We start from the raw sequence: 72,089 nt of genomic DNA, 5'->3' as shown, positions 1-72,089 counted from the left end.
CCAGGGACGGGCTCCTCCGACCCCCACGGTCAGTGGGGTAGGCTCTGAGGTTGTGGTTGGTTTCTGCGGGCCGGGCTGTCCCTCAGGCTGGGAAGGGGGCTGGATGTAGCCCTGGAGGGGGGCGGTGGGCACAGTCCCCAGTCTCCACCCATTGTGCCGGATTTAGTGAGGGAACATTCTAGATGCCTCAATTCTGCCTTTCCAGTGCCGTACTGGTGCTGCTCCCACCTGCCTGTAAGTGCTCTGGGGCACTCCGGCTCCTCTCCCACCCTGCCCCTTAGACAAGGGGATGGGACCCCAGCTCGAGTCTGCCCTGGCCGCTGGAACCCCCACCCTGCAGCCTGGATGTTCTGGAACTATGGGGGGGTGGTGCGTCCACCACCAGCTCTGGAGGGCTGATTATCACATTCTCAGGAAAGTTCACAAGACAGTTGTTAAACTCAGCCACTGTTAAAAATGAAACAAACTTACGAGGTGATACACTTGCCAAACTCATTACTTGCTAATCATTTTACTATTATCTCTGCTCTTGAGCTATTTTTGTCTGCTGCATCTAGATGGTGGGGTTACCATGTGATGGAGTGCCACTGCGTTTCTCTTCCCGACTCTGTTCCATGACATCACGTTGGCATCTTGAAATCGGCCGTAGTGAGTATTTATACCACAGCGATTGGCCAATGTTACAAATCTCCACCCCCACTCCACATGTAGGGTCCTGCAATCTTCCCCTCTGAGGGTCCCTCAAACACATCCCAGACTCCCCCATGTCCTGGACTCCAGCCTGCAGGCACCTCTCCATCGTGTTTCCTCCTTGGCCACTTGGCACCTCTTTGTTCCCTCCAACTCCTTCTGCCCGCAGCATCTAGAGGTACTAAGCTGACCGAGCTGCCCACAGCACCGAATCCTCCCATGGCTCCCACCGGCCCTCAGGATAAACCCAAGCTTCTTAGCCAGACTCTCGAGGTCCTGCAGAGTTGGCCACTGCCAGCTTCGTCCATCTCTGTTCACCCTGCAGATTCTGACAAATGAACACGCCGAGCAAAACCACTCCCCAGCCCCAGTCAGGGGCCCCTGCCCGAGGCCCTTCTCTGGTCTTTCTCGGTGTCCTGGAGTTCCTGTCCGGGCAGTCCTGAGCCCCCTTCCAGGGCCTCTGTGGACTTTCCCCCTGATGGCTGGCCACATGGCTGGCATGGGCAGCCCCAGACCGAGGGTGACTAAGGGGCACTCGTATGTGGAGACTGGGCACAGAGCTTGGACTTGCAGGCTGGGATGTCCATGCTCATGCATGAGTGATGTTTCCCATGAGCACTGGGACTGGCAGGCATGGGCAAGAAGGGAGGTCGCAGGCCGGGGCTGGCCAGAATGGGGGACCGGAGGTCAGAGGTAGCAGAGTGCCAGCTGCCACCCCCGTGTCCTGGCGGGGAGCTCAGGTCACACTTCGCCTTCCAGGTTGTTAGAAAGGTGTAGACAGAACACAATTGTATAGCGGTTGGTTCACTTGATTTATAACTCTTCACTCATTAGACCTGTGGAGTGTGGACCTTTGGCCCTTTGACCCTTGCCCCAGGCCCTGCAAATTCAGGAGCAGGCCTGACCCCGAGTTCCAGACTTGATACCTTCGTTCATGCAGTTTCGTCCACCCGGAGCGCCTGTCCCCGGGAAGCCTTCCTGATACCTGTGGCCATTCTAACCACGGGCCGTAGCATCCTGAGGAGGGGTCGGTCCCGAGGCTCCAGGGCCTCTGCTGTGGGGCCCACTCTCTATCCCCCAAAGGGCTGGTCCTCGGTCAGGAGAAGCTGGTGCTGGTGGAAGGCGGCTGTTTCCAACCTGGAAGGAGCTTATCTTGGGCGAATTCTCCTAATCCTCTTGGAGGATTATGGCAACTCAATGCACGGTGCGTGATAATGTCATTTAAGGATTTAATCGGCTTCAGGCTTTCCAAGAGAAAGCCTGGACGACTTTGTTCTTGACTCGCTGGGTGACCTTGATCTGTGGCTCCATTCCTCCACCTGAGAAGGAAAGGGTTGGTGGTGGTCTGTGGTCCCTGAAATGTTGTATGTCTAAGGGGGTGGACTGGGGTTGCGAGAGTGTGTGCTGGCTTGGAAAGCTTCCTCACCCCGTTTGCCCCATGAGGGAGCTAGGGCCGTCAGTCAAGAAGCAGAAGGCCAGTGGTTGGACAGCATCCAGTGGAACACAGAGGTTGGTTGAGGATGGCCATATGGCTCAAGCTTGGCTCCCCAGAGCCTTCTTCTGAACTTCTGCTGGGTCTAGCTGGAGAGTTTCTTCCGTAGCACCTCTTAACTTGGGAAGATAAGATCAAGCTACTGCAGCCACCTGTCTGCCATGTGCTGAGCACCCGGGTGCAGAATGAAGTTTGGGATGACAAGCAGAACAGATGGAGAGAGACACAGAGCCCTGGCAGTATTATTTGTGACCCTGGATCCAGCCTTACCTGACACCCACACTGTGAGCCAGTAAATTCCCTTTTTGGTATAAAACTGTTTGAGTGGTGTTTCTGCCACTTGGAACTGGAGGAATATGGTTGCACCTTTTGTCAGGAAGAGGTGACCACGGATTTCGTCAGATCCTCAATGGGGACCCTGATTGCCCCCAAAGATTAAGAAGCCCTGAGGGAGGTTTCTTCCAGCTCTAGACGCCCAGCTCTCTCAGCAGACCCTGGACAGGATCATCTCAGTGAGTCCATCATCAGACTACACAGAACGTCACCCCATGCTTGCCCTTCCCCCTCTCCTGTCTGCTGTGCGCCCCGGGTGACTGTCCCGAATGGACCACATCAGTGGGGTCCCTGCCTCTGGCTCCTGGTTGGGTTTGACCAATGGAAGGCCCCAACAAGAGACTGGAGAGTGAGGAGAGAGTGAGGTTCAGGGCATTTCTTCCCCGACTCCCTGCCTGTGAGGTCACCTTGGCTGGTCGTGTCCTTCGATCGTGGGTCACAGCTTCCCCAGGTGCCTCTCTGCTCAACTCTCCTTCCAGACTCCGGCATCTGGTCCTCCCCCGGCTCTTTGGGCTTGGGGGTGGTGACCGCCCCAGGTTTCCGCAGTGTTCCCGCGGTTCCCGACCCCCTGCTCCTGCTCATGGACACAGTCCCTTTGTCAGTAAACCCTCCTTGAATTGTCCTAACCTGAGTGCGGTGTCTGTTTTCTGTTGGGATCTGAGAGATACAAGAGCCACGAAAACGATGGAGGATCAAATACAAAATGGCGACTCCGGGATTGCTGTGTAGACCCTGGCGGAGCAGGAAGGGCCGACAGCGGCTGGGACGACGGGACCAGCAGACGCTCCGTGTGCGTCTCAGCTCTGCCGCTCAGCTTTCCCGTGGAGAATGTGAGAATTTCGCCCGCAAGACCCAAGACTCCTGGGACGGCCTCACCCGCCGGTGGTGTATGGCGTGTTTATCAACTTTAATTTCATGTCACTTATCACCAATCAAGTGATTGAAAAGATGTTTGCAGTGGTAACACCCAGCGGAGGCGAGGACGAGGGAAGGGCGCTTCCATACTCTGCTGGCGGGCATGGGACTCACGGTAGCCTTTTTGCAAAGAGGATGGCCTTTCCACTGTCTAGAGCTGTGTAACAAACCACCATGAAACAGGGCTGAAACGACAGCCATTAGTTTTGCTCATAGATCTGGAGGTGAACGGGCCTCAGCTGGGCGGCTCTCACTCTGTGTCTCGAATGTGGCCACACGTGGATGATGGCTTTTCCCCTCTTGTCTGCTGCCTGGGCTGAGAGGGCTCAAAGTGCCAGGGAACGGGACTGCTGTGGCTTCCTGGTCATGTCCCCCTCCTCCCACGAGGTCTCCCCGTGTGGAGGCCTCACAGGGGCTTGATTTTGTACATGGTGGTGTGTTGGGTTAATGTGTCCCCCCAAAAGATACATCTAAATGTAGATACCCTAATACCTGTGAATGTGACCTTATTTGGGAATAGGGCCTTTGCACGGGATGAGAAGAGGTCCAACTGGATGAAAGTGGACCCAATCCAATGACTGGTGTCCGGAGAAGAAGAGGACACAGAGACACACCATGTGACGGTGGAGGCAGAGACCGGAGTGATGCATCTACAAGCCAAGGAATGCCAAGGATTTGCGGCCACCACCAGAAGCTGGGAGAGGAGCCTGGAACAGACCCTCCCCTGGCGCCTTCAGAGGGAGCCAACCCTGCCGACACCTTGATCTCAGACTTCTTTGCTCCAGAGCTCTGAGACAACAAATTTCTGTTGTGTGTTAGTGTACCTGAGCTGCCATAACAAAGTACCACAGACTGGGAGGCTTAACAGAAATTTATCGTCTCGCGGTTCTGGAGGCTGGAGGTCCAAGATCCAGGTGTCGGCGGGGCTGGTTCCTCCTGAGGCCTCTCTCCTTGGCGTGTAGGCGGTCATCTTCTCCCCGTGTCCTCACATGGTCTTGCCTCTGTGCGTGTCTGTGTCCTCATCTCCTCTTCTTACAAGGATCCCAGTCCTACTGGATTAGGTCCCCCTGACAGCCTCACTTTAAGTTAATTACCTTTTTAAAGGCCCCATCTCCAAATACAGTCATATTCTGAGGTCCTGGGGTTTAGGGCTTCAACTTCTGAATTTTTGGGGACACAGTTCAGCCCGTATGATGTTGTTTTAAGTCATGGTTGTGGTTCTTTGTCACAGCAGCCACAGGAAGCTAACACGTGGCTACTCGGGGCTCACAGAGCAGTTTTCCCAAGAGACGTTGGGAGGCCCTACGTGGCCTTTTCTGGTACAGTCTCTGTTGTCAATCATTCTGCCTCCTTCTGTTCTTGGTGTGGGTGACAAAAGCCTGCCCAGGCTCAAGGGGAGCGGACACAGACTCCACCTCTTGATGGTCAGAATGGCAAAGAATTTGCAGTTGCCCTTTGACCCCCAATGAGGGGTGGATGGGTTGGGAGAGGAGGTTGGTGGTGAGGAAAAAAAAGAAGGGAAGTTATTAAAAAGAACAACTGCAGTGAAACGAAGTAACATACACAATAGAATGTTCAGTGAAAATTCAGAATGTGCATTGCTTGATGAAATCCACATAAACCAAGTTTTATGGGGCTTAATAAATATTCACAGAGAAAAAAAAAGACTCTGCCCTTTGTCAAAAGTTCACCTCTGGGTTCTTGAGCATTTGTCTGTGCAGCTCACGAGAGGGGAGGATTCGACGCCTCCGTAGGTGTTGCTGACAGAGTCAAATGTCACAGTGCCCCCACCCGCACACCCAAGATGTCACAGGGACGCAGCCTACCTGGAAACTCCTTGGTGGTTTGCAAAATCTTTGTCATTCTCCCAGGGAGGCTCAAACACTGGCAGCTTTCAGCTCCTGCATTGGTGTGTTAACACCCCGCAGACCTAATTGTCCCTTTTTAGCCTATGGCTGTGAGGGGTCTGATGGCTTTCAATATAATCCCATCTCAGTTTTCTTGGGCTTTTAAGGGATGTTTAATAATTGATGGTGTGGCTGCCTTCTGAGCCACTGGGAGCTGAGGGCTCTTTGAGTTTCTCCACTTTGACCCAAGGAAGGAAGGGAAGTGGCTGGGCCATCCAGAAACTTCTCCCAGTACCCCAGCCGCATGACCGTGGGCAGATCTCGCCTCCTTCCCGGGCATGGGTCATCACATCCATGAGATGGGATATTTCTGGGCCAGAGCAGTGGCAGCCATGCTTCTCCACACAGAACTGTCACCCAGGGGTGTGCTCACCAGCCGAAGCTGCGTGCGTGAGCAAGGTGGAATGCAGCTACAGTTAACGACCTGTCTCCTCCCAACAGACCTGGCCCCCGTGTGCCCGCGCACCTTCGACCGTCTCCCCGTCCCCAGAACGCCTCTGCCAGGCCTGCCCGGGGCCCTCTTCTCTGCTGGGGTCCCTGCTCTGCTCCTCAGGACACCACTCAGGGCTTGCTTCCCTCTCTCCGTGTCTTTACTGGCTCCTCCTCCTCCACCCGAGCATTGCAGGGGATATTCCCTTGGGGCCAGGCCTGAGATTCTCTTCTCCATGGCACCGACTCCCCATGACTTCCTCCGTGTCACAGCGTTGATGTCCCCTCGAAGCAGAGGACTCTAGACCCCAGCTCCAGCCAGGCTTTCCCCTGAGCTCCAGGGACGCAGAGCCCGCTGCGCCGTGGCCGAGACAGCGTGTGGGGAAGTGGCCCTGGAGGTGGGAGTCAGGGCTCCGGGCCTCACACACTCCTCACAGCGCGGTTCTGCGCTCTGGGCCCAGGTTCTGTGGCTGATGAAGCGGTTGGACCAGCTGACCACAGTCCTCTCTTTCTGCACCAACATCCCAGGTCAGGGTGGAGCAGGTCTGTGGATCCCGTGAGCCAACGCGGTTCTGAGGGGCCCTCAAGGAGGAGCTGCACAGGGACAAGCAGGGGCTGGCTGTGCGTGTGTTCATCCTCTCCTTCAATCTCAAATACTATTGTCCTAGTCCATTTGGGCTGCTACAACAGAATACCACAGGCTGGGTGACTTAAACAAGAGATTTATTTCCCACAGTTCTGGAGGCTGGAAGTCCGAGATCAAGGTGCCAGATTCCGTGTGTGGTGAAACCCAGCTTCCTGGTCCTTGTCTCCTCACCTGGTGGAAGGCGCTAGGGAGTTCTCCGGGGTCTCTTTTATAAAGGAAACCCATCATGAGGGCTCTACCCTGATGACCTAATTACCTCCCAGAGGCCCCACGCCCTAGTACCATCACCTTGGGGGTTAGGATTTAACATATGAATTTGGGGGGACACAGGGGTTCCTTCCACTGCACTTATGGAGTGCCAGCTCTATGCCAGTAGTGGTGTGGGTGCTGGTGGGTAAACAGTCACTGCAGAGAATATATGTCGCCTGTTGTTCTGCTGGAAGACCCCCTGCCCTGCGACCTCACATCCTTTGGCTGCTGGAGGCCCATGACAGGCTGACCAATCGCAGCTCTCCAATCCCAAGCCATGGTGATTGGCTCAGCCATGGCCATGTGACCCTGGCAGGGCCAATCAGAGCCTTCTCTGAGCTTGCCTATATGGACACAGGGGAGGGCGCTCCCGCCTGGGGAATATGAGTCCACGACAGTGGTGGCTGCAGCATTTGTGGCCACTGTGACCTCAGCTCCCAGGGTGAAGCCCACTGCACGGGGTGGCTGATGGGTGGACAGAGCTGCAGAGGCCTGGTGACCCCTCTGGAGGCCAGCTCTCATCTGGACGCCCCAGTTATGCAAGCCATACTTTCCCTTTCCTGCTTATGGTGGTTTGAATTGGGTTTCTGAAAGCTGCAGCTGAAAGAGTCCTGATTAATCCAGACAGATGAGGTCCTTGCTCTCATAGCATTGACGGTAAGGGGGAGACTGAGATAAACAAGTGAGACACCCTCCCATATATGTTACAACTCACGAAGGTGGTAAAGGAAACAAATGAGGGGCTGGCTGGAGAATAATGAGGGGTTGATTTAGACGAGTGGTCAGGGAAGGCTTCTGAAGAGGTGATGTTTAGGCTGAGATGAGATAGAGGCAGCCAGGAAGCTGGGGGCAGCACGTGGAAGGGGCCATCCTCACCTCCAGCTGCATGAGGCAGAGCATGGTGGGGTGGATGAGCTGGGGTCCACGATAAGGACTTGGGAAGTTGCAGGGGTCACAGACTCAAGTCATGTAACCAAACTGGGGCTAGGGCCAGGGAGAGGCTGGGCCTCAGTAACGGATGGAACCAGAGACAAAAATGCAGGGAGGGCTCTCTCTGTCTCTGGCTCACAGCTACCCACCACCATCTCCCTGGCCTGACCCTCCTCTCCCTGTTCCAATGTGGAAAGTCCCAGGGAAGAATTCTGATTGGGCTAGTGCAGGTCACATGGCTGCCCGGTAGCTAGGAGGGCGGGCAGTCAGCTGGTCAGCCTCATGGCTGGGGTGGGGAGGGGGGTCTTCTCAAGAAGGGGGTGCTGTTCCAGGATAGGGGAGGGTGCTGGCATTCAGAGTGATGGGGGTGGCACTACAGCATCTAGAATATTCTTCAGAGGGAGGAGAGAGCCAGAAGTTTAGGGAAAAAAAGAGTCTGAGAGTTAAGTGGGAAACAGAGCCCGCGAGTCTATTCTGGTCCCTTTGATCCTTATCTGTATAGTCAACGCCATGACAACGGGGAGACGAGCACTTTTAAGCTGCGAGTGATTTTTGTAAGCAATGAAGTTTATATTTTTATCACTGTGCATCCTCCCCAATGATTGTTTTCTCAAGGGCTGTGGTCTGGGCTGGAAGGGTCTCCTCTACGGCCCAAGGTGCCCTCAGGGGTGGGGGACACTCCACCCAGGCCCTGACTGGTGGGCTGCCTTGGATTGTTATGTGACTTCATGTCTGCCGCTGGGCGCTGCCTCTGTCTGGTTCCCGCCGCCTGCCCCCTCCTCTCCAGCTGCAGCCCGGTGTCCTTTGCCTCTTCAAGGACATTTACAAGCAAATTGGAGCTTTGTAGCAGAGTGTCATCCATTCCCTCAGCCTGGAATTCAGTTGAAACTGCATTCTTCATCTTGAGAGGCCACAGTGACACACAGTGACACACACACCATGACATTCACATGATGACACACACACATACATACACATAGCGACATTCACACTCAGTGACACTCATACACACACAGAGACAGACACACATATACACAAATCACACACAGACACGCATATAAAAACCCCAACTCACTGTCACACACGGAAATGCACATACACTCTGACACACACGCAGACACAGGCTGACATGTGTGCATACACGAGACACACGTGCAGACACACCACCACACATGAGCCACACCCAGATGCAGACACACACACACAAAGACCCCCACGTGTAAACACACACCGACACGAACACACACACTCTCAGTCTCACACAGACACACACTCGTCAGTGGTGGGCGGGTTCATACTGAACAACCGGTTTTCTGATTTGTAGCAGTTGCCAACGTCCATGGCGTACATCTCCCCCGCGGCTGGTTTCAAGCTGCCACTGTGACATCATTGAACATGGAGTTGGGAAGAGGTGCAAATCAGCCTCGAGCTGGATCCAGCACCCCACTGACACTGACAGACACACACAGACGCTTGTGAGAAAGTGCATGCATGTGCGTGCGCTTGCACACACACACACACACAGAGTCTCTTTCTTTCTTTGCTGACAAGTCTCTCCATGCTGGTGTCAAGGTAGTCCTGGATTCAAACCTTGGCTCTGCTGTGTGTCTTTGATCACATTTCTCAACCTCTCTGAGCCTCAGATTTCTTGTAAATTGGGAAAAAAATCCAGCGCTGGTGGAAGGATTAGTGGTGGTTTGGGAACGCCCCCTGTGGAGCCTGTGCACGGTGGGTGCTCAGTAGACATGGGGCTCGGCCTTGAGAGGAGAAGGAGCTCTCTGGTGAGGTCCGCATGCTCCTGGAGTCCGTGGCTCTGTGCCAAATCAGACGTCTGTCCAGCTGCCAGAGTCCCAGGGCCACATCGGTGTGTGCCTGCCAGCTCCTCTGTGGCTTGGGCTGTGGATCTCGGCTGCTCTTGAACAGGACTCGGGGTACACCCAGGGGTGCAATTGGGGGCCCTGCTAGCCTCTGCCGCCTCGTCTCCTCCCTCATCATTCCTCACGCTCCCCAGAGCACCCCAACACACAACGCGATTTGTGCCTCGGGTCTTTGCACAGACTGGGCCCTCCGCCTGCCTGCAGCCCCCTCTGGACCATCTACGCAGTCATCGGCTCCTCCTCGGGGCATTATCCCTGACACCTGCCGACTGGCCTCAAAGCAGGATCCGGGAGTATGTTCAAAAATGTCCCCAGGAGGGCTGGGAGTGTCTCTTCTTCTGTCTTCCCACAAAACTGCCAGCCCCAGGGGACAGAGGCTGGGCCTGGCTCCTGTCCCCAGAGCCTGACTCTGCGCTTAGCATGTGGCAGGAGGACCACGTTGTTGGGTTGGATCAAAGGGGATCCACGACTCAGTGGCCAGGGAAGCTGCAGGCAGGCTGCTGCGGAGCCCACACTGGGCGGGTGCAGGGCGGGTGTGGACCGCGACGGCCCAGCACGCAGCGCCCAGCTCGGAGCAGGCCGGCCACAAACAACAGCAAAGCCTTGTCCCCCTGTCACGATGCCCTGAGCCAAAATGTGAGGTCACAGAGGTGTCACAGGCTCAAAGGGTCCTGGTGTGTCAGCCAGAGGAGCCGTTGCTCGTGACCAGGCTCTGCTGGCTGCACCCCCAGAATTTCGAGGGTCTAGGCCCCAGCTGTAGCATGGCGGTCCGAGGATGCTCCAGATATCTTGGCAGCACGTGTCTCCAGCGCCCACCACGAGACACCAACACTGAGTTCTGGCAGTCTCCAGCTGCCTCAGCTGATGGAGGATTCCACACGAAGGCCTCGTTTCCCAGAAGCACACGGCCATTTTGCTCAAACTGACTTGAATTCCTGCCAAACTGGCCGTGGGCCAAGGCATTAAGGGCAGGAGTGACCAACCTGGCCTTGAGATGAATAGCTTCAGTGTATTTTGACCACGAAAAGAAAGTCAGTCAGCCAGATGCAAAATGGTACAGCCACTCTGGAAGACAGTTGGCGGTTTCTTACAAAACTAAACATATTCTTACCACATGATCCCATGATCTCGCTCCTTGGTATTTACCCGAAGGAGTTGAAAACTTATGTCCCCACAAAAACCTGCACATGGATATTTATAGCAGCTTTATTCATCATTGCCCAAACTTGGAAGCTACCAAGATGTCCTTGAGTAGGTGAATGGATAGATAAACTGTGGTCCATCCAGACAGTGGGATATTATTCAGTGCTAAAAAGAAATGAGCTACGAAGCCATGAAAAGACATGAAGGAAACTTAAATGCACATCACTAGGTAGCAGAAGCCAATCTGAAAAAGCAACCTACTGTATGATTCCAACTGTATGACATTCTGGAAAGGGCAAAACTATGAGACAGTGAAAGATCAGTGGTTGTCAGGGGTTGGGGAGGGAGAGATGAATAGGCAGAGCGCAGGGGACTTTTAGGGCAGTGAATCTACTCTGTATGATGCTACGATGGTGGATACACATCATTATACATGTGTCCAAACACACAGAATGTCCAACACCAGGAGTGAACCCTAATGTAAACTGGGGACTTCGGGTGATTATGATGTGTCGGTGTAAGTTCATCAATGGTAACGAACATCCCACTCTGGCGGGGGATGTTGACGATGGGGGAGGCTGTAGGTGTTGAGGGGAACGGGTATATGGGAAATCTCTGTATCTTCTTCTCAGTTTTGCTGTGAACCTAAAACTGCTCTAAAAAGTAAAGTCTTAAAAAAAATCGGCTAGTCGGTCTTTCTGCTGTTCCAACTACCGAGCAAATATTTATTGCCTGAATCCCTGGTTCAGGTAAAGCCTCTGTAGAGGTTCTAAGATGTGGCCCTCAAACACTCTGACACCCCTCCCACTGAGAAGCAGGTCCACGTCCCCTCTCCTTGAACGTGTGGGGGCCAGTGAGTGTGGAGGACAGGACGCTGATGACGTCTGAGGCTGGGTCCGCCTGCTGGATCTCTCGCTGGGACCCTTGCTCTGGGGAAGCTGGCTAGTCGCCGTGTGAGATGTCCGACTCCCCTGAGACGGCCATGCTGGACAGGCCAGGTGTGGGCAGCCCGGCGACAGCCCCTGCTCCCTGCTGACAGCGGCACCACCTGCCATCCTGGACGTCCAGCCTTGTTGAGCCCTCAGATGACGCAGCGCCCAGGGACATCTGACTGCAACCTCACGAGACCCCACCAGGCACCGCCCGCTGAGCCCTCCCTGCATTCCTGACCTGCAAAGTCATGTGCACAATGGAAAGGTTGTTTCACCCACTGCATTTCAGAGTCCCGTGTTACGCAGCAACTGTACCCAGAGCAGGAGGAAGCGTTAGGTCAGTATCGCCCCCTGCTGGGCCCTTTGCACAGGTGAAGTCACTGGGTCCTGGCAATGACCCTCTGAGCTAGGTAGGATCATTACCCCATTTTACAGGTGGGACAACTGAGATTCAGAGGTTGAAAACAGTGACCAAGCCCACACAGAGAGGGGATTTGAGCCCAGGGCCACCTGATTCTGCAGCTGGAGACCTCTTCCCTGTGCTGAGCTCTCTCTCAAAGTGATTATCTCAATGAATGAGCCCTTGATGGCAGACCCCACTCCTCCCGCAGGCTGCCAGCATGCTCATGTGGGCACTGTCGGGCATGCAGAGGCGAGGATGGCCTGTAGAGGGTCCTAAACCTTCACTGACTGCTGGGACCACAGGACCTTCTCTGGAGACCCAGGGCAGGAGGCCAGCACAGCCCCTTGCCCCGAGGCTAAGGCGGGGACCCAATTGGGTTCCTCCTGCCCTGTCCTGCCAAGGTCCTGGAGGACCGCAGTCTGAGGGACATCAACTACGGCTGCCACCTACCCTACCCATGACGGGCAGATCATTGTCCAGGACCCAGGGCTCAGAGATGCCAGCTGTGCCCAGGGTCCAGCAAGGCAGCGGTTCCCAGGAGGGCCTGGTGGGACAAGCCCCTTGCTGTTCCACCACCCGTCAGTCAGAACGGTGCGCCCACCTGCTGTGCTCCTTCATCTTCTGAGCAGCTCCCATGTCGCCTGAAGAGGCTGGTCCTCCCCGAGTGAATTGGGGGAGGAGACAGAGCCTCGGGCTGAGAACGTGGGCCTCGGGCAGGTGGGGGCGAGGGGGTTCCCTCGCCTCAGGGCCTCACTCTCCAGAGACGGCTGTTTGGAGGGCCTACGCCCGTGGTCCCCAATACTGTAGCCACCAGCCTGTGCTCATCCCTGAACCTCTAGGTCACTCTTGTTCAGGCGGCCCTGGCAGAGTCGCAGCCTCTCTGGGCTGGTGATCCCTAAGGGCAATAATGGGGGACACACTGGAGGGTGCAGCCGCCTGGGCCGTAGGCCTCAGCCTCTTGCCAGCACCTGGGGAGCCACTGAGAAGGCAGGGGTGCCCAGACAAGAGCCATTTTGGTAAATGGAAGAGTCTGGACGTAAGCAGGCCCAGGGCGTGTGGGTGCGTGCGTCTGACGGCGCGTGGTTGCTCCGAGTCAGCAGAGGGGCACATACCAGCCTGGGCCCAGACTCCAGCCTCCCGCCTCACCCCACATTCCACCAGCAGGACCTCCGGAGGCCCCCCCACAGGCCAAGAGGGCTCACACAGGCTCTGGAAAGCTGATTGTTGAATTTTTAGAAATGTTGAAGTCTGTTGTTAAACAAGTCACTATTAAGAATTAAATTACATAAACACATGATTAAATAAATGATACTAAAAATAAAATGATAAATTTGCTGGCTAGGCCCCGGTTAGAAAGACACTGCCCTTTGGTGGTCTCACCAGCTGGTTCTTGCGTCCTCCAGCCCACCAGGGCCGACTGTGCCTGGCTCCTCCTGCTCCCTCCTGGAGTGCCCCCTGCTCCCCCCAGGGCCTGGGAGGCATCTGGTGAGCTATAGGGGTCTCTCATCTCTTGGAGGAAGGTCAGAGGAGGAGGGGGCGTCTCAGGCCTGGGGAAGCCCAGTTGGGGATGCACGATGGGGCCCCCTGGGTTCCCCAGGTGATGGCCCTGTGGGGCTCAGGGGAGGGGCGGAGGTTCAGGGCCTCAGACGTGTGTGGCCAGGCCCCCCATCCTGGGCGGGCGGGTGGTCCCCACTGCCTCTCCTGTGCAGCTCCCATGATGGGGGAACCAGAAACGCTCTCACCCCTCCGGGCTCTGTCTCTGGAGTCGTGGAGGGGTGAGTCCTTCCCTAGACGCCGCACGTTGCGTGAACCATCGCATCCCAGGGGGCAGGCCCCAGGGGCGAGGGGAGGTTACAGGTAAGTGGCTCTCACAGACTCGCTGAGGGGTCCCTGATCTCCAGAAAGGTCCAGTAGCTCTGCCTCGGAGGACGAAAAGGCACATCTGCCGTGTGGACAGAAACAGCTCCCACTCTTGGAGCCTGCACGGGGTCAGGGCCCAGCCCCCGCCTTGCCGAGTGAGCCTGGGCCGTGGTCACCTCTGCAGGGGAGGGAGGAACAGGCCGATTAGTGGCGGTGACGAGGCAGGGGAGGGCCTGATGCAGGGTTAGTTAGGGCTTTTAGACACCTTGGCCCCACAGCCCTCGAGAACAAGCACGACGTTCATGACTGGGCGGGAGGCGTCGTCCAGCTGTGCCAGGGTAGGGAATGGCAGGTGGGAGTGGAGGGGGGTTCGAGGAAGTTGGGGGTCAGCCACCCAGGCGACGCCTTCCACTCACAGACTCCGGGAAGCAGAACTGTGTCCTGGTTGTGGGTGATCAGGGAACGACGGGAGAGCAGGGCGCCGTGACAGCGAGGGCACAGCTGGGAGCCCGAGGGTGCGTTCAGTTAGCTAGGGCAGACTACAGACTCCCCTCTGCTTGCTTCTCCTTGTCTCTCTCTCTTTCTCGCTCCTCATCTCCCTCTCCCTCTCCCCACCCCTTGCCCCTATAGCCAGGATGAATCCCCACGATGTCCTACTTACCTGTCCCACCTGTGAGTACCTGCGTCCTCCACCTGAGGGCGCTCCTGGCCCAGGCACACAGAGGGGCTGGCCGTGCTGGGAACTCACCTCCCTGGGAGCGGCCCTGGCCCATGATGGGTGGCAGTTGGTAGATAATCCCCCAGCTTCCTTGTCCTTGGGGTGGGATAGCTCAGACACCCCGGTGCTGAGTCCCAGCTGCCCACCGTGGCACTGGCGCCATAAGGGGCTTGTCTGGCTTCCTCAGCCTTCTCATCCCCCAGGAACATCCTTCTTTCCGGTTCTGCTTCCAGGGCCAACCCATGAGCTCCTGGGTCATTCCTGCTACGAAGGGGCTCAGAGCGATGCTGTTTCACCCCTGATGTGCCCTGACTAGGACCAACTATTTTGCAGTGATAGTAACAAGACACAACGAGGGCAGCTCTGCACCTGCGGGGTGAGCCCGAGGCACAGCCGGGCACCAGGTCAGGGGCCTGCCTGCACACCTTGCTCTGTAGGAGAGAAAACAGAAGCTGCGACAGGAGATCGCACCGCAGGGAGGAGCGGGGAGATCTGAGCCTGGACAGCCTTGGCCCTGTGAGGCAAGAGGGTGCCAGGAAGTTTGCCGGCTCTTCCCTGGGAAGGACAGCAGCTAAACTCCCGGGACATAGGCTGCTGTCGAGCCCGGCACACCCACACTGACGAGGCGCACTGCTGGCACCCCTCGGGGCTATGATTTGCCCCTGTGCACGATTAGGCATTTTTGTGTCTTACGCAGTCAGCAGTAGGAGCAAGGGAGAGCCCCTGGACAGGCCTGCCGGTCACCTGCTGGTCAGGACTCGTTCCTTTCGACAGACGTGAGCACCCACGGTGTGCCAGGACCCGTGCCGGGCACCAGGAACAGCGAGAGAGAGCAGACAGGATCTCCGTCCTCAGGGTGGTGGTGGGGAGTGGTGCTCTCTGGCTACCAGGGAGGACAAGTGATGGGCAGGGTGGAGGGCCAGCAGGCCTGGGACCCGAAGGCTCTGGGGGAGACTGTCCAGGGCTGCATCCAGGGTCTCCCACTCTCTTGCAGTTTTTTCTCCTCTCTGTGCCTCAGTTTCCTCATCTGCAAATGGGCACATAAGAGAACCCACCTCAAAGGGCCATAGCGAGGATAAATGATTCAATTCGTGTAAAGCCCTTGAAATGGTGCCTGGCACGTGGTCAGAGCTCAATCACTGTGAGCCCTCAGTTTTAGGGCTCAGGACAGAGGAACAGAGGAACCAAGCGTCCGGAGGGAGGCAGGCTAGCTCTCCTGGGGACCCCAGGGAAGAAAGGCCCTGGAGTGGACAAGGCTGCAGAGAGTGGGCTCGCCTGGTGGAGGGCTAGGCATTGTGAATTTGAACAGAGGCCCCTGTTGCATGGCTCTGCTTCTGAGTGGGGTTCACCAGGTTCTTGGTGGTGAGACAGGAAAGCCTGTTGGAAAGCAGTATTTTTTATGAAGGGAGTTTCTCCCCCTCACCCACGCAGACCATGAAGAGCTCAGATCGGCTCCACGGTTTTCTGAAGAATGTGCTATCCTTGTGTGTGTTTATTTCTGGGCTCTCCATTCTGTTCCATTGATCTATTTGTCTCTTCTTTCACCAATACCGCACTGTCCGGATTACTGTGGCTTTTTAGTAAGTCTTGAAGTTGGGTAGTGCCAGTTGTTCAACTTTGTTCTTCTCCTTCAATCCTGTGTTTGGCTATTCTGGGTCTCTCGCCTCTACATCCAAACTTTAGAATTAGTTTGTTGATATCCACAAAATAACTTGCTGGGATTTTGATTGGGATTGCACTGAATCTGTAGACTAAGTTGGGAAGAACTGACATCTTGACAATATTGAGTCTTCCTATCCAGGATCATGGTATCCCTCTCCATTTATTTGGATCTTCTTTGATTTCTTTCATCAGAGATTCATAGTTTTCCTCATATAGCTCTTGTACATATTTTATTAGCTTTATACCTATTTCATTTTTGGGGTACTAATATAAATGGTATTGAGTTTTTAATTTCAAATTCCAATTGTTCATTGCTGGTATATAGGAAAGCAATTGACTGTTGTAGATTTACTTTGTATCCTGCCACCTTGCTATAATCACTTATTACTTACAGGAGATATTTGGGTTGATGCTTTGGGATTTTCTGCATAGACAATCATATCAACTGTGAACAAAAACAAAGTAATCTACTTTAAAAATCTTTTTATTATGGAAAAAATTCAAATATATACAAATGTCAAAAGAACAACATAATGAACCCCCACATCCACATCGCCCAGCTTCAACAATTGTCAACTTGAGGCCAATCTTGTTTCATCTATACATACACCTGTCCATCTTTCCCGTCTTCCCTATTCTAGACTTTGAAAATCCCAGATATCATATCACGTCTTCCAAACATATTTCAGGATATACTTCTAAAAGAGAAATCCATACTTCAGGATATACTTCTATACACTTTTGGAAACCATTACCATAATACCATTATCACACTGAAAAAAATAACAATGTTTCCTTAACAGCATTGGATATCTAATCAATGCTCAAATTTTCCCAATTGTTTCATAAGTTTTCCAACTTTTTATTTTGAAAAATGTCAGTCTTACAAATGGTTGAAAGAATACGACAATGAACACCTATAGACCCTTCACCTAGATTCACTAATTATTAAGATGGTCGTCCTTCATTATTGATGAGCTGTGTTTTATTATTAGGTACACTTCATTTTTAACCATCCCCAACAAGTCATTATTACTGTTTTTACTTTTTGTAATAGTCAGTATGTCTTTATATTCACTAACAGGCTTATCAACGTCTTTGCTCATCATTGCTTTAAAAAACAAACACAGGATACATCTTTTCTTTTATTCTTGTTTCCTTTATATCCCTCTGGAAAGATTTGTAATTATTCATTCATTCAATAAGTATCTCTTGGGGCCGGCCCTGTGGCATAGTGGTTAAGTGCGCGTGCTCAGCTTCTGGCTGCCCGGCGTTCGGATCCCGGGCGCACACCGACGCACCGCTTGTCAGGCCATGCTGAGGCCGCGTCCCACATAAAGTGGAGGAAGATAGGCACAGATGTTAGTCCAGGGCCAGTCTTCCTCAGCAAAAAGAGGAGGACTGGCATGGATGTTAGCTCAGGGCTGATCTTCCCCACAAAGAAAAAAAAAAACCCACAAGTATTTCTTGGACCACTCCAGACATTGTAGCCCTTTCATATAAATCCCACTAATTTCACTAAGTTAATCACTCAGGGTTTCATATCTTTGCTACTATTGTGAGTGACATCCTGTGACTATTATGGTAGCTTTCCTTCACCACCGTATTTTCTAAGTAAGTATTGCTGGGGTGTAGAAGACTCTTGATTTGTGAGTACTACTCTCATAACCACACACCTAACTGAGCATTCTTACTGGTCCCAGCACATTCCCATAGTGTTCTTGGGTTTCCCAGGTAGACAGTCACATTATTTGCAGATAATGATAATTCTGCCTCCTCCTTTCCAATATTTTTTGTTTTTAATTGTGGTAAAATATACATAACATCAAATTTCCTATTTTAACCATTTTTAAGTGCACAGTTCACTGGCATTAAATATGTTCACATGTTGCGTGACCATCGCCACTATCTACTTCCAGAACCTTTTTATCATTCCAAACAGAACCTCTGTCCCCATTATGTAACGACTCCCCACTCCCCCTTCCCTGGCCCCTGGGTCCCTCCCCAGGCCCCTGGACGTAGCTTGTCCTGAGTCTTCTTCAGGGTTGGTGGCCAGGGCTGTCTTGTCCCTTTTCACTGGGCAGCTCTTCAGTGATTCGTGTTTGGAGCAGTCTCTGTTCCTGCTCTCCATCTCAAACAGATTCCAGGTCCATCCCCAAGCTGGGGTCTGCATCTGGGATACACACCCCAGACCCTCATGCTGGAAGCCCAATCTCACTGCCTGCCTTTGAATTTCTCAAGCTGAGAATTTCTCCTCCTTTCTTTTGAGCCCAGTTAGGTATTTGCATTTATAGCCAGGAGTGGGGTGGTCTGTGTCCACCAAGTTCATTCCTGTTGCCAAGACCCTCCCCGTTTCCCCAGCAGCCCACACCGCCTCCCAAGGCAGTCTTTCCATTTAGGGGGCAGAAACAACAGTGCCCACTTGCCCATCTGAGAGCTGAGGCTCTGCAGTGTCTATTTGGAAAAGTGGATCCCATCTACTCAATGACCAGTTTAGACATAAATTCAGGTAAACACTTAAGAGGGCTGAACATGAATTTTAAATGACGCTGGGTAATCACATCTTCTCTTAACCGGCCTGTTGCTTCACCAGGTTTTATTTTAAGCGTTTCAGAACATTTGTGTTGCTATTGAGAACCTTCCCTCAGAGCTCTTTCGCAGCCAAGCTCTCCCCCAGCTTATGCAAATACAAATCCCCCAGAAGGCAGCCCCCGTGCGACAGCCAGTGACAGAGACAGCACATTTCACAGTCAAAGGTCTGGGTTTCTCAACCATCGGGAACCATCAGGCCTGGAGGTTGGGCAGTCTGGGGCGGGCAGCCTCTCCACTGCCCACAGGACCCTACCTCAGGCCTCCTGTGGCACAGCTGGCACATCCCTTTGGACATGGGGGCACTGCGGAGTGCTCTATTTCTTGCAATTTAAAAATATGAAGGCACTGAAGATATTCAGTGTAGCATGGGGTTGGGGAAGACGTGAATCAAAACTCTCACACGCTGCAAGTAGAAGTGAAAATTGGGACAATCCTGGGGTGGTCTCCAAAGACAGCAGCCAGCACTCCCCGCCCTTCCTGCGGGTGGCTGCTGCTCCTGCAGTCGTGGGGTGGGGTTGATTTCCCTCCCTTAAGCCTGCCCTGACCTTCTGGCTTGTTTTGGCCAGAGAATGAAGTCAAAGTGACACTGTTCTTTTTCTTTTCTTAAGAAACATGGCAGCTTCCACTTTCACTCTTTGGAAGTCAGCTGCCACATAAGAGGTCTGACTGCCTGGACACCACCATGCTGCGAGGAAGCCCCAGCAGCCCTGTGGAGAGGGAGATGCCTGGGTGTCTCGTAGCTATTCCAGCCACGTGAGTAAAGGAGCCTTTCTGGATGTTCTAGATGGAGAGCAGCTGGGTCGAGCCAGATTACAGAGTTGTGAGAAATAGTAACTTGTTTTAAGCCAAGCTTGGGGTGATTTGTTATGTAGCAGGAGATCTCTGGAAGAACCATTTTGGAAAAGAGTTTGGCACTATCTTCTTAAGCTGAACACTTGCATACCTCATGCCCCAGCAACCCCACACCTAAGTATTAACCCCACAGGAATGCCCCAAAATATGCATACAAGGATGTCCACAGTGAGACTGCTTGTCATAGCCCCAAATGGAAAACAGCCCACATGTCCATCGACAGGAGAGGAAGACGAACGAGGCTGCTTTCACATGACGGAGAACCAGACAGCAGCGAGAACACACAGACTCCGGTTCCATGTCAGGATGGGTCTCAGACACCACACTGAGTGAAAGAACCAGACACAGAGGAGCATGTGGTTGGGTCTCCATTTCCAGAACCAACACAATTCCTCATGGACAAGGGGGCTGCGTGGACGCGGGAGGTGGACCAAGAGGCCTTTGTGACACCCAGCAGAGCTGAGAGGACGGTTTGCCAGGACAAGCCTGTCCATCGCTCCCCACTGGCCAAGCCTCCTGGTCACCGACCCCCCGCTGTGGAGACTGGGCACGAGGATGACAGTGCCCGTCCCGAAGAGTTAGAGGGGCCAGAGCTCCGCGCTCGGCGCCAAAGCGGCCTGACCACTGACAACGTCCAAAAGATCACCCTGCACCCCTCTTTTTTGTGGGGTGTGTTTAAGGCTCACTCTCTTGCCCGTAGGACAGGGGTTCTCAAAGTGTGGCCCCTCAGACCCGAAGCGTCAGTATCACTTGGGAACTTACTGGAAATGCAAATGCCTCCCCCCGCCCCCACTGTGTCTGGGGTGGGCTCTGATGGGCCCCAGGCGGCTCCGATTCGCGCTTACCTTTTGGAGCCAGTCTTAGTGAGTCACACAGAGAGAAGAGAAAACACAACCAGCTTCCACCCTGTGCTCAGTTTTGTCCGCGCAGCTGTCATGGGAAAGGAAAGTAACATTTATGGAAAGCCATGGGCTGAGGGCCGGGCCAGTGCTTTCTGTAGATTATTTCACCCGCTGGATGAGCTAGACGGGTGAAGAAGGAGGGGTGCCCCCATTTTACCTGTGGGGAAGCTGAGGCTGAGGGGCTGTACTAACTTTCCCAACCACCCGTGGGTGGTGTAGCGGTCTGAATAGTGTCCCCCCAAAAGTCCTGTCCATCTGGAACCTCTAGGTGTGACCTTATTTGGCAAAAAGGTCATTGCAGATGTCATTAATTAAGGATCTTGAGATCATCCTGGATTTACGGTGGGACCTAAACCCAGTGACAGGTGTCCTTATAAGAAGAGGAGACGACACAGAAACACACAGAGAGAGAAGGCCGTGTGACGATGGGGGCAGAGATCGGAGTGATGTGGCCCCAAGCCCAGGAACACCCGGGGCCACCAGGCCTGGAAGGATCCTTCCCTGGAGCCTTCGGAGGGAGCGTGATCCTGCTGACACCTGATTTTGGACTTCTGGCCTCCAGACTGTGAGAGACTAAGCGTCTGTTGTTTAAGCCGCCCTGTCTGTGGTGCTTCGTTACGGCTGCCCTACAACGCCGACCCACCCAGTAAGCAGTCGAGTTGGGATTTGAACCCAGGTTTGCATGTCGGAATGGACACAAGTCCTGCGAGACGCCTGCCTCCACAGTGCTTCCTGCAAATCCCCTCGCTCTCCAAAGAGCCCAGGCCCTCCCCGCACACAGCCTCTCCTTGGGAGCCGTCTGGGCACGTCTTCACAGACAGTAACAAGGGCCCCAGTGTGGACAGAAGGGCAGGGAGGCTCCAGTGGTGTTTGGTGTTTCATTGCAATTCAGACCCAGGTCTGGATTCACTGTGGCCACAGCCCGCGGTGCTTTCTGTGGCAAGCATGTGCTGAGGCCAGCGGCTCCCAGGAGGCCCGTCTAGGTGGTGCTTAAGTGAATGATAAATTAGCAAGGACGCATTTTTATGGATCCTGCTCGTGGCCTTACGGAATGGGAATTGTCTGACGCTGGAAGCACGGGGTGCCGTCGCCTGCTTGGAAGGGGGTGTCCTGTGCCTGGTCCTACACCAATAACGTCACCTGGCATTGCCACCTGTCCCCTGGGGGGATCAGGAACTCTTCTCGTCCTCTGGCTGGCACTGACCCTTTCTCGCTCTGAGCTCCGGGAATCCTTGCTGACTGGCGTGGGAACTGCCCTTTAACCTCTTGGACAGATTACTATGTGATGTCTAGAAATTAGCATTTTCACTCGTCATCTTCGCTGCCTCTCCTCGGTCATCCTCAGGGACTTGCACACACAACAGAGGAGCCAACACTTTCTTCTTTGCTCACATGCTCTCCTCATCAGTCAGCAGCAGGCCGTGCATTTGGAGGAGCTAACTGATAAGAGAGAGTATGGAAATCATGAAGATGCTCGAATCAGACGCGGCCCCTGATGATTTGACTATTTAAACAGTGGATTCCCTGGATTCACTGATTCACTCTAGCAGGGGCTAGAGGGGCCCCATGGGGATCCAGTGTGCCCCTATTCTCACAATAAGGAAGGTGTCAGCCCAAAAGGAAGATGCAGAAAATTGCCAGGTTCCCCGGGAAATGACTGTGTTCAAAATAAAACAAACAAGTCAGGTCAGAAGAGAGAGTAAGGGATAAGATCAGGCTTTGAGAAGCAATGAGAAAAGCAAGTTCAGAGTTTGCATGAGCAAATTGAGTTCAGAGTTTATAGGCAAATTGAGTTTATACAATTCTCTACGGCAGATCATAGAAATTTTCTGAAAAACCCAAGAGAAAAATGTATTTAGATGTCATGTTCTAGTTATATCCTCCGTGATTGTGTGACTGTGTCTGCAAAACTTGGCAAAAAGCCTTTAAATTCCTTCCATCCATTCACGGAATCTATCGAATATTTATGGGTCATAAATAAAATATCTTGTACTCAAGGAAATCGTAGGCTGCGAGTGGACCTACCTGAGTGGAGGGCAGCAGTGGGACATTCGGTGGGGGGTGGTCAGAGAGACAATCCTACGAGGCCCGAGGTAGGACTGGAGGAGAAATGCAGACTTAAACTGCCCAGGAGCCCTGACAGTTACCAAGAGGACCCACCGGACTTCAGGGACAATAACCAAGTGATGGAGGAAGTCACCTGCTTGGCTTCCACATCCAACTGCCCACGGCCACATGGTCACTGGGAGCCAAGACCAGAATCCTGGCGGCTGAGACAACAGTGGTGATCTTTCCAACATCACACACGCAAAGGCACACGCATGTGCACAGAGGAATCACACACTGTGATGGACTGAATGTGCCCCCAAATTCGTATGTTACATCCTACCCCCCAGTGTGATGGTGTTAGGAGGAGGGGCCTCTGGGAGGTGATCAGGTCGTGAGGGTGGAGCCCTCATGATGGGATGAGTACCCTTATAAAGGCGATACCAGAGAGCTCCCTCACCTCTTCTGCCGTGTGAGGACACAGCAAGAAGATGCCGTCTATGAACCAGGAAGCAGGTCCTCACCAGACACTAAATCTGTTGGTGGCTTGATCTTGGAGTTCCCAGCTTCCAGAACTATGAGATAATACATTTCTGTTGTTTATAAGCCACCTCGTGTATGCTATTTTTGTTATAGCAGCCTGAACGGACTGAGACACACACACATACACATGCACACACACCCTCACCGTCCCCCATATATTCTGGCCGTCTTGCTACAGTTTCGGTTTCAAACCCTCTGCTCTGTGGCCTCAAACCTTTCGAATGCCCCCGCATGCCCATCGCTCAGCAGCCACGATTTCTCGGCGGCCTCTGTGCCCAGCACGCAAATCCTCTGTCAGAGAGCAGACTCCAACTTTGGGACCAGACAGTAGGATCCCCATGAATGGTGCAGGAGAACACGACGTGCGTGCTGAGCTGCATACTAAGTTAAAGACATCAACTTATAAAATGACCTCTCTGTTAGAACAGCTGGAAGGAGACACACCAAAGTGTTAACCCTGCCTTAGCTGGGGTGGGGTGGGGGTTCATAGGTGACCTTTACCCTCTTCATCACATCCCCATTTTTTCAGAATTTTCCACCTGGAGCCTTTACATTTATAATCAGAAAACTGTTACTAAAGTTTACGTCTGAATGACAGGTCAGCTGAATGCCCTTCAGCCCAGACGGCTCCTCGCGCTCCTTGCGTGGAGCCCCCATGATGGGATTAGCGTCCTCATAAGGAGAGGACAGGAGACCAGAGTTCTCGCTCTCTGCCATGTGAGGACACAACGAGAAGGCGGTCTGCAAGCTACAGAGGGCTCTCACCAGAAACTTAACTGGCCAGCACCTTGAAGCTGGACTTCCCAGTCGCCAGAACCATGAGAAATAAGCGTCTGTTGTTTAAGCCGCCCAGTCTGTGGTGTTCAGTTATGGCGGGCAGAGCTGACTAAGACACCTCATACAATGAATTGTCCCTCCGAGGGTCATCTCGCCTGGCGTGACCCCTCCAGCAACAGAGGCCTCATCATCTCCCAACTTTGCCTGCTATTTACTTTTTATTTTTATTGAGATGAAATTCACATAACATACAATTAACCACTTTAAAATGGACAGTTGAGTACATTCACAATGTTGTGCAACCACTGTCTATCTAGTTCCGAAACATTTTCATCCCCCCCAAGGAAACCACGTACCCATTGGCAGTCACTCCCCATCCCCCTCCCCAGCCCCTGGCAACCACTAACCTGCTGCCTGTCTCTATGGGTTTACACGTTCTGGACATTTTATATGAATAGAATCATACAGCACGTGGTCTTTTTATGTCTGGCTTCTTTCACTCAGCATAAGCATAATGTTTTCAAGGTTCGTCGATGTTGTAGCATGAAACAGTGCTTCATTCTTTTTTATGGCTGCATAATATTCCATTGTATGGATAGACCACATTGTGTTTATCCACTCATCCACTGATGGGCATTTGGGTTGTCCTGCCTCTGGTCTATGACATCACTTAACTGTGGACTTCCAGGGGACGGCGGCACTGCTAACCACGCATGTGGGCTGCGAGACACTCCAACTTCACCAACATAGGAACGGGAAGAGATGGTCTGAGAATGAGTGAAACATGTCTTGCCTGGGCCAGAACTTTACAGTTTGCATCCAGTCACCTTGAACCCAACACCCTGCTACACACCTCCGGGGCCATGAGGGTCCCACTCCTTGGCTGGACAGGGCAAGCAGAGGCCGGTCCCGCCTCACTGGAGTTCACCTTTGCTTCCTGGCTGGGAACGTGTTTATAGTTTCCCCTCATCCACTCGTGACTGGCTTCCTCTCTCTGCAGAGAAGAATCACCTGGCCGCCCTCCCTCCAGGGGACACTTCACAGCATTTGCTGGCGGTGGGGGGGAGGGTGCAATGCGTAGGGCAGGGGAGGCGGCTGTCTGTCTCAAGTCTGAGGTCACACACTCCGAGTCACAGCAGCCAGCCAGGGTGACACTCGGATGTGTCCTCCTTGATCTGAAGGGCTGAGGCACGAGCACACCGTGGTTACATTTTGAAGCAGCAGCAGATCAGACCTCCCTCCTGGGAATGGCAGGATGGGAGACAGATCACTGCGATGTGAGGGGCACCGGGAGGGAGGCGAGCTTTCATGTCGCAACCCCACTGCGGAGACGAGAGGGCACAAGTGGGACGAGGTGGTGGTGTTCCGACGCCACCCTCTCCCAACTGCCCGGGGGAGAGACGCCCTCAGAGACACACGGGGATGCACCCGAGGGGAGCGGAACCAGAAGTGGCTTCCATGGCCTCTTAGAGAGCAACGCGTTTTCTGCATCTTATAATGAAACCGGTCGCTTTTGCACTTTCCTACCGGGAGTTCTTTCAAATGAGTGCGTCGGCCAAGCTCCTGGGGCTTGACCGCGCAGCCCCAAGGACAGCAGCCTGGCCAGGGCACCCCGCCCAGTGTGTCACCCCACCCGCCCCACATCCCAGTGGCTAAGAGAAGAAGGAAGACAGCGGAGGGCGCCCTTCCACCCCCAGCAGGGCCACCACTCCTGGTCCGACGGCCAGGTTCTCACAGTGTTAGCATCTGTGGACGCAGAGAACATGAGGGTCCAGGGGCTGGGGAGCGTCTCTGGCCCAGCCTCACCAGGGACGAGGAAGGGGACCCACAGAGCGTCAGAGGTGGGTGGCATCTCCTGCCTGACAATCGTCCAACCCGTAAGGAAAACCTGACCCCAAAGACCTCCAAGGAAGTCTGTAGTTGTAGCAGAATTGCAAACCAGAATGAGATTTTTCTATTTTCCGATACATTCGCATTTTTTATTTAGAAACAAGCACAGCAACTGGAACAAGAGAACTTCTCCTCCCGCCATCCCAGACAACTGGAGCGAGCATGAGAGAGAGTCGGAGGGTCGAGTCAACTCGAAGTACAAGGCAGACATATTTGAGTTCAAAACCAGCAAGTGATGACCTTTCCACCCCATGACCCTGCCCACCTCCTGATGGAGGGACGTGAAGGAAGGTGCCTGTGGACAGCACAGCAGCGGTGACAGAGCCCCGTCGTGTGGTCTGCCCCATGAATGCACCCACACCAGCTGTTCCTTCTACCGCCTCACAGACCCCCTGCCCTTTGAGGTCACGACCCCTCCCCCCTTTCCTTTCAGGAGCTTTGCTAGTGATAACGCCAACACGCCCTGGCATTTCCTCCTGTGTGAGGCCACGTGGTGAGCAAGGACAAGCCCAGGAAAAGCCGGTGACCAGCAGCAACTAGGAATTCATGTACACGGGAGGCGGGTGCTCTGTGTAACAGCCACCTGCGTCTCGAGTCCCCATGACCACGGGTCTGGAAGGGACGACAAGGGTAGGCAGGGAGGACCCTCCCTCTCTGAAAGGTTGGTTTGAAGAGGGCATTCCAAGAGCATCATTTCAAAAGACGGTCAGTGTTTGTAATATTCTCTACCTAATATGCATTTTGCCTTGTTATGTCGAGCCCCTTAATCCCTACAGGGTCAGCTCCCTTACAGACGTAGCACAGTGTGCACACACGAGCTCATTCCCCGCCCCACCCGGCATCACTGCCCTCGTGGACTTCAGCCTGAACCCTCCCACGCCCCGAGCTCCGGCGGAGACTAGGCACCAACCAGACGGGGGGAAAGGTCAGTGGTGAGGAGGATGGGGGCTTCCTCCAGGGAGGAAGAGACAGCAGAAACACTGCTGTTCTGTCACCTGCCTTCACATTCCCTTGAGGAAAAATGCCTGGCTGTTGTAAAGGAACTCAAGGACATCTGCATCTTAATCCACTAAAGAAGATAGAGAAGAAAAAAATCACAAATGCTCTCTTTAAAAAACAGGAACCAAAATCAGCACATGGAAAGATTTATGGTCTCATGTGTTTCCCTGAAGAACTAAATGTTGCACCAGCGTCTCCTCACACAGGCTGGCGGCTTCGAGACACACGGACACCACGAGTCAGCTAGAGATCTCAAGCAAGGACACGAGTCACACAGCCACGACCAGCCGCCCGGTCAGAAATGCACCTGCTGGCGTCAACGCATGCCTTATTCAGTAGGAGAACATAAAATAGACACTTCTCAGCCTTTGATACAAAAGGAACAAATTCTCTAAGCTAGGGGGAAATTTGTGACAAAGCAATTCAGTTTACAGAAGGATATGCTTCTAAAAGAAGCCGCCAGCACTGCATTTCAAGTAACACTTTACTGAAAACACGAAGGCAAGCAGAGCGAGTTCATCCCGTCTCCCCATCACAAGCAGGCCAACCATTCCCACCAAGAAAGTCAGGCTGCCTCTGGGATACAAGGGCACTGCCGGCTGCGTCCCGCCCGTCCCGGAAAATTCAGACTTTTACAGTGTCACACGAGGCCAAGGATTCTGTTGGAGAGAAGTGAATAATCTGTTTCACAAAGGACAAAAATCAATTCTGGATGAAAACCTTTATAAGATTTTAGGCTGCAGGATTCTGATATTTTGCTACCCCATTCTAGATAGAATTACAGTGCATTTAAATATGGTACAAATGAGATGGGTAGCCTGTGAGAGGCAATGAATCAACGAAAAAAATAGCACACAGGTTTTAATTTCTTAATGCAGTTATAAAATGCTGACAGCAATGGGCTTTCCAGTCTGATTAGGTACGGAGTGTAAGCAGTGAGCACGTTCACCGTGACACGTTCACACACACACTCTCTCTCTCCCATACACACTGGCAGCACATACAGCAGATTCACCTAAAAAAGGAAATGTAAGGAGTTAAATTACAATTCAGTAAAGGATGAAAACATAGCGATAAAGAATCAAAACAGTCCCTTTAAATTCTGGGCTTCAAAAAGATTTAATTTTTCCAAATTAAAGACTTTCCAGGTCAGATACCAGGGCAGGATAAGAAAGGGCTGGCCACCCCTCAAAATCCAGTGTGTTTTGTGCTTCACAAAATCCACAGAATGAAAAGGTACAACACGGGCCAAGGATTGTGACCTGGTGTCTACATCATGGACTCTTGTCCACACAAAATCCACAGAATGAAAAGGTACAACACGGGCCAAGGATTGTGACCTGGTGTCTACATCATGGACTCTTGTCTGCTTGGCCGTGAACTCTCTTCGTGTATTTTCAGTAAGAAATCAGTTACTGACAACGGAGAAGTCTATGTAAAGCCCTCTTCCCAAACAGAACACCAATGGCTCGAGTGCACTTTGTTTTTACATCTCCAACACTGCAGACCAAAACCAAAGGTTTCCCACCTGTCCACCTTGAGTTTCAAAACGATTAAGAACACTTGTAGGGCCGGCCCCGTGGCTTGGTGGTTAAGTGAGCGCGCTCCACTGCTGGCGACCCGGGTTCGGATCCCGGGCTCGCACCGACGCGCTGCTTCTCCAGCCATGCTGAGGCCGCGTCCCACATACAGCAACTGGAAGGATGTGCAGCTGTGACACACAACTATCTACTGGGGCTTTGGGGGGAAAAAATAAATAAATAAAATCTAAAAAAAAAAAAAAAAAAGAACACTTGTAAAATAACGGATTTGGGTCTTCAGCTGTGCTGGCTGCAGCGTCACATACACGTTTTAACGAAGGACTCCCGCATTCTCTGCATGCAGGAGCAGGATCTGTGGAGAGGCAGGGCAGGGGACAGCACGGCTCAGGGGCAGCTTCTCGCCCACACCGTCACAAAAACCATGAACGACAGCAGCAATCAGCCAGGAACACGCTCTCTGTCACTGAGTATCCAATTTTCCTTTGCTGTTGACTTAAGCACTTCTAGTCTTTTCTATATGTGGTCCACTGCTGGCCACGGGGAAGACAAGAGACAAGAAAAGTCTTTCTCTCTTCTCCTCCCCAATGAACCTGTGGGTAGGCAGAGCCTGGTAACTCACTCCTCGGCCAGGAGCCGCAGCCTAGAAGCTCTTGGGGTCCCTGACAGAGGGCTGGGCAAGGCCCAGCTGAGAAGGTAGGAGGAGTTCGAGTCCCGTCCTGGTGGGAAGCAGATTTGCTCTGGGAGGAGGGTGGAGTCCTCAGACCCGGTGGTGAACTGCCTGCGTCTGGGTGACCGCAGCCCGCTGGCCCCAGCAGGCAGTGCTCAATCTGCAAGACTTACGAGTCTCCACGCCCACCCCTCCCAAGACCAACTCACACTTGCGCTCGCTGTGCCTGGAATCCGGGGACAGGACAGGCAGGGATGAAGGAGGCCACACACAACCTCAAATAGTGCAGTCCGCTTCTCCTCATACTCATCTCCTCTTCCCCACCAGCTCTGCACTCAGGAACCAGAACGCAATAAACACGAGGGGTTCAATTCCAGAGGAGCAGTCTCTCTTTCAGTGTTTATTGGGTGCCCCGCAGGCCAGGCGCCTGCAGGACACACGTCGTGTTACACTTCACAATCCCCCTGTGAGGTAGGGATCCCCCCACTGTCCAGGCCAGGAGACCAAGGCTCCCCGGTGACCGCCCCAGGCCACACCACCAATAAGGTGGTAGAATCAGGGACTGAATTCAGTCCTTTTTAACTCCAGGTTCAATCCAACTTTGGTTCCATTGTTTTAGAAAACACAAAAGGTTTGGTCCCAATCCACACAAGTCCATTGAGTGAGTTTCCGGGGTTTGTTTCCTATGCCCCCTCTCCCATAAGCTTTTCTCAAGTTTGGGAAAATATGACACAAAAAATTAACATTGGTGTATAGTTTGGAGTTCAGCAAATTCATGCACAGTCCTGCTGGGGTCAGCTGGAGTCCCTTTCCGTCTAGCTTCCCAGCACGGCAATCAGATCCACTAGCGGCCACCTCAGCAGCTTCTGCTTCTCTCCCCTCCTTCCCCCGGCTCTCCCGCACGGGCCTCGACCTGCTGGGAACACTCAGCACAAAGGAAGAGGTGCCCTGGCAATGAAACAGCAAAGGAGAACTGGAGGGTGGCCAATCCTCAACAATGGTCAGTCAGCAAACACACACACCTCCTCCGAGTTTTTCTCAACCAGGAATCCTTAGTGTTCCCCCACTGGGGTGCACAGGGTAAATCCGGGGCACACAGGGCGAGGCCTTGCATGGCTGAGAAAAGAAGCACCGGGCAGAGCCTGTGTCATCCTACCTGCCAGCCCTGCCGGGACCCCTGGGGAGGGTGGGGGGGACAGTCACAGGACACGAGGCACCTTCTCTAACTGCCCACCTTACAGTCGAGCAAACTGATGCTGAAAGAGGGAAGAGAACCCCCACATCTTCTAGGACCACCAGAGAAAGAGGAACCACACGCCGGTGACCACGAGAAACCCGGCAAAGCTTCCATTCCCCAAGTCACCCCGAGTGTGGGAGTCAACAAGCAGACACCAAGATGGGGGCATGTTAACACAGAACAGGAAATGCACTTCTCTCTCTGGTTATCAGGAGACCCTCGCTTAGGGTCCCACAGCTGTCACGGACACCTGGACACTGTCTTCCCATTAACAGTCACCCCGGCCAAATGTGCCACAGAGAGACGGTGTCCAACCCCTCGTCCCAGAGAGCAACAGTGAGAGAACATTCCAGGTCCCATGCCCTGAGGTTCTGATACAGGCAGACTGCCCTGCTCGGGCCCTCCTAACCCCTCAGGTCAAGGAGTATCCCTGCCCAGGGTGCAGCAGACGCTCATCCTGTCAGATCTGTCACTGTGGATCATGTTTCGTCAGGGGTCCAGGACAGACGGGCCAGAGACTTCAGAGGAAAGGAGAGTATATTCCCACCTTCCTCCTCTGACTAATACAGCACTTCACACTGCTGCCATCACCAGCCTTTCTAGAGATTTCTGCTGTAGTCAGAACTCACTCTAAGCACCCCTTGCATTTCGGCTTCCACCTTAAAGCCACCCAACTGCTGGACAAGCAGCCCAGGTGCACGGACTGACCCTCAAGTCGACGGTCAGGCCAACTGCCACCACCCCTCTCCGTTACAAGCCACCCGACTGCTACGGCCAAGACACAAAACGACCTGGAACGGGCCCCTCTGACCCCTCCTCTGATCAAAACCCTGACAAAGTGAAAAGGGAGGGCAAATACAATATCTTTGCTTTTGTGCTTCTATCCCTGTCATCATTCCAAAGAATCTAGAATGATCTTTCCTGCCATTAAATCCACTTACGCTCCCTCAGAACTTTGCTATGTGTCTTGGTTTGGAATGCTGAGTTTGAGGTATTTGAGGTTGTTGAGATTCTGTAAAAATGAAACAGGAAGCCAGGCAAATACTGGAACTCATGACGACAATCTCTCATCACTTTGCTGAACGATTTTCTAAGATCAAAATAGAAAAGGCACATACAACCCTGTAGAGCAGGTGTTCACAGCCAACTTCCCTCTTGTGTTTCTTTCTACCTATCTGTACGACTCCTGACCCAGGTGAGAAGGGCCCCGACAAGACAGTGGAGCTCAAGGCAAGAGGACAATTCGGGTACCCAGCACATTTTAATTCTGTGCTTCATGGGCGTAGGAATAGCTACAGACTTTCCCCCTCAAAAAAAAAAGTCACACAGTTATTCAATGGGAAGATTAAAGTAAAGACCAGATAATTTAATCCTACAAACAAGACCCCTTTCCTTCGCTCTCGAATTCCTAGGCATTCTTTCGAGTTCATTTGCTGTCAGAAGGAAGGGTTTTTAATATCAGAAAGAACCTCTCTCTTCCAATACCCACATGGAAAACAAGATCAGAAACCAAATAAAAGTCCACCATGGAAGAAATCCCAGAATAATCCAATTTGGAAAGAATTTAATTAACAAAATAAAGCAGGGAAAATGGTCCAGGAAAGGCTCCAGGGAGAGGCCGGTGCTGGCCCAGCCCTGGCACGCCCTGGGGGCTCTTGGACCTCTCGGAGCAGAACCAGCCTCGACCACCAGAACCGCTCTGCGCGACACCACCTCCTCGGGTGCGCTCCTCATTACATACAGACTGTAAAAATCCCAACAACTGGACTTTGTTATCAAGTGGCTTCTAGCTCTCCTACGCTGGCTTGGCACAGTAATGCATGCAAAGCAAGGAGGTTTCAAGGGCTTCACCAAACAGTTAATTTTGGCAAAAAGAGAAAACAAACAAAAAGCTAAAATTCATAAGCAGGATTAAAAGCCACTGAAGTGAAAACAATGTATTTCTCAACAGTACGGAATGAGACTACAGCTACAATCTTTTTTTTTCTTTTTAAGTCTCTGCCATCCTCTCCCCCAACTCTGGTCAAAGTTCATAGCAGCATAACACAAAGTCCTCTGTCAAGCCAGTGTTCTCTGCTTCAGGGGTCAGAGTTCACAGGTCAAGTTCAGTCTGTCCGAAGAATCATGGGAGGATGCTCACTGTCTTCCTCCAGCCGCAGGGCACTGGCTTCATCTTCCAGACAAGCGCCGCCTGCTGCACCCAGCTCGTCTGTGTAGGCTGCAAAGAGACAGCGAGGTCACCCTCAGAGGCTGGGAGACAGAGAAAGCAGACCCTAGCGGCCACGTGGAGGCTGGATTTGGGGAACATGGTGGGGTTTATAAACTGCAGCCCGTACTAAGACTCTGAATTTTAATCTCTCTTTTGACTAACGAGCTTTTTGCATATTTAGGCAGCTCAAGATGAAGTCATTTATTGTCCAAAATTCATAAATGTCAAAAAGATGCCTGCACAGTAAAGAGGGGCTTCCCAGCAGCCTGGCCACACCGAGGACAGGCTGTAACGTCTCCTTAGTGACCAGGGAGAATGGAAGCACTTCCTGCACTGGTCACGTGGGACATCCACAAACAGAAACACTCAGTGTTGCCTCTTTCTAAGCGCCACTTCATCTCAGAGAGCAACCGTGAGAAGTACCACCTCACGTGGGAGCAAACCTGCAGGATCGCCCACTTGAGGTCAAGTTGATTTTGGGGGTTGGGGAAGGACGGCTCATGAGGAGTGGAAAGGTCACAGCATGGCCGCACTGGTCTGCACGACGAATGACCAGCTTCTGCAGCAGGAGGGCCCCTCCCACAGGCCCACCGTCCTGCCCCTGCTGCAGTGCTCCCTCTGCGCAGGGCCCTGGTCCCAAGGGCGTGTCCACGCATGCTTGCTGGTGACTACCCAGGTGAAGAGTAAAGACCGAGGACACGTGCTCCACAGGGTCAGAATTTAGGGTAGTAATACCTTATCTGAGAGGCAGCGAGGTGGGGGACAATTCATGTGCACCCACGGCAGCCTGAGCCATGACGACTATTTTTTCTTCAAAGATGAAGAAAACGAACTCAGCCTGGAGAATTGCCAACAGCTCGCCTCTGTCTGAGCGCTATGGCTCCCTGCCCACTGCAAAGTGGCAGGTGGGCAACTCTGACAGGGTGAGAAGCACAAAGCGTGGGGACCACCGCAGGAGGCCCATCCTCACCGAGTCTCGTCGGAGATGAAGGCACGTGAGTCCCGGCTGCGCTGTAGGTCTGTGTTACTAAGGGGCAGTCATGGGAGGCAGAGTCTAGGATTTCATTGGTTGTCTCCATACTGCCATCCAACCTGGGAAAAGCAGAGGAACACAGAAACAGTGAGGACAGGCAGGGGTGCAGGGCTAACACTGCCTCTCAGGCCTGGACACCGGACCTGCAGCAACAAAGGCAAGAGGCCCCCATTAGACGGACTTTAGCATGACTCCCTGGGCATCTGTCCACTCGGATTTTTACAGGGTAAGTCTGATGGAAAAAGTTATACCTAGTGAGGTAATCTTACTGCAGACTTAAGATTAATGATCATAAATAGACTTCACCATAAAAAAAAAATCACCTCCCACTCCCACCCCGATAATAAGAGTATTATAGGGGCTGGCTCGGTGGCATAGCAGTTAAGCGCACGTGCTCTGCCGCGGCAGCCCAGGGTTCACAGGTTCGGATCCCGGGCGCGCATTGATGCACTGCTTGACAAGCCATGCTGTGGTGGTGTCCCATATAAAGTGGAGGAAGATGGGCACAGATGTTAGCCCAGGGCTAATCTTCCTCAGCAAAAAGAGGAAGACTGGCAACAGATGTTAGCTCAAGGCCAGTCTTCCTCACCAAAAAAAAAAAAAAAAAGTATTACAGTATCGTTGTTAGAACTTTTAGATAATTAAAAAAGCAAAAACAGAAAAATCAAACCGCACCACTTCCCAATTAACAAACAGTAATTCCTTCTTTTCAAGAGAAAACCTGCCATCTCACAGTGAGAGAGCAGGCCTTCCAAGAACGCGTGCTACATGGTGGATGACACCATGTGTGTCATCCCTTTCTTCCAAAGTGTTAAGTTCCATCCCTAGCTGATCTCTAGGAATGTACCCCCTCTGCGGGGAAGGACAGTGTGGCACCGCCCACATCTACCCCTCTCTGGGCCCAGGTTCTGACTGGGACAGTGGCAGGGAGGCGTGGCAGAAGGAGCCTGCACCACAACCAATTCCGTCTGGGAATGGGAAGCCCCTAACCAACTCAGGTTCCATCCAGGAAGGGGTCCCTCTGTATCACTGGCCTTCGAGGAAACGAGCAAACACGCGCAGGTGGCCAACAGCAGCCTGGCTGCACCGAGGAGGAGGAGGTGACACGGGGGTGGGCCGACTTACTTGTGCTGTTTCATCAGGGTGCACTCGCCTCCTTCCTGGGGGTCCAGGTTGTACATGTACAGGTACCCGTCGGAAGCTCCCACCAATAATCGTGGAATCTTCTGAATTCTAGTGAGAAGAAAGAGCAGTGAAATTCTAGGATGGTGACTTTCACACCAAGTTCTTGTTAAACCAGCAGCCTCGCCTTTGGCACGGCTAGGGAAGAAACACCTCCCGCGTTCCAACACGAGCACAAATTTAGTTTCGTGTGCTTGACATATTATCCATGAGGAAGAGGATAAAGACCACGGCCACTGTGCTACTTGAGGCCGGGACGTCAAGGCCGAGAGTGTACTTGGTGTGAATGAACTGAAGCTCAGGAGAACAGGTGGGAACAAAAGCAGGTTCACACTGTCTCTGATTACTAGGGGTAGATATTTTCATAAACTTTTTCAACTATGTTAGTTACATAAAAAGGATGTAAAATAATGTTTATAAGATTCATAGAATCATAAAGATGTGCTATCACTGAATTTTCACGAGGTTCTTTTCCCGCATGGCTTCACTGTTCCTGCATGGACGATCCCAAAGAAGTTCACAGGACTCCTGAGCACTCTGAAGCTGTACTCCGGAGCCACACGGGGAGCCTTAAACTACGTGAAACTGCTACTTTTGTAGGCCTCGAAGGGTTAAATATTGGTAATCTCATATAGTTTTTGACTTGATGTTTTTCATTAAGACTCCAAAAATTCTTAACAAAAACAGAAAGAGGAAGAGATTTTGGGATCAGAGCATCACAGAGAAGGCATTCAAGGCTACTAACGGTGAAGGTGCACCTTGATTCCCTCCACTTCTACGTAACTCTGACTACATCGAAGGTCTAAGTGTGCAGGGTACTCTGGGGCCACGCCAGGCACTGTCTCTGGTGCTCTGTGACGTGGCTCCTGGCGGGAAGTACCCGGGGAAAAGGGCAAGGAGGCAACACCTGTCTCTACTCACGTGGCGAGTGAGCAGATGTTTTTGTGGCCACAGAAAGGCAGGCGGACGGTGGCAAAGGCTCTGCCCTGATTGAACATTTCTGTTACTTGGGAGGGCAAGTAGCTGGTGGAAGCCATGAGCACTTTCCCGAAGTACCCAGTCCAGGTGGTGGGCTCCTCCTGAGGTCTAGAGGAAGGGAACATAAGCAGACACATAAAGCTGGACTCTCACCATGAGAACGACCACGTCCCACTCACACAGAGGCACGTATCAGCCCTGAAACTTCAAAGAGAAATCTCCCATACTTCAGGAAAAAAAAGAGTGCAGGAAACAATAACCTCTTGAGACCCTGGGGTCATTACAAGCGTGTCCTCTGGGAAGGGCCAGAGGAGGAGGCCTCTCAGGTTTCACAACTTGGGAGAGCCACACTCGCGGCCCCATTAGATGTGGCAAACGATCAGGCTCCCGCCTTGTAGCAAATGTGAGAATGTATGGGGCCAAATTCATGATCCCTCCACCCCGATCTTTTTAACAGGAAGTCTGAAAACCTTATGAACACAAATCTCAAACTGTTATTTTCCTGTGGCCCATTTTTCTTGTTACTGTTCATCTTGTATATATTTTGTAAGTTATCTTAAATGCTCCTTGAGGACACAGAGCATGAACAAACAACACTGACCCTAGTGGGATGTTCTTTTTAAAATTCCAGAAAAGAAAAGAACCATCCCTGTCACCATACATATCCATCGCAGTAATACATAATTGAAATCAACTACTTCAAAAATGAAAACCACCTATGGGTAAGTGGAGACAAGTATTCATTCCAACGGGCAGTCTACTCATAAATGCTTTTGTGTATAAGGGAAGCGTTAGGAGGTGGACATTTGTACTGACCAAAAGATATCCATTTTTCCCCTTCATGCCTCACATTACGCCTTATTCTTTCAGCATACCTCCCACTTTAGAACATCACCTTATGGGGGAAAAACTTGTTTTACTGCTGAGCCTAGATTTGGTGACACTTATTCTAGAGCCAGCTCAAGGTCTTTATTGACAAAAATGTCTAAAGGCAGAACGGCGCCTGTGCTTACGTTTTCATCCAGTCAGTGGAGAAAGTGTTTTTTTTTTTTAAACAAACATATCTTTGCAACTCACTTTTCTTTCACAGTCTCGAGTTTGAAGATGTGCACAGTCTCAGTGTTGCTGGACGCGGACAGGAACATGCCATCCATGCTGAAGGCCAAGGAGCAGATGCTCACGCACCTGGGGACGAGTCGAAGGAGGTCAGAGTTATGCTGTCACCCGTAAACACTGAGGGCCACTAGCAACCTTCCTTTAGGATGGTCAAGTCACAGAGAAGGCAAGTTCCCATAATAGGCCTACTTGGGTCTACTGAGATCTTTCTTATTCCTCTTTAGTTGTCCTCTCAAAAATTTTTCTTAAGGAAGGAAAATGTTAGAAAGGTAATACCAAGTAAGAGTAATCCTTTAATATATCCTTAAACTGCCAATTTTCTTTCCAATTCCAACTAACAAAGGGAATCAGGACTTCACTAAACCATTTTTAGCTGAATTAGGCTGGATTTACAGCACTAAGGTTATTAAAAGAAAACTCAACAATTTAAATTACAGCAATTTTTAACACGAAGAAAGGTAAATCAGCAACCCTGATAACATTTAAGAATAGAGGAAAACTTTCAACATGCCGAGACTCTACAGTTGATCTTAAAAATCTCAAAGCCGTTGAATAAATCTGCATTTCCTCATAATCCTAGGAATACAAGGTAGGTTTAGCCCTGTCAAGAGTAGGGGTTTTATCTGATTCACTCCGTATTTACTGAGGGCTACAACGTACCCAGCAAGGTACTAAAGCCCTCGGGACCACCGAGGTGTGGTTCCGGCCTCAGTGGAGCATCCAGGGAGGTGCGTGTGCAGATGCTGAGTCTGCTGTCAGCAAAGGAGTGCTACAGAGTCACTGCAGAAGGCGCTGCAGAGCAGGGAGGGAAGGGTGACTTCTGCGTGAGGGTCAGGAAAGGCCTCTCCGAGGCACAGGCCCTAGAGCTGACTCAGAGGATCAGGAGGCCGCCAGGTCACAGACACGACGTTCCAAGCACAGGAGACGTACATGTAAGACCCCAGTGGAGAGACAAATCATGCCTCTGCAGAGCTGGGAGCAACAGGGAAAGGGAAACGAGACAGCTGGAAAGGAAGCACTGGGAGGCCTTGTAAAGCAAGGAGTTTAGAGGTTTGTAGTCGACCCTCCAGGCACGAGGAAGGCAGTGGAAGGTTCCAGATGGGTGTGGGCTCTAACTGTATTTACATCCTCCAAGAACAGCCTGGCTGAAGTCTGAAGAACAGACCGAAGGGGCCAACAGCAGAGACCAAGGGGGCACACAGTTAGGCAGGGACCTGAACTCGGGGGACTGACCCGACGGGCTAACATCTGCTGTCTAGCTGGGGGCATGACATGAGGGGGAGGAGCCAGCGTCGAGGCCCTCCGGCTAGGGCACTGGGTCCAGGGACAGTGGCCATATTTACCAAGATAGGGTGTGTGAGGGATGAGGAGCAGACGGGGCACATTCTGGCTAGCGGTTTCCCAGGAGAAATACGGGAAAACCGCAGGGAAGCAGCCCAGGCTATGTGCACAGCTGAGGAGTCGCCAGCACACAGACGGACAAGATGGTTTAGAAGGGTGTGTGGCTGTACACTGGGGGCGAGAAGAGGCCCCAGGGCAGAAACGAGATACAGGAGGAGGAAACGGAGCAGGAGCAGCAAGAGAAGAAAAACCTAGAAAGCTGTGGTGTGAGGAAAACCCAGGGAAAAGGGAAGAAACAAACAGAAGGAGGCTGTAACGAGGGGGCTGGGTGTTTGGCTTTGGAGACAGGCCACGAAAGTACATTTGCGCTGTCCATGGGAACAACCCCTTGGAGGAGAGGGAGCATGACAGACAGAGCAAGGTTCCCAGAGAAGGGGGACTAACGGCTACAGATTCCGGAACATTTCCTAAGTACCAGCACTTCCTGGCCCAATTCCCGAACCTCAGGGAGGTGGGTTCTATTAGACGACCGTTTGGGATGGGGAACCAGAGCCCCAGAGGTTAAGTAATGCCAAGCAAGGTCACATAGCTACAGGCAGGGCCCCCGGATCTGGCCCAAGAGCCTGAGTCCTGTGGCAGAGGGCCCAGGACTACCCAGGATGGACGCTCCTTCTCCCGAGCAGGAGAAAAGGAAGGGATGCTAAGTGCAGGCCCAGCAAGGATTGCAGACGGCTGGGCAAGTGGAGGGAGCTCCACACGGTGACATACGGTTTTTTTTTTTAAAAGAGCCAAAGCCATTTGCTGGGGTAAAGTGGGGTACAGAGGAACTAGTTATAGGTTTTCAGAGGAGACAATAAGACAGAAGCGAGCTGACCAGGTAGGAAGCTCTTAGTCTGTCACCTCAGAGCAGGCCGAGGAATCCACAGGACCCAGAGGGCCTGGCTGTGAGTTCTTCCACACTCTCGGGCCATCTGGCCATCGCTCTACAGTCAGGTGGGGTCACAGACAAATGACCTAGTTTGCTTTATGAAAAGGTCCCTTTACCTCCCATGACGAGACTCCAAAACCTCACCTGACCATCCAGCTGGGCTGAAAATGCTTGTCTTTTAACTAGGATTCCCAGCGTTTCTTTAAAGTTTCCACTTTTTGGTCACAGAGAACATGAAACTAAAATCCAAATAGAAGCTCCATAATCAACGTTTGGGGTTTATATACCTTACCTCTTAACTCCTCTCCGGAACTCAAAGAGTTTCTGTCCCTCTGGAATGGAAAATACCCTAATCACGGTCCCCTGGGACATGGAGAAAAGGAAAGAAAAAAGAATTGTAGCTGAGTAAAAACAGACTTCATCTTTTTCACATCAGACTCTAAATGAACCCTCTGGCACGTCTTCCGACGACACTGGTACGGGGCAGGGCAGAGGTTTCCCAGGCCTCTCTCGCCAGTGCCCCCGCCAGCCCTTTGCACAACCATTTTCACACATTTTTGCCACAAACACACCAGAATATTCCTCTGTTCTACTGCTTACTTAATATTAAATCTTTACTTTAAATCAACCCACTTTAACTACTTATTCTAAACACAGACAGCCTTGCAGTCAAACGTGGAATATAATAGTTCTATTTTTTCTAAGTCGTTTGAAGTCTCAACGATTAAAGATAAACCCTTTCAGCACGCACTATGAATTGGGAAGCACCACCTAACTCGATGTCTGACAGAGTTGAGGCCCTGCTGACAGCCTCTCCTGCTGCTTTAAGCTGAGTTACTGATCAAGGGAACTGATTAGCTGGAAATGTTACTTAATTGCCTAAAAAGGAACAAATCCAAACTAACAAAATGGTAAGACCTATATTAAGAAAACTTCTACAACCTAGACAAAAGAAAGACTGAATAAATGGTGAGCTACATCACTTCCCTGCTTGAAAGTGAACTATTTTGAAGATGTCAATTTTCCCTACCACTCCATAGGGGACCTGTGGCTGGGAAGGCAGGACCTGAACATCTGGGAGAATAAATACAAGAGAACGGCCAAGAAGGTGAGAATGAGCAGCACTTTCAACATCTCATCATTAGAAGACTACTAGGCAAGCTTTAGTAATAAAGTAGCACAAAAAGAAACAGACTGATAGAACAGAATACAAAAGCTTAAAACAGGCAGCATTTCAAATCTGTGGGGCAGGAAGACTTGAAATTCAACATTTAACCTCATACTGTACAAAATTTAGAAGGTTCAAACTGTTAAATATAAACACCATTAAGAACAACTGACATGTTTATAAATAGTAAAAAAAAAAACCCAAAACAACTATAAACAACCTAAATGTAGAACACCAGGAATTGTTTAAAGAAATGATGGTGGGCCGGCCCCATGGCTTAGTGGTTAAGTACGCGCGCTCCGCTGCTGGCGGCCCGGGTTCCGATCCCGGGCGCACACCAAGGCACTGCTTCTCTGGCCATGCTGAGGCCGCATCCCACATACAGCAACTAGAAGGATGTGCAGCTATGACATACAACTATCTACTGGGGCTTTGGGGGGGAAAATAAATAAATAAATAAAATCTTTAAAAAAAAAAAAAGAAATGATGGTAAATTCCTATAATGGGATGGAGACTACATAGCCATTAGAAATCAGGGGCCGGCCCAGTGGCATAGCGGTTAAGCTTGCACACTCTGTTTGGGCGGCCCAGGGTTCATCAGTTCAGATCCTGGGCGTGGACCTACTCACCGCTCATTAAGCCATGCTGAGGTGGCGCCCCACATAGAGCAACTAGAAGGATGTACAACTACGACATACAACTATCTACTGGGGCTGTGGGGAGAAAAAAGGAGGAAGATTGGCAATAGATGTTAGCTCAAGGCCAATCTTCCTCAAAAAAAAAAAAAATCAGGCAGCAGATAAAACGGGTCCCCTTTAGAAAATGTTATATTTAAAGACAGTGATTCTCTCTGACAGAAGGATACTGACTGAGTTTGTACTTCTTGAGAATTAGGGGATGAAATGGTGCATTCATATACAAAAACAACCATGGCAACTTTTCATCCTTGCAGCCTGAACTGTCAGATTCAGATGTACTTTTTTAACGGCACACCTACTGTGTAATACTCATTAATTAAGAGTTGTTGGTCACAGCCCGACTGCAGTTCCCTGAAAGTGGGATTAAGCCACACACCCTGGCGTGGCCCCAGCACCTAGTCTACAGTAGGGCTGAGGCCACTGGTGGTCTAATTCCACCAACTAAGAGGATTCTGTTCAAAAGCAAATCAAAAGTTTGCTCCTTATAAACCAGAAAAAAATCATTGTATTTTTACTAGCCTTGAAATTCCATCAAGTGCCTTAGGGCATAAGATTTAATAAAAAACTTAAAGATAAAACTTTGATTAATCAAGGGATAGAATTTCATGGCCATTTTGATACTCCCAAGAGAGAAAAAAAGGACAAGGTGATAACGTAATCGTCCAGCACAGTGTCTAAAGCAAAGTCAGGCCTGGAGTCCCAGCCTCCAAGCCGCCCAGCTGGGTGACCCTGGGTAAACTACTTAAGCTCTCCGAGCCCTCAACATAAAATGGAAAAATGTTCACCTTGCTAAGGGGATCCAATGAGGCAATGAATACAAAGGCTCTAGTCTACTTCATGACTTAAGTGAGCCATCAAGTGATCATTACTACAGAAACTGGGTCTGAGAGTCAAGGACAAAGACCCACGCAGGAAAGTTCAAGTACAACTGGGCGGCGAGCAACTGAAGAGCAGGTCCGGGCGCAGAGAACTGAGAGCTCCAAGGGAAAGAAGACCAGAGAGTGGGATTTTTAAAAAGAGTGGAACAAAGGAAACCGATGTGGCAGCCACGCCAGGAGAACGAGGACCCTTCAGCGTCAGGGAGGCCAAGAGAAGAGGTTAACGGAAGGGAAGCCAAATTCATTCTGTCCTGCAGGTGGAGAGCTTCAGAAGGCCACACGCTTTTAACCCAGAAATTCTTTTCACCAGACTCTCTTAAGTTAATAGAAATGCACAAAAAAGATTTATATGTAAGACAAATACACTATTATCTATATTCTAATATATTAATACATTATTAATATATTGTTCTAATATATTAATAATTCTCATATATTATTCTAATATATTAATAATTCTAATATATTACCAATATTAAAAATCACATTATACACAATATACAAAATATTATATTAATAATATATTATTAATTCTAACATTAATGTATTAGAATAATATATTAATAATTCTAATATATTAATATTAGAAACAATATACATGTCCCCTAAGGGTGATGTTTAAATAATAATCACAATACTGTACAGCCATTAAAAGTGTTTTTTAACTTGAGAGAAGTACAATATTATGCAGAGTGAAAAAAAGGATAATAAATTATACATAGAGTATGATCACAATTTGTTAAATAAATAGAAGAAGAATGAAAGGAAATACATTGAAACGTGTTCACGTCTTTGCTTTTTTATGCTTTTCATTATCTTCTAAGTTCTCTATGACCATGTACGTTAGTGTTACAGTTAGGAAGCACACTGGGTGAGCGTGTGGTTGCGAATGGCATTTTCGGCTCCCCTCTGTTTCTGCCTCTCCCACCACAAACGCGTTGGCTGGACTGTCGGGTGGAAGGCCGCTCCGTGGCAGCGACTCTCACAGCCTGACTAGCGGGCTGTTATCCGTGCTTCCCTGTGAGCTGGTTGATACAAAAACTTGTTTGATAACTTGACTGTGTGAATGGAACTGAAAGTTTGCTGGAACCTCTTAACTAGTTTTCCACTGGGCCACAGCAGACTTACCTTCTCAGAAGCAGTGGCGAGCTTGGTTCCACTTGCGTCAAAAGCCAGTGCTGCTAAAGGACTGTCATGAGCTGGGATCATGTTCGCAGCTCTCTGGAAGGGTCAACCAGTAAACCGTGAGTGCCACGCATCGAGACCAGGCCCCGTGCTACTACTGGTCATTAGGCTGAAAATGCCAATTAGCTGTGACTAAAACACCATTACGGTTAATACCAACACCAAATCCACTCCATTTACTGGGGTTGGGGGTGGGGGGCGTCCAAGGAAATGCTGCTCAAAACCTCAAAAAAAGCAAAGCAACTCATCCATAAAGTTTTTATAGTCTTGTCCATCCCTTCAAGCATGCACACTGCTAGGAGCTCAGCACTGTGGGAACACAGGACTACATCTGGAGGAGAACCACCCAGACACCTGCTTGGCCATTAAGAGGTAGCAGTGAAACTGTATTGCTGAGCTGAGGAAGCTGGGATGCCAAAGGCTCCATAGCACCTGTTTTCGGAAAAAGGTCCATTTTAAAGAGCCATCCAGGTACAAAAGGAACCTCACCAAATTAATGGTGTCGAAGACTTGCACCTCCCCGATGGTCGCACTGCCCGGGTACGCCAGGTAACAATTGTCGTTGTTTATGGACAGTGCACACAAGCCTGTGAGACACACACGAGAACGAACGCACGGTTAGGTCAAGAGGGTTTCCTTTTTAGTTGTCAGACGTAATTTAGCATGTTCTTCACCAAGAATATAGAAATCAGAGAGCTCTGGCACAACCTTGGTCGTTGCATTGTTGGGTTTTTTTAAGCTCCACACCCCAGACTGCCACCTCAGGGGGTAGCGCGATGGTAAGAGGAGATTAAAGGCCTTTGCTTGGAACTGATCAACAACCTCACAATTGGAAGCTGACCAGACCAACGATTTAGGTGGTCACAAGACCAGCATCTGAAGGAAGGTAGCTTGGTTTAAGGTCAATACTTTTAAGATCTGTATATATCTGTGGAACCTATAAAAAGAAAAAATCTCTCTCAACTCCAGCCATCTTTAAAAGGAAGAATCAGAAAAAAAGGACTGTCTTGTCACAATTAATTTACCTGCAGGGTTGGGGGGGGTCTCCCTGATGGTGTGCAGGACCTTCATGTCCCTGATGTTGTGTATATAGAGAGACTCTTCCAGGCACACTATTAGCCTCTGGAAAAGAGAGACCAAAAACAAAGAAAACCAAACATAAAGAAAGAGCCAACAAAATGCACGCTCCCAACCTTCAGTGAACAGACTCCTGGATAAGACACTCCGTGGTCTTTCTAGAACACCACGCAGACTGGACACTCACGGCACTGGTCGCTACCAGGCAGCTTGCCTGCAGCACCATGCTCCCCATCTACCAATTAAGTGGTGCCCAGAGCCGGTGCCTGCTCCCACGACCGTTCTGCTGGCTGTGCTGGGACTTCTAGCTGCGATTTATTCAAATACTTAATTCAACACTACAGAAGCCCGTCAGCTACAGCTGAGAAAACATGGTTTGTTTTGTTTCACTCTCATGAACACCAGGTTGCTTGCCTTGGACAGGTTTGGTGAAGGTGAGCTGCCTCAAAACACTGCTGTTGAATTAGGGTGGCAAGATGAAAGTAAAAGTCTAGAGATTTTTAAAAAAGTATAAAAATTCATTGTGTATGCAGATTACTTTGCAGGTGTCTAAGCTCTTGCTCCATTTTAAAGACGACGGATGTGCTCGTAGCTGATGCATCAAGGGGATGATTCATGCAAGAAAGACAACTTGGTACGCACACGGCTCTCCGTTAGCTGGTACATGAATGCACATCTGTATGTTTTACGTTTAAAAAAACGTTCAACGTGGTATGCCTTATAATTTCCCAGTTTAACCAACTGTTTCAGTTAATAGACCAATTCCCAGTTTCAACCACGTCAGTGGGCCTCCACTGTAACTACCTTACCCAGTCACGGCATCTCAGAATCCACTAGCTGCAGTTACGTAAGTTCCAGACCCGGCCGCTGAATGAGACTTCCCTGCATAGAACACTTCGTGGTAAACAAAAAATGCTGAGGGACCTTAAGGACTGTGCTGTATTTTGTGAATAAGCAAAGCCATGTGACAGTCCCATGAAATACACTCAAGTGCTAGTCACCAAGTCCACACTCCGGTCCAGACAATCTTGTGAGTTTTGGGGAAGATACAAGGAAGGAATATGTGCTTCTTTTTAAATTAAAAGCTAAATGAAAAGTTTAAAAAAGGAAAAAGAAGATGACTTTTAAAGATTTTTAAAAGTAATATTTATAAAAGCAAAAGCAGATAGATAAACTATGATTCAATTCTACCGATAAGTATATGGATATAGGGAGAAACGACAAGGCTCGAGTCTCGAAGGATGAGTGAAACTGAGTCTGGCAGCGAGCAAGGGCATTCGTCAGGAACGGAATGCTTTGAGCAAACTGCTGAGATGAGAAACAGAGAGTCACGTGGGGTGATGTGGGGTGAGGTGAGCAGGTGCAGGGGCCAGAGGGCTTGGGGCCCCAAAACAGCCAGCTAAGGACTGTTGGCTTTGTCCTAGAGGCACAGGAGGAAGCTCTGGAACAGCAGCGACAGTCAAAGCCAGACTGAAAGCACCGCGCGTGGGACAGAGCCCACCTGGCGGTCTCCCCTGCACAAAAGCATTACCCACCTGCCTGTTCAGCTTCACGGCCAGGATCGTGTTGGAGTAGCTGTAGTTGCAGATCTCAGTTCCTTTCTTAAAGTGGCACACTTTCAGCTTCCTAGGAGCTTTGAGGCTAACGATAGCCACTAAGCTGCTTGAGAACAGTCGTTCTACGATGCACACATCTTCAGTATCAGCTGATAGGAGAACAAAAAAAAATAGATATACGTATCCCTGTCAATAGGCACCATCTGCTCACACACATGAACAAGGGTCTAAATGTAGACGTATGTAAAGCAGGGCACTACTGGGCTACAAGGTGGGCGTTCGGTGATGGGGCTGGGCTGCGGGCATGGTCCCAGAGCACAGGCAAGTATGAAGATGAGCTCTGGGGGGCCAGCCCGGTGGCGCAAGCAGTTAAGCGCACGCGCTCTGCTTCGGCGGCCCGGGGTTCACAGGTTCTGATCCTGGGCGTGCACTGACGCGCTGCTTGTCAAGCCATGCTGTGGTGGTGTCCCATAGAAAGTAGAGGAAGATGGGCATGGATGTTAGCCCAGGGCCAGTCTTCCTCAGCAAAAAGAGGAGCATCGGCAGATGTCAGCTCAGGGCCGATCTTCCTCACAAAAAAAAAAAAAAAAGATGCGCTCTGGGGCAGACAGACTGGGGTCAAATCCACCATTTAAGAGCCACAGAAAAACCACTCACAGTGTCTCCTGCATTCTGTATGGAGGATCCACCCTCAGCTCAAATGCCACCTCTCAGAGAGGACTGACCCTCTGACCACTCTGTCAAAGGGAGGCCAGCCCTCCTCTCCTCTTTCTCATTATCTTCTTCACATCCTCCCTGGCCATCACCTGTAATCACCTTTATCTGCTCCCTGGGTACTCCTTATACACACTCTGGAATGGGGGCTCCACGAGGGCAGGGGCCTCACTTTCTGCTCACAACTGTCTCCCTGGCCCTTACAGTACCTGACACAGGACAGGCCCCCGAATATTCTTTGAATGAGTCAATCTTTCTAAGTCTTGCTTTCCTCATATGTAAAATGGGGATCACAGCTACTCTACAGTACTGTTAGGAGGAATTATAGATACCAGCCCATAGTCAGCACTCTATGCCCATTAGCCCCCTGTTCCCCACTTAAAGCGGGGACATTCTCTACTTAAAAGATTGTGGATTAAAAACACTGTGTGTACAGCATCTTGCACAGAAAGTAGCAGATACAGCAGACCCTCCACAGGTGTTACTTCACACCTATCTCCACACATACCCCAATATCTCCTTGTCCTCCCTTTGGTTTATTACTAAGTCTCTAGGGTACGTTCAGATCTAGGAGCAAAGAGAATTCTGGAATGTAGGAAAACCACAGAGGCAAGAATCTAGATAATTTTCACATGCAGTCTGTCTTTACCTACGCTACAGGAAGATAGCGGAGCCAGGTGTGTCCAGCACGCCCCCTGTCATTAATCCCACAACAATCTGAGGCCACACTCTCTCTATCTGGACCTACGCAGGGCACAGAGGACAGAGACAACCAGACGGTGCGGCACAGGGGACCGGGAAGTTCTGACTCTCTGGAGCCTCAGCAATGTCTCCACTGTACACAGAATGCCCCTATGTGAAATTCACACAAAGGACAAAGTGCCAAGTTTCCTGATTCCTTTCAATAAACTCTGTCGCTGGATTTAAATGGTGTAACTTAAAAGCACATTTTAGTTTAGAAACCAAACTACCACATAGAGGGAAAGACTAAGCTCTCAGGGCCCCCTTTATTAAGACATATACTAGTTGTAGGAAAATGCACGGTCTCAGTCATTCCAGTGTGGATCTGACAGCCTCACGTGCTCGGCACAGACTAGGTGCTAACACAGCGGGTGTCAGGTGAAGAGTCACATCCAAAGTGGCATAACACACACTCATAGAAAACAACTCAGATTCCACTGTTACTCAGACTGGACAAGCAGTAAAACCAAGGGCATGATTCGAAGCTCTTTACAGCAGTTTATTCACAGTCACTTTGACACAAACATACTCACTTCTGTTTCCTGCAGCAGCAAACTAACCTTTATTCAAAAAAAACAGATGCAAGTCCGAAGTTTCTCAGCCTGGCAGCATCTCAGAGGAGCCACAGTCCCTCCCAGGACCTGACCCTCGATTGAAGGGCACAGTCAGAGTGATCCCAGAGCACATGAGGGGGAGGATCTTGGCCTGCTTTTACCGACTGATGTGTCTCTAGCGCCTGGCACACTGCCTGGCCCATGGCAGTGCTCGAACACCAGGCCAAGCAAACTCAGAAGAAACTGATACATAGCCCAGAATGTCGATTATTGCAGTAAAAATACTTCCCTCAGGACCAGATACTTGCATTCTTTCATCAGCCCCATTTTCTCTCAGGAAATTGACGGGGCTATCAAATTATGACCAGAAGCCTGCGTGGTGAGCAGTGGATCTGGTGGATCAAGAAGAGCTGGGAGGACAGTCTCCAAGGCTGGTGCCCCAGTCTGCCAGATGCATTTCCACAAGGTGGCCAGCTGCTCCAGTCTGGGTGGACGAGGGCCCCTTCGCCATCACTGTCCAACATCTCACTCTTCAGGCTCCCCCTTTCCACTTAATAACTGTTCGGGGTGCACTTAATCAATTGCATTCTCCATTCACTGTAGCAGTTACCATGTTACCACTGGTAATCTGGACAATTGTTCAGCAGCGGTGTTCCCTGCTAGTTACCACGTTACCACTGGTAATCTGGACGATTGTTCAGCAGCCGTGTTCCCTGCCAGGCCCAGTGTCCAAGACCAAGTCCACAAGGAAAGTGTCTGCCCTTTCACGCTGCACCCCCAGGTCTGGCCCCGCCTGGCACAGGAGGAGCTGATTACACATTTGTCAGATGATTGAAAACAGACCTCATGATTAGATTTGGGGCATTTCCCAAGCTTTTCAAAATACCACTAAAAAAAACAAAAACCCAAGAATCTCTTGAAATGGGTCATATCCAACAAATGGGCTAATCTTATCATGACAGTCCATTTTGGTGGTGAAGTGATATGGCCCCCAGAGCTACATCTAAGCAGTAAAGCTGGTCTTGGTCAAGTACAACTGTATTCATTCTAAGACAGGCCCTGGACAAGCACCACAGTACCACACATCCAAGTAAGTGCTGGGACGTAATGGGGACGAGGAGAGGTGGGCCTCTCATGAAAATCAGAGGGTGACAATCAGATTCTCGTCTTGGCACTGCTGTTTACTAGTTATAAGACCTGGTACCAATTTCCTCAACTGGGAAATAAGAGTTGGACTTTCAGCTTTATTAGTTCTAGGACTGGGGCATACTAAAGGAATCTGGTATATGCAAAACTGATTTTGATTAAACAAGTAAATTTTATTTAAATTCACTGGCCCCGTAAGTTAAGTGAGTGGTAAAAAGAACTTATTTCTAAATACAGACAATCCTCATTATTCACAGATGCTTTATTTGTGAATTTGCCTAGTTGCTAACGTTTATTTGTAATCTCTAAAATTAACAGCCACAGTGCTTTTACAGTCACCCATGGATATAGAGAGAGTGGTGAAAAATCTGAGTTGCCTGATGCACGTTCCCAGCTGAGGCTAACAAGGTGACATTCTGCATTCTTGCTTCCACTCTCACACTGTAAACAACTGTCCTTTTCATGGTCTACTTTTTGCTTTTGGTTGGTGATATTACAGTTTAAAATGGCCCCCAACCACCTGGGGGGTATTACGTTAAGTGAAATAAGCCAGACAGAGAAAGACAAACACTGTATGACTTCACTCTTATGTGGAATATAAACTAACACACGGACACAGAGAACTGTTTAGTGGTGACCAGGGGGAAGGGGGCAGGGGGGTGGGCACAAGGGGTGAAGGGGCGCATATATATGGTGACTTACAAATAATAATGTACAACTGAAATCTCACAATGTTATAAACTATTATGACATCAATAAAAAAAAATTAAAAAAAAAATGGCCCCAACCAAAGTGCTGAGGTGCTGGCTCGTGTTCTAAGTGCAAGAAGGCTGTGATGTGCCTCAGAGAGAGATCACGTATGTCAGGTAAGCTTCGTCCAGCATGAATTATAGTGTTGCCACTGTGAGTTCACTGTTAATGAACCAATAATATGTATTAAATAAGATGCCTTTAAACAGAAACACACATAGAACATGGTCATGTATTCATCACTTGATGAAAACACTGTGACCAGAGGCTCACAGGAACCTAACCCTAGGAGCAGTGGTTAGTATTCGCTAATTCAGTGTTCACGGCAACTTTATAGAATATAACTATCACAAATAACGAGAATCCACTGTATGTTCTTCAAGGATAGATTCCTACTGCTTTGTTTGATACAACTTTATTTTTACTTTACTCATTCAACACATAATTAGATGCCCACTGTGAGTCACTGCTCCAGGCACTGGGGACACACTGAGTGGTGAACAAGACCAAGTGGCCGCCATCGAGCTGAGGCTGAAGAGAAATGGGCCCAGGGCTCTGGGTGGCACTGAAACAGTTCAAGGTCAGGCAAGGAGGAGGGCCAGCAAAGGAGACTGAGTAAGAGAGAAAAACCATGCCCATACGATGTGGAAGCCAACAGAAGAGAGTGTCTGAAGAAAAAGCAACTGGTCATCTGTGTCCAGTGCTGCTGGGGCTCAGATGAGACAAGAACATCCACTGAATCTAGTAATATGGACATTATCCGGAGACCTTGACCAATTCTTATTTTATTTTATTTTATTGAGGTCATACTGGTTTATAACATTGTGTAATTTCAGTTGTACATGATTATATATCAGTTTCTGTATAGACTGCATTTTGCTCACCTCCAATAGTCTAGTTTTTATCCATCACCATACATATGTGCCCCCTTACCCTTTTCGCCCTCCCCTCCCCAACCCCTCCCCTCTGGTAACCACTAATCTGTTCTCCTTATCCATGTGTTTGTCTATCTTCCACATATGAGTGAAATCATACGGTGTTTGGGAGACCTTGACCAATTCCAATGGAGAGGTGGAGGCAGAGGGAAATGTGAAAGAGAGGTGAGGAAGAGGAAACAGAACTTGGGCAACGAGGAGGAGAAGTTGTGTTATGAAGAAATGCGGAAACATGGGGAGCAGCTGGAGGGATATGCATGGTCATATGTAAGGTCAAATGTATGATCTGCATGGTCAAGGGAAATTTCTGTTTTGAAATAAATGAGCTACTAGATATATTGACAGAGAGACTGATAATGCAGTAGATGCGAGAAAACTGAAGGAACAAACTACTTAATAAATTGGAAGACGGGGCTGGCCCGGTGGCGTAGTGGTTAAGTTCGCCCGTTCTGCTTCGGTGGCCCGGGGTTCGCCGGTGCGGATCCTGGGCGCGGACCTACTCACCGCTCATCAGGAGGCGGCGTCCCATGCAGAAGAGCTACAACTCTACAACTATGACACACAACTATGTACTGGGGCTTTGGGGAGAAAAAAGAAAAAAAGAGGAAGATTGGCAACAGATGTTAGTGCAGGGCCAATCTTCCTCAAAAAAACAAACAAAAAATAAATCGGAAGACAATGAGATCCCGTAGGAGGACTGGTTTTTTAATAAGATGAAATCTCTTTTTTCCCATCTGAACAGGAGGGAAATGAGAAGATGGTACAGATGCAGGTGGGTCGGTCATTTGAAGGAGAAAAGATAAGGCAATTCCATGCTGAAAGTATCGGTTTCTCTCTGAAGCATGAAGAGTGGTTATTAGCTTTGAGGGGCATAGAGGCAGGAGGTTTAATGAGTGAAAACAGTACGAAACAATCACCTCAGAGATAAGCAAATACAGTCATTAGAAAAATGTAGGACCACTGGCAGGCACTGGTGAGTCTCCATTTGAGGTTGTGGTAATAAAATTCAACCAGTCAGGAGAAAAATCATATCAATTCAATAGATGCAGAAAAATCATGACAAAACTCAATGCCTATTCATAGTAAACACTTAGAAACCTAAAGATAGGAAGAAACTTCTTCAATTGATAAGGACATTTATGAAAAATCTAGAGCTAACACCATACTTAATGGTGAAAATATTGAATTCTTCCCTTTAAGACTGGAAACAAGGCAAGGATACCCACTCTCTTCACTTTATACTGGAGGTCTTACACATTGCAATCAGGCAAGAAAATGAAATAGAAGGCACAAGGACCAGAAAGGAAGATGTCAAACTGTTTCTATTGTGATTTTACGGAAACTACAAAGCAACTATCAGAACTAATGAGCAAATTTTGCAAAGTCACAGGATACAAGGTTAAAATACAAAAATCAATTGTATTTTTATAGACTAGTAACAAACTGGAAAATGAAATGAAAAAAATTCCATCTACAACACTGTTAAAAACCAAAACATTAGGAATATATGTAAGAAAAGATGTTAAGACCTTCATACCAAGCCCTACAGAATATTACTAACAGAAATTAAAGAAGATCTATATAAATACAGAAATACACCATGTTCATAGATTGGAATATTTAATACTTTTAAGATATCAGTTCTCCTCAAATTGATCTCTAGGTCCAGTGCAATCCCAAGCATAATCCCAGCAGACTTTCTTGTAGACAATGACAAACTGATTTTAAAATCAGAGAAAGAAAGGATCTAGACTATCAAGGCTATCTTGAAACAGAACAAAGTTGAAGGGCTTACATCATGTTACTTCAAAATTTAGTACATAAAGCTACAGTAAACCAGACTGTGTTACTGATATAAAGACTGACAAACAGATCAATGGAAGAGAATAAAGAGCAGAAATAGACCCACTTTTTATAGGATTGTTTTTAGGCACCAAAGCAATCCAATGAGAGAAGAAAAATCTTTTTGACAAATGGTGGAACAACAGGAATCCTTCAGAAAAAAAAATAGCCTTGACTCGTATCTCACTCCACACACCAAAATTAATTTGAGATGTATTATTGAACTAAACATTTTTAAATCAAAGCTTTCAAAGAAAACATTGGAAAATATCTTCACAACTTTATAGTAGGTAAAGGTTTCTCAGAAAAGACACAGAAAGCAAAAATCATAAATGAAAAAAATGGATAAATAAGATTTCATCAAAATTCAAAATGTTTGCTCAAAAGACAAGACAAGTCACAGACTAAGGAAAAAGTATTCACAAAACGTATCTGACAAAGGGCTGGTATCCAGGATATTTAAGGAACTCCAACAACTCAATAATAAAAAGACAAAAAATAGGTGGCCAGCCCTGTGGTGCAGCAGTTAAGTGCACGTGCTCCACTTCGGCAGCCTGGGGCTCACAGGTTCAGATTCCGGGCGCGCACCAACGCACCGCTTGTCAAGCCACGCTGTGGCGGCGTCCCATATAAAGTGGAGGAAGATGGGCACAGATGTTAGCCCAGGGTCAGTCTTCCTCACCAAAAAGAAAAGGAAAAGACAAACAACCAAATTTAAAAAGGGACAAAAGATCTGAAAAGACATGTCACAAAAGATATACAAATGGACACCAAGGACGTGAAAGTGCCCAACATCACTAGTCACCAGGGAAATTCAGGTTAAAACCACAATAAGAGTAAGATACCATTAAACACACATCAGAATGGCTAAAATTAAAAAGACTGACGACACCAGATGCCAGTGAGGCTGTAGAGCAACCAGACTCTCTCTCACACAGCACTGGTGGGAACACAAACTGCGACAGCCACTTAGGAGAATCTGGTAGTTTCTTACAAAACAAAACACACGTTCCACTCCTAGATATTTACCTAAGATAAATGAAAACATAAGTCCACCAAAAGATCTGTACAAGAATGTTCACAGCAGCTTTATTCGTAATAGTGAAAGCCTGGGAAAAGCCCAGAAGTCCATCAACAGGAGGACAAACTGTCATATATTCATGTACTGGGCAACTGAGACACGCAACAATAAAGACGAATCTCAAAAACATTACTCCGAGTGAAAGAAACCTTATCAAGAGCACATGCTGCATTTATACGATGTTCAAAAACAGGCAAAACAATCTTCAGTAGAAAAAAAACCCAGAACACTGCTTGCCTGTTACAGGGTGAGAGCACTGGGAAGGATTGCAGGAGAGTATGAACGAACTTTCTGGAGTGACGGTAAACCCTGAGAGGAGTTCAGGTTACACAGATGTATGTATTTGTCAAACACGGAATGTTTACTTAAGACTGTACCTTCCGTTGTATGTAAATATTACCTCAAGAGAAAAAAATGAAAATACTGACCTCTAGTTAGTAACACACATGCTGAAGTAGTTATGGGAATATGTACTGATTTCCACAATGTACTGTGAAAGGCAGACACACACAAAATAAGATGGATTGATGGATGGATGTGTGATAGGATAAGTAGAGAAAAATGTTAACGACAGACTCTACATGGTGGATACAGGGGTGTCAGCTGTAAAATACTTTCAACTTTTCTGTGTGTTTGAAAATTTCCCTTAATGAAATGGTGGAAAAAGAGGGGACGGCCCAGTGGCATAGCAGTTAAGTTTGCACGCTCTGCTTCGGTGGCCTGGGGTTCAGAGGTGCGGATCCTGGGCGCGCACCGACTCACCGCTTGTTAAGCCATGCTGTGGCAGCGTCCCATATAAAAGAGAGGAGGACGGGCACAGATGTTAACCCAGGGCCAATTAATCTTTCTCAGCAAAAAGAGGAGGACTGGCAATGATGTTAGCTCAGGGCCAATCTTCCTCATAAAAAAAAAAATGGTGGAAAAAGAAAAGGGATGTATTATTCATTTGCTTAAATGAAGTGTAGAGAAAGTAAAAAACTAATGGGTTAGGGTGTTTGCTTATCTTTCCTATCTAACTATAGGTTTGAAATTCTTTTTATTGTAATGAAAAAAAAAGCAGATGGGATTTCTTTTAGAATTTTAAAAACAGAACGGGGAGGGGTGGGGGTGGAGGAGCTGCATAGCTATTTTTACTGCAAATATTCCTAAAAGAGAATAGTATAATGAACCTCCACATACTCATCACCTACACTGAACAAATACTAACTTTTTGCCACTTGGCTTCAAGTATTTTTTTCTTTTCTGAAGTTTCAAAGAGAAGCTCATCATCTTGAAATTTCAGCCCTAAATACTTCAGTACGTCCCTCTAAATAAGTAAGGACGTAGGAAAAATATCTTTTCCACCCTATGAATAAAAGTGGGAGATACCTTGGGGCTGGCCCCATAGCCTAGTGGTTAAGTTCAGCATGCTCCGTTTCGGTCGCCCAGGTTTGTGGGTTCGGATCACAGGCGCGGACCTACACCACTCATCAGCCATGCTGTGGCAGTGACCCATATAGAAAAAATAGAGGAAGACTGGCACACATGTTAGCTCAGGGCTAATCTTCCTCAAGCAAAAAAAGAGTAAGACTGGCAATGGATGTTAGCTCAGGGTGAAGCCTCCTCAGCAAAAAAAAAAAAAAGTGGGAGATATCTTACATCAAAATCAATTCCAGGTAGATCAAGCATTTCCTATAAACACAACAAGGAAGAACTAGAGGAAAACCCCGAGAACCAAGAACATTCTATGTACCCGGAACAGGAGAAGCCTCTCTAGCACTCAGAGTCTTACAAAAGGAGACAGATACACCTGAACATACAAAAACCCAAGACTTCAGAACAACAAAAAGACCATAAACAAAGTCACAAAGCAAAAAGCAATCCAGAAGAAATATTTGCAACCCATGACAAATGGCTAATTTGTTTTCAATCAGTAAGAGACAACTGATCTAACAGAAAAGTAGGCAAAGGAAAGAAATAAGCAGTTAAATTAAAAAAAAAAAAAAAAAGCAAAGGACTATATGAAAAAAAGAGTTCCATTTCAGTTATGATTTAAGAAATGCAAAAAAGGCAAGTGAACATATTTTTTACCCCAGACTTGCAAACACTAAAATGGTTGCCAGGCCAGTGCTGGAGGAGGCGAGGACGCAGGCACTCACACCCTGTTAACAAGAGTACAGACTGGCACTACCTGCTCTAAGGGCACCTTGGCAGCGTCTATCAATTTCACAGTGTTTATCTGTCAATTCTCTCTCGCCAACTCTAGGAATTTATCCGACAGCTGCACTCACAAGTGGGCAAAACAAAGATGCTCACCCAGCAATTCCACTCCTGCGGGTATCTGTCTACTCAAGAGCAATGAGAACGTGCGTGCACACAATCACCTGTACACAAATGTTCACAGCAGCACTATTTACTACAGCTCCAAAGTGGAAACAACTCAAATGTCCACCAACAAAATACTGTATATCCATACAATGTAATGTTACTGAGCAATAAAAAGAAACGAAGTGCCAATACGTGCTCCAACATTCTAAGTGAGAGAAGCGAGTCCCATACGACTCCATTTATCTGAAGTGTCCAGGGGCGCAATCTACAGAGGCAGAAGGTAGATTAGTAGTGGCCCAGGGCTGAGGCGGGTGGAGGAAAATGGGGAGTGACTGCTAATGGACTCAGGCTTTCTTTTGGGACTGACAAAAATGTTTTAAAATTCGATTATGGTGGGTATATTTACAACTTAGTAAATATACTAAACCCCAATGAGTTGTACACTTTAAACACGTGATTTTTATGGCATATAAATTATCCCTTAAAAAAGCTGTTAAAAAAACACACACACACAGGCAGACTCTTGCAGAAATCTGCCTTTTGGCCAACATATTAAGATCTGACGTAAGAAGTACTGGGCAGCAGGGACTTTAAATATCGAGCTGTGCACCTGTGAGGAAACGGGCGACAGAGACAGAGGGCAGAAACCAGGTGTCAGGGTGGAGCCGCACTGGGATCTTCTCAGGGACCTTGAGGCCCTGGATGCCAGACCACACACATGTGGGCGTCAGGGGTCTCCCAAACTGCCGAAATCATGTACTAAATATTGGGTTTTCTGGGGGAAACATTTCTAACTTTTATCAGATTTCCAAAGGAGTCAGGAACCAGAAAAAGCCGAGGCCCTGTGCAGAAGGCAAATGAACCACCGTCACCCGGAGCTCACACATTTTTGTCACTACTTAAGAAGTGATAAAAACACAAAAGGATCCACTTCAGAGTTCCTGTAAGTCCTAGGAACCGATCTCCCTAGATCTTTTCAGGAATATACCTTTCATGAAGCGAGCTATCTTTGGATATTGCTAGTGATTTAGGTTTGTTATTTTTCTACTGCATTATTTCAAGAAGCTCTTTACACTATTATACTACACCTCACTCCCAAAAGAACTGTTAAACACGTAAGCATACACAGAACCCACAGACCCAGAGCAGTCACCACCCACTAAACTCAAGTACACACAGCTCAGCCCTCCCATGAAATAATGGCACACGACGAATGAAGCTGATAACTGAAGGCTGCTATAATCACATGAAAAGCAAGAGAAACAAGGCTGCTCATCTGTAATTATTCCAGGTGGCCTGTTGCCAAGACCCCAGTGCCAGGAAGACTCAGGCCGACCACAAGTAAAGAGTGAACACAAACTTCAGCGCCCTCAGTGTCTAAGGCTTGCTCTCACAGCCTATTCTAGGTGGCCTCTGCCATAGTTTCTGACAAACTTTCTTCCTAGAGATGGCCTACCCAAAATTTAACTTAAGAAACTAATTATTTGATTTAACAAAGAGCGTAGTTCTGCTTCTGCTGGCACTGTTTAGAGCTGGAGATGATGAACTTCTCCAGTGGGACAAAGGGAAAAACGAAGCCCTGAGATAACTGATACAGCATACTTCCAAACAAGGCACGTCTGCCAGAGGCTTGGAGCTCTCAAGAGCTGCAAGCCAGAGCCCGATCTTCCACAGCAGATTCAAGCAGAAGCTCCCGGAGTTTCTCCCCTGCACGAGCCATACTATAAATCTCAATGAAATGAATATTCCCACTAGAGCACAGTCTGGACATTTCTCAAACCATCCGCAGCAGACGATGGCCTGTACAGTCTTGATAAAAGGTGCGATACGTCTACGGAGGCATTTCTATCACTACAGTAGGCTCTGGGCCCTTTTGCTGAGGTAAGGAAGAATCTGCTCATGTTTAGTTTCAGAATTGAATGTTTCATGAAGTATGTTTTCCTAGCTCAGAAACTCATAAAATGCAAAGAGACACAATGTAGAATCCGAAAAAGCCCACTTTTCCTTCCAAACTTCTGTGATATTTTACAAATAATAAATCTACATCCTTTATTTATTTTCCCCAACAAGGCAGGGTTTCGTTGCAGTAATATTTCAGGACAGAGGGACCGCGTATTTGCACATGACATATCTTCAAACAAAGGCCACACAGAAAGAGAGAAATAAAATAAATGGGGTGCACACAAGCAACGGGCAAAGCACACAGGGGGTTCTTGCAAGTTTCTTTTATATTTGAAATTACACCAATATGGATGGTAAAAAGAAAAACATCTTCCACTGCTGCTGGGCAAAGGTTTTTTTTGGTTTAAAAAAACAAAAGAAGAATAGGCAGTTGTCGATCTTGTTCTTCCCCAGACCCAGCTCTGGCTCCTTCCTTCTGTAACAACAGCAGCAGTGGCCTAGAGCACAGATCAGACTGTATGACAGAGGGTTGGGGGCTATGAGAGACGAGCTGATACTGACCCTGGGCTAAGTACCGGGGCATCAGCACCCCTCTCCGCTTTGAGTCTATGTGCAGAAAGGAGCCAGAAAACAGTCTCAAGTCGATAGCTCATCTGTTTTCTAAGAGACAATCTGTTCTCTACTCAATAAAAGCACGTGAGAGAGGAAAGGTGGATAATGTTTTAGGAGCAAAAGAGTGTAACAGCTTCAGTCTAAAGTATTAACCCTCGGAAAGTTCTTTGTCCCTTTCATCACCTATTTTTAAGGGCTAAGGTTCACTAAGATCAAAGAAATCTACATACCCCCTCACCATGTTGGTTAGTAAATACGCCCTCTTTTAACAATGCTATCAGGACATCACATTTTGTTCCATCAAAACCTTTGAAAATGAGGCACCAAAAACCAGTAAACTTCAAGGAAACACATTAGTCATTAAACTGATTCAATCTGAGGAAGAGTACAGACCAGGTTTCGGTATCCTTTCTAAGTACTGGTTCCCCAAATAGGGGGAAAATTTCTGTAGATTTCAAAACAGATGACTCTAGTCACCACAGCAACAATTTCACAGCACACTTTCCGTACTCGTTTGGATGGAGATTTAATAAATGTTTCAGTCATTTCCAGTCATTCATAAAGGGCCCATGGAATTCTTTTTCCAGAGATGGGGCTGCCCTTCTTTGGAGAAATCCCCTATAGGGAACAATCCTTTGTGGGATCAAGTGAAGGCAGCCAGTGTGGAGATTTTCAGAAACACTGACACCCACTTGAGATAAGCAAGCATAACAGTTCACAGCCATTTTATCGCCCAGATCACATGTTCCAGCTACAAACTAGGGGAAAGGCTTTTTTGGAAAATTTAGTAAGCATCAGGAAGCAAGAATGAGGACAAAAAGGAGTAAAATCTAAGGCAGCCAGCAGCAGCCATGAGTCAGGGACAGTGATATCAAGAATTCCGCTTCCCTGCTATCTCCCTATAAAGGGCCTGGGTGCTTCCCTCTAGGGGCAGCAACACACAAAGGCCTTGGGGAAAGTCAGACGGAGGGAGGTGAGGGGGGCGCCTGAAGGCTCACCTGAAGACAGGAGGCCAGAGGACCCAATGTCCGAGGCCAGAGGACCCAATGTCCGAGGCCAGGGCCTGGGGGAAGCCTGAAAAGCCTGTGACCCATTGGTGGGCCTCAAGAACTCTACAATTTCAAGTAACTAGCACAAAGACACGACTTGTTCCTGGTTTCTTCATCTTAAGTTAATGGGGGGGGGGGCGGGTAATACTTATGTCTGTGTTTGCTTGTCATGTGTCCCCAGTCTAACATCAGACATCAATATATTTACTCACTCTGTCTTCCTCCAAGTAAGTGTAAGTCTCACGAGAGCCAGAATTCTGTCATTACTGCATCTCCACAACCAGAACTAGGCTGGCACACGGCAGGTCCTCAGTAAATGTTTATGGAGTGAGTAGAACCAAGAATGAATAAGAGATGTCTATTCACATCAGTTCACTGAATCTCCCCCTCCTTAAGAGATACTAATAGGTAAGTAGAATTCCAAAATGGAAGGAACACCAAACCACGGTAAAAGCCAAGTTGATAATGCTAGAACACCAGGAAGGAGATCCTGGCCTTATTAATAAAGAAACCCAACTCCCCAAAACCGCATGCTCACGAAGATAACTAAAATGATAAATAGTCACTCTCTCCCTGACTCCACACCCCACTGTGACTAATTACAAGGAGTACACTGCGAATACAGACTTCCCCAAATCTCCATCACAAGGATTCTTACCTTAGGTCAGGGCCATGCACAGAGAAATATTTACAAACCACATATCTGGCAAAGGACTAATATTAGAATACATAAAGAACTCTCAAAACTCAACATTATAAAAACCAAATAATCCAATTAGCAAGGGGGCAAAAACATGAACAGATATTTCACGGAAGAGAATATACAGATGGCAAATAAGCACATAGAAAGATGTTCAGCATCATTAGCCATTAGGGAAATACAAATTAAAACCACAACGAGATAGCACTGCACACATCTATCAGAATGGATAAAATAAAAAACAGTGATAACACCAATGCTGGCAAGGCTGCAGAGAAACTGGATCACTCAAACATTATTGGTGGGAATGTAAAATGGTACAGCCACCTTGGAAAACAGTTTGGTAGTTTCTTTAGAAAAGCCAAACATACAACTACCGTGTGACCCACAATTGCACTCAGACATTTATCCCAGAGAAATGAACTTAGGTCCACACAAAACCCTGTATATGAATGTTCACAGCAGTGTTATCTGTAATAGCGAAAACCTGGAATTAGTCCAGATATCCTTTAGCAGGTGAACGGTTAAACAAACTGGGGAACATCCACACCATGGAATACAGCTCAGTAACAAAAAGGAATCAACTACTGACACACACAACAGCTTGGATGAACTTCCAGGGAATTTCACGCTGCTGTGAAAAAGCGAATCCCAAAGGTTACATACTTCCATTTATATAACATTGCTGAAATGACAGCATTTGAGGAGACACATTAGTGGTTGCCAGGGATGAGGGCTGGGAGTGGGAGAGGCAGGTGTGGTTATAAAAGGGCAACAGGAAGGCTCCGGGGGTGTTGGAACTGTCCAGGGTCTTGGTTGTGGTGGAAACAGGAATCTGCACAGGTGTTAAGACTGTATAGAATTTACACACACACACACACACACACACACACACACACACACACACTACAAGTAAAACAGCAAATCTGAAGGGAGACAGGGATTACAGCAACGCCGCTACCTTGGTGGTGATACTGGACAACAGTTTTGCAAAATGTGACCACTGGTGGAACTGGGAGAAGGGTACAGGGATCTGTATTAGTTCTTACAACTGTGTCTAAATCTACAATCACCTCAATTAAGAAAAAAGTTGTGTTTCTAAAAATAAAAATGAAGAACAAAACATATTACAATCTCACTTATATAAAACAAAACCACACACACAAAACCAAAAGTATATCTTTATGTGTATGTGTAACTATATAAATGCACAGAAAAAAATTGTCTATGTGGGAAGAATCCAAAGCTTTCCATCATACTCTCCCTTGGGGAGAGATGCGTACCTACTACTATGTATTTAGCAGGTACTACTGTACACACACGTGCACGTGCACACACACACTACACATACACACACACACACACGAAAACCAAGAATCTGAGGTCCAGAGATGAAGCACTCTATGTGAAGTCACAGGATAGTAACCGAGCAAGAAGTCAAGCTCATGACCCTTCTGCAACTCCACACTGCCTCTGACAAGTTGGCTGCTCGAAGGCCATAAAACGACAACTGAAGAAAACAAATCATTTCCACAGGTGCTGTAAAATTTTCAATTTTCTGGAAGTCTTTTATGACAGAAACCTAAATGGTTTAAATGGCATTAAAAAAGGGGAGAAATTAGAGAATAATATACAAGGTATGATACCATGTATTGAAAAGACAACCCATAAAACAAGTATTTCTCTGCGGACATTTATAAGTATGCAAACGCACAGAAAGAGACCTGGGAGAACACAGACCAACTGCTCATCATTGTCCCCTCTTGGGGAGACTGAGGTGACAGAAGGGTGTTGGTCAAGGGGCATTTGGACTTCAGCCACATTCCAAGTCAAGGACAGCTTATCTATTTTGTTTAAGAAGGAGGAAAAATAAAGCAAACACTTACTGCATTCATAGATCTGTTCCAGCTTATCCACAGAAGAAAGGGAGAAAAATTTATAACCGGACTTACTACCAACAGCTAGGGACCTGCAAAAAAGCCAAATTCAGAAATAAGAGCTGATGCGTGTAGACAGTGATAATGCACAGACTAGCTCCACATTACCAAACAGCAACCATCACCTCTAGCACAAGTTAGCACAGCAAATAACTTCATGTAGTGTGCACCAGGTAGGTGGTGGCTGGGCAGGAAGGAGGAAGTAGCAGAGGAAGATGCCACACCTCACAGCCAGGAAAAGGTAAAGGTCAATAAAATAGACAATATTTTTATTTAAAACCTAAAAAACTTGAAAGATAAGTTTGACCTATAAATGAAAGCAATCAGCCCTAAATTAATGATCCCCTCAAAACCAAGTGGGGTTTCTCAGCTGATTTGATATGATACGGTATAAGTGAGAGTCCAGAAGCTAAGTAAGCTAACATTCTAAATTTTGAACAAAGATATTTAGAAGCTAGGGGGATGATGATATCTTGCTGCATTTCAGTAAGGCCATAACAAATGCAGCTCAACCACTTACATTACGCCACAGCTGAACAGTGGGATGGACACAAAACATACCAAAAAGCTAACTTAAAATCTGGAATCGGAAGACTACACAGTTGGCCTAGAAGGAAAGAGCGAAGGCTCCATTTCGATAGGCTCATTTCTAAGATTCACCACCCAAGACCAATACCCCGCTTCTGCTCAGAGGCTTGGAGGGACCTCAAGAGCTCTCTAGATCCCCTAGCACCAGAGAGCTGTGACACCAAATGAAGTACTTCCTCATCGAAGGTTACTACTCTCCAGAACATGACTGACCAAGAGGGGAAAAAAAAAAAAAAAAAACCAAGAAGAAAGCACAGCTTTTAGAAACAGAGAGAGTGAGAGAACAATAACACAGAATGCGGTGGGACATGTGAAGAATCAGATACCAGGATCGTTTTCATATTTGATGTCTGGGAGAACATGAACACAAGTGGAGGCAGAAGATAAACCAGAAGGCTAGAAACAAAGATGAGACATTTCATACTATGAGTATTTGTACGCCAAGATAAAAATTAGGGCTATTTTAAAGACCATTTTGTCTATTAAAAACTTGCGATTTCCAACCTCTCTTTCACATATATGTATAAGAAATATATTCCAAGAACAGAGTTGCTATAAGCAGTACAAAATTTTTAAATTGTAGTTGGTTCATCTTAGAAGTATAAACAGAAACAAAACTCTACCAGCTCCTATAATTTTTCTTTGCAAAAATTCTTCACTATATTGAATTAATGTATCAATGAAGTAATGAGGTATTGTTACCTGTAAATATTTTGAAAAGTAATAAAAGAACCAACAAAAATACAACATCCAGGAAGGCTAAAAATAAAACAAAATCTCAGCAATCTATAACTTTTGGGAAATTGGTGTTCAGGAAAATGTTTTCCAGATAACTAAGAGTTGCTATTTTAAGCACCAAAACCTTTTTTCCCATAATTTCTGATTAAAAAAAAAAAAAAAAGGCATTCTTGTATTATACACTTTCCTGTGTTCTGAAGACAAGCGGATGGCAAATCCTTAACACTGTCCTGGACTCACATCATTAAACAACTTATTATACTATCATAATACAGTGACCTACCCAGACCCTAACAGGAGTTGAGGGTTTTGTGTACCCATCAAACGGTCAGACTAGCCCTGGGTTGATAAAAATAGGTTCTATCTTTTGTTTTGCTGACAGTTGTCACTTTTCCTGTCACTATCCTACCATCATTAACAGCCCCTTCCCCTTTCTAATTTCTTGCTTACTTGGAAACCAAATCATGCTTATTAGTATCATACATAAAATAAGCTTAGAGGGGGCTTCTTCCATAGGCGAAATTAATGAGCTTTAATTAATTAATGAGAACCTGGATTTACATCCAGGTTCTTAGCTGTGCTCCAAACATGAAGAATTCGTTAAAACTAGGCTTTGCTGATCAAACATCAGAACTCTGATGTTCTATCAGATATTCAGGAACTGATTTAGGATATCCAATACCTTAGCTGGAATTTTAATCATATGGTTTACAAAATTATGCACCCCAATCAGTAAGAAATGTAAGCAAAAAATATTCCAATTATTTTTTGGTATGTATATATGGTATAGTATGAGTACATACTTTATCTATAAAGGTAGACATTTTTAAAGGGTGATAATAAACGTAAATAGGTTTGATATTTACATCTCAAACACCAACAATCAGGTTCACACCCCTCTCTGGAGACTCTGCTTTTAATAATTTCTCATGATTCACCTGACCAACCAATGGCAGACATGTTAATGGGAGAGGTACAGTAACAGATATGTATGAGATTCCCCTAATAAATAATCTTATTCTCCAATAAGTGTTTATGCAGTAAGTTTTTTTTTAAGGTAATATAATGAGATCTTTTACTGACAAAGGGAAAAACTAGCAAACCACAACATAACAAAGGATATATTTACCTAATTCCCCATTCACTACTAGCCCCCTGCCTTCAACTGTGCCTGGTGTCAAAATTCAGAGACCCCACTGCACGCTCTTGAGGCGAGGTCTCAGTCCTTCACAGAGCGGGAGAGAGTGACTGCTTCTGAAACACGCTTTGAGTCAATCCTCTTTATTTTCACTGTACACACACCCTCTTCCACTTCTGGAGCTTCCCCAGACTGCCAGTCCTGAGCCTTCTGGGGGCTTCTGCGGTTTTAAACTAGGTTGGTTCTTGCTTTCTCCACTAGCAATTTAGGATCCACTTTCCTTTACCACTTGCTAGCTTCCAAAATTTTGTTGCTAGTGTCTCCTTCCTCATTCTTTCCATCCTATAGCTTTAAGCCTTTTAAAGTATCTTTCTGATATTTTTGCGTGTGTGTGTGTGAGGAAGATCAGCCCTGAGCTAACATCTGCCAATCCTCCTCTTTTTTTTTTGCTGAGGGAGACTGGCCCTGGGCTAACATCTGCCAATCCTCCTCTTTTTTTTTTGCTGAGGGAGACTGGCCCTGGGCTAACATCTGTGCCCATCTTCCTCCACTTTATATGGGACGCCCCCACAGCATGGCTTGACAAGCGGTGTCGGTGCGCGCCCGGGATCCGAATCCCGGGCAGTCACAGCGGAGCGCGCGCACTTAACCACTATGCCACTGGGCCAGCCCTCTTTCTGATATTTTAATGATTAACATTTTATTAGGGTTTTGGAAAGAAGCCAAAATAAATGCGTGTGTTTGATCCACCATTTTTAACTGGTCTGTCACTGAATTTAAACTTGAGCGTTTGATATCTAAAAGACAGTGATTTCCACTAAAAAATGAAAATGTGAATCAGATCTTTTTCTTAACTCACTTTTCTTTTCTCTACCCTCTTACCAATGATCACTCCATAAAGGTTTCCCTTTTCATTATCTGCTTCATGCAAGAGCCATACCTGATTATAGGGTTAAGCGGAAATACTCCACATCGACCAGAAGGAAGCAACCTGAATTGTTGCTGCCGACTGACCAGGTAGCCCCTGGAGCCCTCCTCAGTAAGTCTATCACTGTGACAGGCCCTTGCCTCCAGCTCCGTCATTTCCATCCCAGACCCCCACCCAGATATCCCTAAGGCCTTTCAAACTCAACAGAATCCAAAGCAGAGTTCACCTTTTCCCCCTAAACCGAAGCCTTCTCTGATCTTTCTCCCATAATGTTATCAATATTCACCCAGAACCCAAGCCAGAGACTTGGGAGTAACCTTAACTTCTTTCTTAAATGCATCATGCACGTCCATGGGTCACACCAAGTCCTGATGGCTAACCAGGCTCCTTTCCATCTGCCACTGCTGTTGGACAGTATCCTCCTCAGAGACTGCCCCGCCCTCCTCAAACACATCCTCCACCTAGCAGGCAGAATGACCCAGAACCATAAGGTTGAAGGATCCTTAAAAACCATCTACTCCCAAGTTCCCCAATGTACTGATGAAGAAAAAGAGGAGAGAAGTGACCTTCCCAGAGCAATAACTGTACCAAGAAGAAACCGGCTGAAGACAAGCGTCTCCTCGTTGTCTGTACATCTTAACTTCCCTGGATGCTAACAACAACAATTCCGCAAAGAGAAGACTTGGAAAATCAAGGCCCTTTCTTTATTCTCTCCCTTTCAGAAATGAAGTTTAAAACAGACATTGCCATCCCACTGACCTCCCAGAAGCTGAGTAGTGCCCACTGACAGTGCCATTTAAGATTCAAGTGATACTGTGGCACTTATTATTAGCTTGTTAACTTTAATTTCAAAAAGCCAAAAATTCCTCCCAAATAAGCCTTCCAAAGTGTTACTTTCAGAAACTAGGATTGGAACTAATCAGTCAACAGCAAGATAACTGAGATGTGCTGTTCCTGGTGCCTCTTTCACTGCTCTAGTAAAAAAAAAAAAAAAAGGTAAAAAACAAATAAAACTTATTCACACTTTTAGGATAAGAATCAGAGAAAAAAATACCACAATATTTAAACCCATATTACCAGTACAAAAAGAAAGGCAGGACAGATGTAGTTTGGTATGCAAAGACTATTCTGCTGTTAAGCATTACTGTAAACATACTTGTATTCTATTAAGTGAAATGGCTTCCAGATTTCCTCACTGAATACAGTGAATGTGGGTCCTAGACTAATATTCTTTGTCTTGTGAAAAACTGCGTTCCTCTATTAAAATAAACTCTGGAGGTGGGCAAAGGAGGGAAAGGCATAAACTGTAAAGCCTTTCCCTGAGAACTTTTCTTATTTCTTTCAAGTGTAGATTTAAAACAAATTACAGACATTTTAATCAATAAACTTTTAATATAATCCTAACTTACTACTTACAACTTATATTCATACTATACCAAGGTCTCTTTGGCAACTCAAAATTCTAACACAGAAATCTTCTCTTGAACTAATAACTTCAGGACTCACAGAGGAGTAAAGAAGCACATGATTTCCAAGTGCGAACAGGTCTTATTTCAGGCCAGACAGAGTGACATCCTTCTATTCTACAGGCAACCTGGTAGCCTATTTGAAAGAACAGCAAAGAGAATGCTTTCTCATATCTGATTTCCTGTCAATATAAATTATTAGCGAAAAATTGTACAAGTGGTAGAAAATGTTTTAGAAATTCTCTAATTTATACAAGACATAAAAAACCATAAAGCTACCATTTCTTACTGGTCTCAAAATATTAAGGGCTTAAAAACCAAATCACAGTTGGTTTGAAATGTCCTCTTCCCTACCTGGATTAATATAATATAGTCTATCCCAATTATAACCACCTGCAACAGGTTGTCCAAATTGTTTTTGCTGTACTGGCTTTTGGTCACACAGCCCACTATGGTATTTGGTAGTGTTAATCTTTAAAGAGTGCTACTGTATGATGTCTAAATTCACTGTCCTCAGAATCCCACTCTGTAGGTAAAAAAACAGCATGGCAGAGTGGAAAGAACAAGAGAATCCAGGAAACCTACATTCCAGTCCCGCCCTCAACCCACTAGTAACCAACTGTAAGATGCAGGCACAGCTCTGAACTTTGGTTTCCTCATCTGTGGCTGGAGCAGGTGATCTGCTCCCGCTTAACTCTCAGTACAGCTCCACTTTGGGACTGTCTGCACTAGTTTCACAACTCGGCGAAGGTGCTACTGAGCACCCACAGCATACCACTGACTTGCTTGCTGCTTGCCATCCTACAATTAACTTTTAACTAAAAAAAAAAAATCTCATTTTCCGCTTTGCTGATTCCATTCCGCCAGTAACAACTGAACCAACTACTCAGTATGAAGCCAATGACCCACTCCTTCTCTCTTGCATCACTTCCCCTTACTCACTTCCCAAGATGGCTCTCCTCCCTTCCAGTCTCCTAACTCATCCTTCCTTCTCCAGAAACCTCATCTATTAAACTATCCCCACAGGTCACCCGAGACAGCCTCTGAAGAATTGGTTTCAAACCCAGATGGCTTTGGACAAACAGCGTTCCAAATCCACGGGTTGGCATCAAGAGCCTCTCTTCCCCTAGGGATGGCCCATTCCCTGAAGCCCCGTGACTCCAGGGAAACTCCTAGGGAATTATTTCTCTGTCACATCCCCCTCGGCTCACTTTCTATCCAGATCAGATGCCAGGATTATTACTAAGTTTGTTTCTTGCTCGGGGAGGACATCAAAGTTACCTGCCAAAAAGAAAAGCGAGACAGGAAAAACAAGACATAAAAGCGGGGGAAGGGGCCCTGAGATGATGAGGAGACAAGGAGAAGGGCCTGAAGAGGGAAAGAGTGGGGGAAGAGAGCAGAGGATAAAGGTGGAGGCGGGATGTAAGGAAAAAACCCACTTCCACCGCTCCAAAGGCGGCTGAGACAACAGGTCAAGCCACGAAGTTCTACTCCAACTCTGGGAAGTGAGGGCCCAAAAGAGAAAGTCTTCCCGTCGGTGGGAGAAATATCTATCCCCATCACCCTTCCCGCCCAGGGATCGCAGTCCCAGGAGGGCGCCCCTCCCTCCACGCCCCGGCCCGCCCCCGGGGACGCCCCTGCCCGCCTCGGGCCGCTGGCAGGCCGGGCCGGGCCTCCGAGCCTTCGAACTCGGGGCGGACTTGGGCAGCCCGAGGTCCCCAGCCCCCTAGCCTGGCTCCCGGCAGCGGCCCCGTCCCCGTCCCCAGCCCCCGCCCGGCCTTACGTGTTGTCCTGGTTGAAGTTGGCGAAGAGCAGCTGGCCGGCGCCGGCCTCGCCGCTCTGACTCGCCAGGTTCATGGTGGGCGCGCGGCGGACGGGCGGGCCGCTGGGCCCAGCCAGGGGCTTGCGCGCGGGAGGCCGGCTCGGGTGCGCTCAGGGTCGGCGCCGGGCCCCGCTCGCAGCCCCAGTGGCGGCCACTCGCTGCTCGGGGATCAACCGCCGCCTCATCCCAGCCCCGCTCTTGTTTATGCTCCAGGGCCGGGGCGCCCTGCGCGCCTGCGCAGCCCCGCCCCCTCGGCGCCCGGCCTCCCACGGCGCAGGCGTACTGCGGAGGTCCCGCCCCTTCACCTCTGGCCCCGCCTGGGGTTCCGGTCGCACACGCGCACGCTTGGGGACTCGCCGGGGCTCGCTGGGGAGGGCTTGCGGGCGCGTCGAGGGCCGAGCATGCGCGTGGGAAAGAGTAGGCGCTTGGTCTCCCTCATCGTTTTATTGCTTTGAAAAGGGCCCGCCGTGTGCCAATCAGTGGCTAAGTACTTATGTGCATTATCTTATTTGGTGTTTATTGCAACCATATGTAGAGAATATTGTATTCCCATTTTACAAATTTGAAAACTGAGGCTCAGAAATATTAACCTATTTGCCAAGTATTAGATCTGAGACCAGAAACCCAGTGGTTTCTCCAAGGCCCCATGCGTTCTGGGTCCCTGGGAGAGGAGTCCACCTTAAATTTGTTCATTCATTCAATAATATTTAGGAAGCACCTTCCATGTGAACTAAATAGGCCACCTCCTTTCCCTCAGAGAGGTTACAGTGGGGAGGATAAACACAAAGCTGGGTACGATGAGAGCACATAATGAGGTCACTTAATCCACACTTAAAGGACAGGGACTGTGCAGCCAGGGAAGGCTTCCTGGAGGAGATGAGACCTGAAGTTTGAGTGGTAGGTAACTAACCTAAAGAGATGGAAGCATTCTGTATGGCAAAGGTCCACGGATGAGAGTGTGACCTGTGCAAGGAACACTATGCTCAGTGTGTCTGAGCTTAGAGTGGGACGGTAGACACAAGGCAAGATTTCACTTGAGAAATAGGCGGCCAGATCAAGCTGGGTGTTGTTAAGATACGTTAAACAAGAGACTAATCATTATTCTAAGAGCAGTGTGCTGCCATTGAAAATTCTTAGGCAGGAGAATGGTGTGATCAAATTTGTGGGAAGGGAAGTTAATTCTAGCCACTGAGTCAAGAATGCATTGAAAATCATTGAGGAAAGAATGGTCTTTTCCATAAAAGCTGTTGGCTCCCCTACCTCACACCATACTCAAAAATTAATTTGAGATAGATAACGACCTAAATGTGGAAGGTAAGACAATAAAGCTTCTAGAAGAAAACATAGGATAATGCCTTCATGACTTTTGGGTAAACAAAATCTTCTAAACAACTACTTTAAAAAGTACTAACCAGGGGCCAGCCTGTGGCATAGTGGTTAAGTTTATGTGCTCCACTTCGGCGGCCCGGGGTTCACAGGCCTGGATCCTGGGCAGGAACCTATGCACTGCTCATCAAGCCATGCTGTGGCAGGCCTCCCACATATAAAGTAGAGAAAGATCTTCCTCAGCAAAAAGAGGAGGATTGGCAACAGATGCTAGCTCAGGGCTAATCTTCCTCACCAAAAAAAAAAAAAAAAGTACTAACCACAAAAAAAAAAATTGGTCTTCATCAAAGTTAAGAATATCTGCATCTCATCAAAAGAGACCATCAAGAGAGGTTGAAAAGGCAAGCCTCAGAATGGGATATGTACATATATTTGTGATACATATTTTTGACAAAGGACTTATTTCCAGAATATTTAAAAAACTTCTACAAATCAACAAGGAAAATACTGTCAACTCATTTTTTCAATGGGCAAAATACTTGAATACAGGCACTTCACAAAAGAGGATATCTAAATGGCTAATGAGCACCTGAAAAGGTGGTCATCATTAATACTCATCAAGGAAATACAAATTAAGAGCAAACGAGATACTATTAAGCATCTACTGAATTGGCTAAAATTAAAACGACTGACAATACCAAGTGCAGACAAGAATGCAAAGCACTGGAACTCGGATACACTGTATGAAGTCTAAATTGTTAGAAACACTGGAAAACTGACTGTATCTACTAAAGTTAAACATACGTATTCCCTATGACTCAGCCATTTCACTTCTAGGTATACACTCAATGGAAATTAGTGTATATAACCTCCAAAAGATGGGTATAAGAATATTCATAGCTGCTTTATTCATAATAACCAAAAACTGGAAATATCCCAAACATCCATCTACAACAGAATGATTAAGTAAATTGTGGTACATTCATATAAAAGAATACTACACAGCAATGAAAAGGACACATACCTGGGGATGAATCACACAAATATAATATTGAGTGAAAAAAGTCAGATACAAAAGAATATATACTGTATGAGTCCATTTATATGAAGTCAAAAACAGGCAGAGTAGTGGTTACCTCTGGTGGGGGACTGGTTGGGAGTGGGCACAAGGCAGCCAGGTGGGGTGCTAGAACTGCCCCAGATCTTGATTTCAGTGGTTGGCTAAATGGGCATATACATATGTAAATGTATAAATATACATATGTGAATCCCCTGGGTTCTAGACACAGTCCTTGACTTCATTTTGAAAAGCTACCCAATTTCCCCTTGTTCATCAGAGTCTATTATTCCATGATAGTAACTTCCTTCTCTCTCTACTGTCTCAGCAAGTGAAGATCCCAAATTGGCCAGGGGGTGGACTCAGTTACCAATTTACCAGAACCATGACTCTGTTCCCTGGAGTAATAGGGGACGGTTTGGGTACTGGGATCTCAAAATCCAGTGAACCCAGGTTGTGCAGTTGGAAACAAAAACTTCTTAAGCAGATTATTAGATGTAATATGCAAGGAAACACTACTACCTCCACTCCTAGTTTGCAGGTGTGTACCGCATATTGTAGAATGACACCCCAACCTCACAAGGTGTAGTCTCTTAGCTCATCCCACAACTGAACCTTCAGTAGGCCATTGTACCCTCTATCTGGGTAATCTGGGTAATAGTTCGTATGATAAGGATGGTGAATTCCAAAAGCATAAGCCCATTGTCAAACTTCCTTCACTTTAACGTAAATTTCTTGGTCAGAAGAGATGTGGTACAGACCCCCAGATAACCCTATTAAAAATGGTAACCTCCACCCTTCACACATTCCCTATCCTTTTCCTTGCTTTATATTTGTATATAGCACTTATTGCCTTCCAATACACCATATAATGCCCCCTCCCAGCTGAAACATAAGCTCCGTGAAGGCAAGATTTTTGTCTGTGTTGTTCTCTCTGTGTTCCCACTACCTAGAACAGTGCCTGAAGAACTAACCTCTGGGCCTCCATTCCTGGCGATCGGGATGGGCTGGAGCTGAGGGCTGCTGCCCACTCATCCAGTTTTTGTTTCACTGCTTTATTATCCGGGTGGTGTTGGCAACCACTGACAAGTGTTGTTGGAGAGTAGGCTGGATTTGTGCCAGAGAGCTTGACCTGTGTGTGACTCAGTAATGCACCCTCAAGTCCCAGCTCACCT

At 48.2% G+C, this 72,089-nt stretch overlaps 1 protein-coding gene across 1 annotated transcript; it reads right to left on the bottom strand.

Moving 5' to 3' along the window:
* Window positions 1-31,779: 31,779 nt before the first annotated feature.
* Window positions 31,780-68,732, bottom strand: WIPI2 (WD repeat domain, phosphoinositide interacting 2). Its single transcript, XM_004440878.3, has 12 exons — window positions 68,493-68,732; window positions 61,801-61,883; window positions 45,561-45,730; window positions 43,974-44,070; window positions 43,438-43,535; window positions 42,892-42,984; window positions 39,312-39,382; window positions 36,712-36,819; window positions 35,578-35,742; window positions 34,600-34,707; window positions 33,412-33,533; window positions 31,780-32,450 (listed from the first exon to the last, which is right to left on the bottom strand). The coding sequence occupies exons 1-12, from the start codon at window positions 68,564-68,566 to the stop codon at window positions 32,338-32,340; spliced, it is 1,302 nt and encodes a 433-aa protein (XP_004440935.1). The 5' UTR covers window positions 68,567-68,732; the 3' UTR covers window positions 31,780-32,337.
* Between the last annotated feature and the right edge of the window lie 3,357 nt (window positions 68,733-72,089).

This window comes from Ceratotherium simum, chromosome 26 (genome assembly GCF_057802395.1).
Source record: "Ceratotherium simum simum isolate JZ-2026a chromosome 26, ASM5780239v1, whole genome shotgun sequence".
Lineage (NCBI taxonomy): Eukaryota > Metazoa > Chordata > Mammalia > Perissodactyla > Rhinocerotidae > Ceratotherium > Ceratotherium simum.
Note: the sequence above shows the minus strand (reverse complement) of the source record. Positions and strands in the feature narration are given on the sequence as shown.

Excerpts from the sequence above, each read along its gene's own strand:
- WIPI2 (XM_004440878.3), bottom strand. The coding sequence starts at position 68,566 with ATGAACCTGGCGAGTCAGAGCGGCGAGGCCGGCGCCGGCCAGCTGCTC. Across the intron at positions 44,071-45,560 it reads CCGTGAAGCTGAACAGGCAG|AGGCTAATAGTGTGCCTGGA; the intron begins GTGGGTAATGCT and ends TCTCTTTTCCAG. Across the intron at positions 33,534-34,599 it reads ACCCTGATGAAACAGCACAA|GTTGGATGGCAGTATGGAGA; the intron begins GTAAGTCGGCCC and ends TGCTTTTCCCAG.